This window comes from Lathyrus oleraceus, chromosome 5 (assembly GCF_024323335.1).
Source record: "Lathyrus oleraceus cultivar Zhongwan6 chromosome 5, CAAS_Psat_ZW6_1.0, whole genome shotgun sequence".
Lineage (NCBI taxonomy): Eukaryota > Viridiplantae > Streptophyta > Magnoliopsida > Fabales > Fabaceae > Lathyrus > Lathyrus oleraceus.
Window position 1 is genome coordinate 491,696,582 of NC_066583.1, and position 72,089 is coordinate 491,768,670.

The following is a 72,089-nucleotide window of genomic DNA, read 5'->3' on the forward strand; positions in this document are numbered from 1 at the left end:
CTACACAATCATGGCAAGAAATTGGCAAAATAAGAGGATCGAATTCAACCTACTTGAAATTGCAGTGATCTAAACTCGTGTCCTCAGGCTTCCAAAGTCTCCAGATCTCTTCCTATGCTTGTATCTTGAAGCTTTATGCACAAAGAATCACTTGAATCTGCTCGAATCCAGCTCAATTTTAGAAATCCATCTTCATCTTCATGCACTCGATCTGCTTGAAAACTAGCTTAATTGTCCAATCCAATGGTTGAATCTTGCTCAGAATTCCACAAGGATCATGAATATGCAAAGAGATTGATGAATCATATGAAGAAAAGATGAATTTCGAAGAGAGAGAAAATTGGAGGGAAATGTGAATTTTGATCTGAAATTCTGTTATCCTCAAATGCAGTTAGGGTTTAGCTTATATATCATCCCTTAATCACACTCAAATCACAATTAAGCCTTGGTTAATCTTGATTAAGGAAATATGAGGTGTAGTGCAAAAATGGCAAGTGTGCTTAACATGTGGCCATGTGTACGTGAATAGTGCTATGTTATGCTTCAAGTTCACTTAAAACCAACCAATAAACATGATGGAAGTGGTCTTTTGCTTGTATGATCAACCAAATTTGAATTATCAAATTTCCCTCCAAAATGCACATGTATGGACAAGTGACCATATGAGCTTCTTTCATGCAAGGCAATGATTCATTTGGAAAGTATTGGTCACAAGGAGTATTTTTCAAAAAGGATGGACCAATTTGGAGTTTTGTAGCAAAAGTTATGCCATGTTGAACTTCCATGCATACTTTATGATCATTTGGCCATAACTTCTCAACCAATCATCAGATGGACATGATATAGGACTTTTTGAAAAGAGGAGAGAAAGATATTCAACTTTCATGTTCACCAAAAATCCATTTGAAGCTTCTTTGATCACTACGCCAAAAAGGTTTTTTAACAGCGCATCTTAGACAGCGCTTTTAAAAGAAAGCGCTGTCTAAGGTTAAAATAAAAATAAAACACGGAAAATGTTCTAAAAAAATAATGAAAGCGCTGTCTAAGGGGGGGGGGGGGGGGGGTCTTAGACAGCGCTTTTAGAAAGCGCTGTCTAAGACCCCCCCTTAGACAGCGCTTTTAGAAAGCGCTTTTAAATATAGACCTTAGTCAGCGCTTTTGAGAAAGCGCTGTTTAAAGTCTTTCAATTAAAAAAAACCCATTCCAATGGCTTTCACTTCTTCTCTCACTTCCCATTTTCTCTCTCTCCCAAACAAAAACCCATCCCTAACCCCTTTTCAATCTCAACCCTTCTTTTTCCCTACACTCCACCCAAAACAACTCTTATCATCACCTACTTCAATCTCAACCGTTGCTTCAGCGTCATCATCGAAAAACCCTTCCAGTAACAATAACCCTAAACAATCTAGACAAGATGAAGTTGTTGAGGTTGAAGTAGAAGAGGAACTTCCGTGGATTCAAGAAAAAGCTCTCGACCTCGTTGAGTTCACCGGTTCTGTTACCCAAGCGATTCCCGGTCCGAGAGTGGGTCCCACTTCGTTGCCGTGGATTCTCGCCGTTCTTCTTGGTTATGCTGGTCTCACTTTCGTTATCGCGTTTGTTAAAACCGTTAGGAAATTCAGTTCTCCCAAAGCACAACGCAGGAAATTGGTTGGTTTTTTTGTTTCTTTGGATTTTTTTTGTTCATTGCGCTTATAGGAAATTATAATGTTTGTTTGTTTCAGGTTGGTAAAAATGCGTTGTTGTGTAAGTCTGTTGATGATTTGTTACAAAGAGGACGAGATGAAGTTAAGGTTGATGATCTCAAAGGAATCGAAAATAAGGTGAGTTATAGAAAATATTTACTTTAAATTGTAGTTGGGTATGATTCTAAATTGTGATTGTAGTTATGCTGCAAACTATGATATTGTCGCAGAATGCGAGCAAATGCAACCGCGATTTCAGTTGTAGAGACATCTAAAACCTTTATATTTTCGCTGTAGACCTGAGTTTGTAATTAATTTTTGTCGTAATCTTTGTTATTGTGAAAAATTGTATACAAATGTGACTGCAACTGCTGACACTTTATAGTCATAGAGATATAGAAAAACTCTTGATATTGCAGGTCTGTGTTGCAGTTGCAGACCTTTTTCTAAAACCTTGAATATGACATGTGGTCACTATTTGACATTTGCTGTTGAATAATATATGGCCTCACATTTTGTCTAGGGGTTATGGAATCACTTTTTGAATCTGCGTCAATAATGGGTAGAGAAGCTTTGTTCTTCCCCATGTTTGTTGATTTCTGATACAAACCAATATTCTCAACTATTTGAAATTAAAGAAACCCGCAAGATAGATGTAAATACAAGATTTATTGATGATAATAATTTGATTACATAGGGAAACTCTTTATTCACAACTAACATATGTTTCTCCTACTATTTGATAACTTCCCCACCATCATTAACTAACTCTCCCATCTCAACTAGCTCCCCTTCTTCCATCACAAGATTCTTTCTCAACTGTCCTTTGTTTCTCCTTACACTTCCCATTCCTTGGGCCCATGAGACAACTGCTAGGCCAGTTGATCTTCAACCCTCCTTTTCTTTTGGGTTGTAATGTAACAAGTGCTACCTTGATAGGAAGTATGTGGAGAAGTTTGTAGCAATAGTATAACTGACAGCAGAGTAGATTCTTCTTATCTATTGAGAATCAGTGTCATACAATGCTAGGGTAACAGATTAAAAATCCACAGCAAGGTAAAATATTTCACTATCACGATAGTCGTAACACTATCTGCAACTACATATAGTGAATCTCATATTCAGAACACTGAATTGAATCATTTGTTACTTCTCCTTTTCTGGTATTCCGCACAAGGTTAAATCATGAACTGATTTCTAGTTTTAATTTTAAATAATGATAACTTATTTTTCTTTTTTTATGTTCTTCTGCACGAGTGCCTATCAGATAGGGGTAACTTGACATACTTGATTGCTTATCATTTGCATTAGAAACACTGTTTTCTTTTACATACTAATCTATAAGGCTGAGTATTTGGCTATTTGCTCCTATTTATATCGGTTTCGTTATTATTGATAATGTATCTTGGTTTTACAAAATAAGAACAATGATTCCACTAAAAGACCATAAGTTCTAAACTGGTATTGTATAAAATTACCATCATCAAGTCATTGTAATATTCTTTGTAGTATATATATTAACGGTCTGTCTGAAATATTGGATTTTGCCTGTCTAACCTTAGGTGAAACTTTTGTTGTTGATGTGTACATGCTTCGATTCCTAATCATGATATGTTTTTTCTGTGCAAATGTTTCTTTAATAAAGGATCATGCCATCTGTCTAGATCATGAAAGTAGTTCTTAGCTTTCATTTTGCTGGCTGGAAAAATCTCATGGAAATTCATTTTTCTGTTTGCTGGCTTACCATACTTTTGACTTCCTCTGCATGTGTCATTGATTTTAAGTAACAAAAAATTCATATCCAGACAGGTTTTGTCTTCGAAGAAATTTTGCGCAAATACATCCGATATGCTCTGAACGAGAAACCATTCAACCCTGATGTTGTAGCTGATTTAATTCAATTAAGGAGAGCTTCTGCATTAAAGGACTCACAAGTTGCTGAGATTCCAAATGAAATTTCACGAAGAATTGTTAGAGACAAAGGTAATGTCTTCTTAATATTGGACAGTTTTCATCTGAGTAATCCTTGTACGTGGTAGTTTATTTTGTCCTAGGTTGTGTAGAAAAGTATTCCGATCAACTGCAGTGATGAGTGAACAGGATTATTTTTCTCTAGTTTGCTCCTTGTATTGACAAAGGTTTAGTATCTGGGTCCATGTTGTCAAGCTCAAATGCTCATGTCTTTTTGATAGAATTTGTGAGATATAGCTTCAAACCTACGACTCTACAAATTACCCCCCTTAGACTAGAGGTAATTACATATAATTGTCTTAAATTGAACTATTTGCTTAAATTATGTATTTGACATATATACACATTAACGATTTCTTGTTATTATTGGTTTTAGGGCATTTCCCATTGTCAGCTGTATTTGTCGTCACCATACTATCGGATGGTTGGCAAGGGAAAAGTGCATAACGTTAGCGGAGTATTACTCCACACTAGAGAGCTCCCTGCTGGATGTTTGAAGGTATCAGTTGATATTGCAGTTGAGCCGAATGCAGCATTACCATATCCTAGCGATGATTCGGATGCAACATCGGTGCACGAAGCAGTAGGTTCGTTTGTTGCATGGCCGACAAACCTCATATGCGTAGGATATGAGGTATGCTTAAAACTTATGTTAACTTTAATGTGTATATTCAAAGTTTAAAATTTATGCTTAAAATTTTACTTACATATTTTCCTTGGTTATGTTAAATAGACTCCCACAAAATCCAAATCAAAAGATAATGCGATTCCACGGCATACCGAGTCCACGGTTTCAAGAAAAGAGGTAATATACAATTATATGACATATGTTCATGGAAGTTGTTACATTCTTAATTTGATCTAACTATTTATATGACATGTAGCTTCAAGAAAATGAGGTTAGCAATGCCTCCGCACAACAAAAAAAGGAGGTTAGCAATGCCTCTGCACGGGTAAAAAGTTCTGGTGCTAAGAAGACCGTAGCTAGGAAAAAACCTACCACCAAGTATAGGTCGTGCCTCAGGACATTTCTAGAGATGACCGATATACCGACCGGAGGTGTTCGGACTGTACATATGGAGGTAGGGATTTTCGGCTTTGATTACGACCAAATGATTGGTAATGAAGACTTCATGCAAGTTTTTAGTCATGAAGAAATCGGCGTCACCGTTGTCAATTCATATATTAGGTAAATCCGGTCTACTTTGTTTTATTAATTAAACAACTTATGTTAATGATGTTTACTTTATGTTAATCCGGTTTACTTTATGTTTCAAAAGAGGTGTTAATCCGGTTTACTTTTTGCGAGATACTCTTGCTTTGGGTCGATTAAAGATTCCCACCGATGTATGTATTTCTAACTTATGAGTTATTTTTATATTTACACATATCTCATATAATTAAATAGTTGGAATTAATTCAAAATATGTTATATTATTATGTAGTACTTTGATGAATTCAAGTGTGCATTTTATACAAAGGATCAAGTGGACGAAATCAAAGAGGAGTGGTGTCAATTCATGATAGAGCTCAATGTTTGTTCATAAATTTGTGTAATTAATGTGTATATTTGTAGTATATGTTATGACTTGTAAATGTGTACATAAATTTGTATATATTTTGATACATTTAAGGCAAAATTGGTTTGAATTGGTATATATATTATTTTGTTAGCCAAAAATTGGTAGAAAAAAGGCCAAAATGGCATATATAAAATGTGATAATTGTTTGTCAAAATCTGGTTGAAAACAGGTAGAAATTCTGGTTTATAAACCTGGAAAAAATGTGGTTTAAAACAAAAGCTTCAAAAATTTTCGTATACCTTAGACAGCGCTTTTGTAAAAAGCGCTGTCTAAGGGGGGATTAGAAAGCGCTTTAGGCAAAAGCGCTGTCTAAGGGGGGGCGGGGGCTTAGACAGCGCTTTTTGAAAAGTGCTGTCTAAGGTATACCTAAAAAAATTAAAATACGAGGGTCTTAGAAAGCGCTTTTGGCCAAAGCGCTGTCTAAGGGGGTGGGGCTTAGACAGCGCTTTTCAAAAGCGCTGTCTAAGGTATACCTAAAAAATTTAAAATAAGAGGGTCTTATAAAGCGCTTTTGGCCAAAGCGCTGTCTAAGGGGGGGGGGGGGCTTAGACAGCGCTTTTAAGATTTAAAAAAGCGCTGTCTAAACCTTTAGCAGCGGAGGTTTAGACAGCGCTTTAAAGCGCTGTCTAAGGCTAAAAAAAGCGTTGTCTAAGGTCTTGTTTGTTGTAGTGGATGTTGGAAAGTCAAGTGGAATATGGACTGAAAACTTGCCATTTTTGGAAATTTGAAATTACAAGTCACTTTCCATTTTTGGAAACTTTTGATATGACTTCAAAATCTTCAAGATAGATGTTGGAAATGACAAATGGAATTTGTTTGAACATGAATGAGGTATTTCAATCATCTCCCCAATCTCAAAGTCCTCAGTTGACTGCACAATTGACTTTCTGGTCCTCAGATGACCTGGAAATGCCTTGATGAACTTGAGCCTTTACCACTTGGGGAACTTGCTTCAAAATGAAATCCTAGGTCATATGAGCTCCTTATAATGATCATGTGGTCCTTATCTCAAGGAAAATATCTCAGCTCTTGCACAAAGGATGCTTTTGAAGTGCTTGACCTGTGATTGCTTAAGCTGCAAGTAACAAATGTTAATGACATATTTTTGTGCTTTTGGTTAGTAAACAAAAATGATAAAAGCAATGATATATAATGTAAGCATGCCTGGTGATCAGAACCACTCACAAAAGATCCCTACCCAAAGGGAAAGGAAGCCAAGATGCTATAAGATCCTTGAGGCTATGTAACGCAACGCTATGATGCCATGAGGGATCTTAGGGACAAAATTGGGGTCTTACAATGTCACACAAGTAAGTTGTGGTTAGACATTACTCTTTCCAATATAGACCTTATAAGCCAAGGACCTTAGTTTACCAAGCCCATCTTGGCCTATTCTTAGGATGTAGTGCGAAAGTCGTTCAAGTGTAAGATTTGATACGATTGTTACGCGATACTACACTCATAAGAGTCTCTCTTGAGAATATTTTTGGAATACGAGTATTCGTTCCTCCGATAATATCCAAAAGATGGGATGATGACTATGGGAACCTCTTGTAGAACATGTTTGGCAGGTTTAAACCCTAGTGCATTCCCTTTGGGTGGTTCTTAACCAAGATGCTCATGACTTGCAACAAACCCTTGATTCATGGTTGATCCGTTCATGTATCCTTAATATCAATGGAACTTGGGTGTTGATAAGGTGTAAACCATAATCCACCAAAATGGATGATTGATATTAAGGATAATATGATCCATCCCATGACCTTTGTTTGGTGTGCTTTGCTTGATCCTTGAGTGTGATTGTTGCATCCATGCATTCATGCACCCATTTGCATCCATATCATCAAGATAATAAAAAAAAATTCAAGGAACTTAAGGGGTTTATTTGCAAAATTTTCTGACATGGAAAGACAAAGAAGGAATACAAAGAAGTACAACTTCAGGCAACCAGATCTGAAAGAGTTAAGGAATCTGACATCCTATGTACTAGATCCCTTGGGTTTCAAAGCTCGTTTTGGGAAACTTCTTCCTCTTCTGACTACTCAGGTGGATGAAGGATTGATGAGTGTGTTGGTGCAGTTTTATGATCCCTTGTATCGTTGCTTCACTTTTCCGGACTTTCACCTTTTTCCTACCCTTGAGGCGTATGCTTATCTCGTGGGTATACCTATTCTGGATCAGGTGTCGTTCAGTGGCTTGGAGAGTATTCCTACATCTCAAGAGATAGCAGACATGTTGCACATAGATGAATCTCTGGTTGGTGCTCATATGAATACCAAAGGTGGAATTCAAGGTCTCCCTTCTGAGTTCCTCATTGCTCAAGCTACTATGTATGGGAAGGCCATGAGTGAGGATGCCTTTGAAGCCATATTTGTACTTCTCATCTATGGATTGGTATTGTTCCCCAACATCGACAAGTTTGTGGATGTGAACGCTATTAGGATCTTCTCAGCTCTTAATCCTGTTCCGACTCTGTTGGGTGATGCTTATTTCTCTTTGCATATGAGGAATGCAAAGGGTGGTGGCGCTATTGTGTGTTGTTTGCCTTTGTTGTATTAGTGGTTTATTTCTCACTTACCTCAGACGGTCACTTTCAAGGAGAACAAGGGATGTCTACGGTGGTCCACGAGACTTATGTCTCTCACTAATGATGATATCTCTTGGTATAACCGTGCATATGATGGTGTGCAGATTATCGACTCTTGTGGTGAATTCTCCAATGTGCCTCTTCTTGGTACATGTGGTGGGATTAACTACAACCCTATTTTGGCACGTCGTCAGCTTGGGTTCCCCCTAAAGGATAAACCTAATAATATTTTGTTAGAGGGTGTGTTATTTCAGGAGGGTAAAGATCCCCAAGGCTTGAAAGCTAGGATGGTTCGCCCTTGGCGCAAGATTCATAAGAAAGGAAGGAAGGAGTTGGGTCCTAATAATTGCATCGCTTTGGAGCCTTACACTGCTTGGGTGAGGAAGAGAGCGTCCGAGTATCTCATGCCTTACGAGTATCCGAGACCTACACCTATGATTGTGGTTGGGCCTTCAACCCTCCCTGATCAAGGAGTAGAGGAGTTGAGAGACGAAGACCGTTCACGTGCTTGGATCCGTGAACGAGAAGAGTTGCTTCAGCTGACTAAGGAGAAGGATGCCTTGATAGAGTTTCTTGAGCATCAGGTTATTGATGATCCTAATGATGCATGGACTTCTCTACTTCCTCAGTCTTCCTGTTTCTGAAAGAGGAAGTACGATCGACTCTCCAAAGAGAAGGCGGATATGGAGGCAGCTTATGAAGAGGAGGTGAAGATGCTTCACGCATCTTATCTTCCTGTGTCCGGAGCATTAGACGATTGTTTCTAGGGATCCATAGGATGATTATTTTCCTTTCCTCTTATACATGATTGACAATGTTGTACTTCTTTTCCCTGATGTTATTTTATGAGATATTTTCATATATGACAAAATGTTAAATTTTCCAAAATTTGCAAATAAAACCCTAGAGTTCCTTTGAAATATAAAAAACAAATCATATGCACAAGAATTGCATGCATCATGTGCATAAGCAGGTTTTGTTTCCGGTCTCTTGTCCCGTGGTCTAACTCTGTGCTCTTCATTTATTTTGAAGACAAGCTGACTCACCGGTACTACACTAGATCCAACTCTGCAAGACTGATGGATCATCTAGAGCAAGAGAACCGTGAACTCAAGGAAGAAGTAGTCAGATTGACTGCCCTGATGGAGTCATTCATGGCTGCCCAGAGCCAGTCTTCTCCGACACCTTCAACTCCTCCCCAGAGGACAGTTATCTCTGAAATTGTCTCCTCTATTGTGCCTGCTGCTAGTGCACACTTTGCTCCAACAGCCATGCCAACCGGGTTTCCGTGGGGGATGCCTCCTAATTTCATGCTTGAGGGTCCTGCTCCAAATTTTGCTTCTATGTCGGCATCTAGCCCGGTCCTTGCTGTTCCTCCTCCTGTCGTGCATACCATGCCCAGAGTAGACGACACCATCTATCATTCTGAGCCATCTGAGGGCCCAAAAGTCTATGAAAAGATGGACGCTATGAATGATCAATTTCTTGAGCTTCGCAAGGAATTGAAAACTCTCAGAGGAAAGGATCTTTTTGGCAAGTCTGCTGCCGATCTCTGCTTGGTTCCAAATGTGAAGATTCCTGTGAAATTCAAGGTCCCTGACTTTGAAAAGTAAAAAGGAAATACTTGTCCTCTCAGCCACCTGGTCATGTATGCCAGGAAGATGTCTACTCAGACTGATAACGACCAATTGCTCATCCACTACTTTCAGGACAGTTTGTCTGGTGCTGCTCTGTGTTGGTATATGGGTTTAGACAGCGCGAACATCCGATCCTTCAACGACCTTGGCGAGGCCTTCGTCAAGCAGTACAAATACAACGTAGATATGGCTCCCGATAGGGATCAATTGAGGGTCATGTCCCAGAAGGACAAAGAAACATTTAAAGAATATGCCTAGAGGTGGCGAGAGGTGGCATCACAGATCGTGCTTCCGCTAGAAGAGAAGGAAATGACCAAGATCTTTTTGAAGACCTTGAGTTCATTCTATTATGAGCGGATGATTGCTAGCGCTCATTCTGACTTCACCGAGATGGTGAATATGATAATGCGACAAGAAGAAGGGGTTAGAGAAGGACGTCTAACCAGAGATGAAGGGTCTTCTGCCAAACGTTATGGGGCGTTTGCGAAGAAGAAAGATGGAGAGGCACATGCTGTGACCTCCCATGTGAAACCTAGAAGACCCTCTGTAAGGAGGAAGACTGTGCATCCCGCCAACAACCAGCACCAGGTGGCTCATATAGCACCTGTTTTCAGAGACAATCAACAGTATCAGCAACACAACAACAATCGACAACCATCTTAGCAATATCAGCAACAACAGCACCGTCTGCAACAACAGGTCTACCAGCCTCGCAACAACAGTAATCAAACCAGTACCAGTTACGAGAGGAAAAGGGTCACTTTCGATCCTATTCCAATGACGTACGCAAAATTATATCCCTCTTTGATAGAGAGGAAGTTGATTACTCCGAGAGACCCACTGGCTATACCTGCTAACCCCCAGTGGTGGTATAAGCCTGAATTGCATTGTGTTTATCATTCTGGTGCTCCCGGCCACGACGTGGAGAACTGCCATCCTTTGAAGACCAAGGTTCAAGACCTTGTAAGGTGTGGCATTCTGTGTTTCGAGGACGTAGGTCCTAACGTGAAGAAGAACCCGTTGCCCAAGCATGGGAAATCTGTTAACATGGTCCATGGTTGCCCTGGCAAATATAAGGTCAAATACGTCAGTCATATTCGACAGTCTCTGGTCCAGATGCATCATTTGTTATGTGTTTACAGTCACTATGAGCACGACCATGATAGATGCCGAGTCTGCTCTGTTAACAGATTGGGTTGTCGCCAGGTGCGTAAAGATCTTCAGGAAATGCTGGACGAAGGAGTTATTGAGATCCTTCAGAATAGGAATGTTGACGAAGATGAACCAGAGGTCAACGTAATCTCCCCAGTATTCCGGATACCCGAACCTGTTATTATCAAGTACGATGGTAGCAAGCAGAAGGTTTCCCCTGCCCTGATCATTAAACCTATCGGTCCTGTGCCGTACTCTTCTGACAAAGCAATTCCCTTCCGTTACAACGTTGTTGCTGTAGAAGATAGGAAATACGTGACTTTGCCATCCTCCTCTGTTGTTAATATTGCAGATGTAGGTGGTTTGACCCGCAGCGGTCGTGTGTTTTCAGCATCACCAAAGCCTCAAACTAATGCTGATTTTGTTGAATGCCCGATTGGGAATGCTGTGAGCACCCCGAATCCGGCACTCGCTGTTAAACCCTCCTCTACATTGATAACTCCTACTTCTGTTGGCCCGAATGGCAATGTGAAAGAAGATTGTGATGAGATGCTGAGGCTCATCAAGAAGAGCGAGTACAATGTTGTAGACCAGCTTCTACAAACGCCATCCAAAATATCCATGTTATCTTGGCTTCTGAATTCAGAACCACATAGAGAGGCTCTGCAGAAAGTTTTGGATGTGGCATATGTAGATCATGATGTCACTATAGGGCAATTCGATAGCATTGTTGCAAACATCACTACTTGAAACAATTTGAGTTTCTGTGACTCTAATCTCCCTGAGGAGGGAAGAGACCACAACCTGGCTTTACACATCTCCATGAACTATAAAGACGACGCCATGTCCAATGTGCTGGTGGGCACTAGTTCATCCTTGAACGTATTGCCAAAATCCACTCTTTCGAAATTGTCATATCAAGGGCCTCCCATGAGGCATAGTGGAGTTGTTGTGAAAGCTTTTGATGGGTCGCGTAAGACTGTGATTGGGGAAGTTGATCTCCCAATCAACATTGGACCAAGTGATTTCCAAATTACCTTTCAGGTTATGGACATTCACCCGTCGTACAGCTGTCTCTTAGGCAGACCATGGATTCACGAGGCTGGCGCCGTGACATCCACCCTACACCAGAAGCTGAAGTTTGTGAAAAATAAGAAACTGGTAGTGGTAAGGGGAGAAAAAGCTCTCCTGGTTAGCCATTTTTCTTCCTTCTCATACATAGATGCTGAGGATGAAGTTGGAACTCCTTTCCAAGCTTTATCTATAGCTGAGCCTATTAAGAAGAGAACTCCTTCATTTGTTTCCTATAGAGATGCAAAGTTGGCCATCGAGTGTGGTGCAACTGTTGGTTTAGGGAAAATGATCGAGCTAGAAGACAATAAGTCCCGGGCTGGCATTGGCTTTTTTTCTGGGGTCTTCAACGCGCAAGGATTATTCAAGAGTGGAGGTTTTATCCACACTGGTCAGGATGAAGAAGCTGTTGCTATCTTGGAAGAGGATGCAGAGGACTTTGGCAATTTCATTATCCCTGGTGGGATCTGCAACAATTGGGTCGCTCTGGATGTTTCTACAATTATCCGTAAGTCAACGTAATGATCACTTCGTCTAAAAACCCTTCTCCCATGCCAAAAGGAGGAGTGATGACATTGTTGGCAACATAAATACAATGATATTTTCATTCAATAAATTCATGTTAAATGTTTGTTTTTCCAAATTGTTTTCCCTTTTTGCTTTTTGCATGAAATTGGTGATCACATAAAACCCTAAAAAATAGAATAAAATCAATCTTTTTCATCTGCATAATGATTTTCCTTATTTGAATTCTAAAGTTGTCGTATCCAAAATCATTATGCAGGTTGATTTCTAGACCCATTGAACATAATGACCCAACACCATCTCCCAAATTTGAATTCCCTGTATTTGAGGCAGAGGAAGATGATGTTGAAGAGATTCCTGATGAGATCACCCGTCTACTTGAGCATGAAGAGAAGATCATTCAGCCACATCTTGAGAATCTGGAAATAGTCAACTTGGGGTTTGAAAATTGTGTGCGAGAGGTGAAGATTGGGGCACTCCTGGAAGAATCTGTTAAGAAGGGGTTGATTGAATTGCTACGAGAATATGTTGACGTCTTTGCCTGGCCTTATGAAGACATGCCTGGTCTAGATACCGATATTGTGCAACATTTCTTACCTTTGAGCCTGAGTGTGTGCCTGTGAAGCAGAAGCTCAGAAGAACTCATCCTGATATGGCAGTGAAGATCAAAGAGGAAGTTCAGAAGCAAATTGATACGGGGTTTCTGGTGACTTCTACATATCCTCAATGGGTGGCCAATATTGTGCCCGTGCCTAAGAAAGATGGAAAAGTCCGGATGTGTGTGGACTATAGAGACTTGAATAAAGCTAGTCCGAAAGATGATTTCCCTCTACCACATATTGATATGTTGGTAGACAATACAGCTAAATTCAAAGTCTTCTCGTTTATGGATGGATTTTCCGGATATAATCAGATTAAGATGGCACCCGAGGATATGGAGAAGACAACATTCATCACACCTTAGGGAACATTCTGTTATCGAGTGATGCCCTTCGGTTTGAAGAACGACGGAGCCACGTATCAACGAGCTATGACTACCTTGTTTCATGATATGATGCACAAGGAGATTGAGGTATATGTTGATGATATGATCGCTAAGTCAAGAACGGAAGTTGAACATGTAGAGCACTTGTTGAAGCTTTTTCAGCGTCTGAGGAAGTATAAGCTTCGTCTGAATCCCAACATGTGTACATTTGGAGTCCGTTCTGGCAAGTTATTGGGCTTTATCGTCAGCGAAAGAGGTATTGAGGTTGATCGTGCAAAGGTCAAAGCAATATAAGAGATGCCTGCGCCCAAAACTGAGAAGCAAGTCCGAGGTTTTCTTGGTCGCTTGAATTACATTTCCAGATTCATATCCCACATGACTGCCACATGTGCGCCAATATTCAAGCTCCTCCGGAAAGACCAGTCTCATGATTGGACCGAGGACTACCAAAAGCCTTTGACAGTATTAAAGAGTATCTGTCTGAGTCGCCGATTTTGTCTCCACCTGTGGAAGGAAGACCATTGATTATGTATCTGACTGTTCTTGAAGATTCAATGGGTTGTGTCCTGGGTCAACAAGATGAATCAGGAAAGAAAGAGTATGCCATTTACTACTTAAGTAAGAAGTTCACTGATTGTGAGTCTCGATACTCAATGCTTGAGAAAACATGTTGTGCTTTGGCTTGGGCTGCTAAGCGCTTATGCCAGTATATGATAAATCATACGACTTGGTTGATATCTAGAATGGATCCAATCAAGTACATATTTGAGAAGCCTGCTTTAACTGGGAGGATTTCCCGTTGGCAGATGTTGTTGTCTGAGTATGATATTGAGTATCGAGCTCAGAAAGCTATCAAAGGTAGTATCTTGGCTGATCACTTGGCACATCAGCCGATCGAGGATTATCAGTCAGTTCAGTATGACTTCCCGGATGAGGAGATTCTGTATTTGAAAATGAAAGATTGTGATGAACCCACACTCGATGAAGGGCCAGAACCTGGTTCCAGATGGAGTATGGTATTTGATGGTGTTGTAAATTAGTATGGAAATGGTATTGGGGCAGTGATTATTACTCCTCAAGGCACACATTTTCCTTTCACAACAAGGCTAACTTTCAAATGCACGAATAATATGGCTGAGTATGAGGCCTGTATTATGGGATTGGAGGAGTGCATTGATCTTAGGATCAAGCATCTTGATGTTTATGGTGATTCGGCCCTCGTTGTCAATCAGATTAAGGGTGAGTGGGAGACGAATCAACCTGGTCTCATTCCCTATAGAGATTATGCAAGGAGGATTTCAACATTCTTTACTGAGGTTGACTTCCATCATATTCCTCGATATGAGAATCGGATGGCGGATGCTCTTGCTACGCTGGCTTCAATGATTGTGGTTAAACTGTGGAATGAAGTTCCCAATATCACTGTGATGCGCTTGGATAGACCAGCTCATGTGTTTGCAGTTGAAGAAGTAAAAGATGATAAGCCATGGTATTATGATATCAAATGTTTCCTTCAGAGCCAGACTTACCCATCTGGGGCACCTATGAAGGATAGGAAAACTTTGAGGAGACTATCAGGAAGTTTCTACCTCAATAGCGATGTGCTTTATAAAAGAAATTTTGACATCGCTCTGCTCAGATGCGTGGATAGACACGAAGCATACCTGTTGATGACTGAGGTCCATGAGGGTTCATTTGGTACTCATTCCAATGGACATGCCATGGCTAGAAAGATGTTAAGAGCAGGCTACTATTGGCTGACAATGGAGTCTGACTGTTGCAAATATGTGACAAAATGCCATAAGTGTCAGATTTATGCGGACAAGATTCATATTCCCCTGACACTTCTGAACGTGATTTCATCACCATGGCCTTTCTCCATGTGGGGAATTGACATGATTGGCATGATAGAGCCGAAAGCTTCTAACGGACACAGATTCATTCACGTAGCAATTGATCACTTCACCAAGTGGGTTGAAACGGCGTCATATGCAAATGTGACCAGGCAGGTGGTCGTGAAGTTTATCAAGAATCAACTCATATGCCGTTATGGTGTGCCAGATAAGATCATTACTGATAATGGATCTAAGTTGAACAACAAGATGATGAAAGAGCTATGTAGTGAGTTCAAGATAGCACATCATAATTCTTATCCTTACAGACCCAAGATGAATGGGGCTGTTGAAGCTGCTAACAAGAATATCAAGAAGATTATCCAAAAGATGGTTGTTACGTACAAAGATTGGCATGAGATGTTACCATTTACTTTACACGGATATCGTATATCTGTCCGCACTTCAACAGGGGCAACCCCTTTCTATTTTGTTTATGGCATGGAGGTTGTACTCCCAGTAGAGGTGGAGATCCCATCAATGAGAGTCTTGATGGAAGCCAAGTTGACTGATGCTGAATGGGTTCAAAGTTGTTATGACCAGTTGAATCTAATTGAAGAGAAGAGATTGACTGCCATGTGTCATGGTCAATTATATCAGCAGAGGATGAAGAAAGCTTTTGATAAGAAGGTAAAGCCTCGTGTGTTTCGAGAAGGTGATCTTGTGCTCAAGAAAGTCTTGTCTTTCGCGCCCGATTCCAAGGGCAAGTGGACTCCAAACTACGAAGGTCCATATGTTGTTAAGAGAGCCTTTTCAGGCGATGCTTTGATGCTTACATCTATGGATGGGGAGGATTTCACTCGTCCTGTGAATTCAGATGCAGTCAAGAAATACTTCGCCTAAAATAAAAACAGAATAGCTCGCTAAGTTGAAAACCCGAAAGGGCGACTTAGGCAAAAATGAGTGTCTCGGTGGATTGAAAACCCGAAAGGGCGGTCCAGGCAAAAGTTAGAGACATAAAAAAAATATATATATGTATCCCGCTAGATTGAGTACCTCATCCTGGGGCAATCTAAGCAAAAATTAGGGATTTGGCAAGTAACTGCATCCTGACAAGACTTTCAACTGTCATCCATCAGAGATGCTCGCTCAGTCATCATCAACTGAAGCTTCAAATACATGAGATTTAGAATTGCTGGAGAAATGGTCATTATGTTCAATGTAGCCCTTTTCCAATATATATCACCAATTTCAATTTTGTAAAGATCTATGGAGTCTCGCCATTTGCAGACTACCATTCCATCAAATAAATTTGAGCCTTTATCCAATTATTTGCACTCTTATTTGTTTCCATTCAACAAATGTTTTGCATGTTTTCAATTGAGAAAATATCATTGTTATAAACAAATAAATTTTTCACAAATTGTTTTTAAACAAAGTGAACATTTACAATGATGAAAGGATACTTAAGAGATCCTCAGTGCTCTCCCAAGGGTGGTATGATCTCCAACAGGGTGAGACATTTGTTCATATTCCTGGCATGACTGTATCCTCTTCCCCTAGATTTGTTGTGGTTTAGTCCACCGAGTAGAGTGATTGTTGAGGTTATGCACCTCCCCTCCCTTTAGCAGAGTAGTGCTCTTTCCTCCTCAGTAGTTGTGTTCTCTTTGGAAGGTTCGGTATTTGGTGGTTGATCCCCAAAATTCCTTCATTTCCTCGAATAAATCCTCAGTAGAGTTATTGGTGTGGTGGATTTTATCTGTGATGATTCGTTCCCTACAGGGATATTGTTGTTTCCTGGGATCTCTGATCCCTGGCAGATTGGATGCTCTCTGGTGATCCTAGCTTTCCCTTTTGAGATGTAGTACCGGGTGGTTGATTCCTAGACCTGTTTGTGTTAGATATGTCTGTTTGTCAGCATTCATCAAACTTAAATCACGCATATACATGCATAATTACAACATTCAGATATTCATGTTGCATTTCTTTGCCATATATCGTTGTTTGTTGTCTCCTACTATTTGGTGGTATATATTTCCCCAAGCAGATGTGTGCGTCTGATCTCTCCATATAGAGTCAGCTTCATAGGTAGAAAGTGTTTATCCTTTCTTCCATATCCCCCACCGAGATATATCCTCGTGAATGACGATTGTTTCCGTTTTCTCCTAACACATATATTGGGATGGGTTCCCCTATTGAGTTATATCCTCATTAGGGCGAGTCTTGATTCAGTTTGCCTCTTTGGTTTGATCCTAAATTGGCTCCTGTGACTGTTTCCTTTTGCTTCACTATGGTAAATGAATAATTGTTCAGTAATTAGTAGTTATTCATATTATCCCCGGCGGAGTCTGTGGTTTTCTACCCTTATATCGGTAGTTGTAAACCCTACTTTCTCCCCTTTGCAGAGTTAACCTTTGGTTCATCATAATCGATGACGGTTACTTTTTTGTGGTCTCCTACCCAGTATCCGGTAGGTGTAATCCCCTCCTTGGTGAATATCTTCATCCAATATTCGGTGTTGATATTCCCTCTTTTTCCTGGATAGTTGCCTTGTATTATGCAATTTATCCCCAGCGGGTTATCTCTCATCTACCCAGTTGTTGGTAACGTTTGTTTCTCCCCTGAATTGGTCATCATTATATACCTAGTTTCGGTATCCCAATGCCTTTTCTTTTCGGTCGATTTATCCTTTATTAACCCAGTAACCGGTTGTGGATAATCTTCCATGCGAGTATATTTATCTATGTTCTGACGGTAATAGATAATATATCTCATGCACTCTTTGGTCGAAGTCTTTGGTGCTTCCCCAGTCGAGTAAGATTCGTATCCCCTTTGCGGAATCGAATATCCATCCTATAATCGAGTTTACTTTTAGCTCTCTTTTGGATAATGAGTGTCTTGGGAATATTCCCCAATTCACGCCTTGGTTGGTCACCTATTATATGCCCAGTAATCGGTATCCCCGGTGTTCCTCCTTTTCTGCTCCCTATTATGACTTTTGTCCCATGTGGAGTCAGATTTCCCTGAGTTGAAATTTACCTTTTAGGTCTTCCTCAGATGTTTTAAAGTTTTGATATCTCTCACCCTCATACCGGTCTTAGATATTCATTTCTTCCTGAGCATGTTGTATCTCTCACCCTTATACCGGTGTTCAGATCATATGTCTCGTTGAGCTTATTACCTAGTAACCGGTAATACCTCATCCCGCTGCTCCCCCAGGAGAGTCTTTTTAGACATCCCCGGTGAAATCCCCTAGTGGGATGTTTTCGCCCGGATTTTTATCCGAAGTACCCGTGGTGGGTAGTTTTTGCTGTATTGGCATATTCCCCAATACATCCATCTTTGAGTCAGCTTAAGTCTTTCCATTGGTCTTTTCCCTTTGGAATTCTGCTCCCTAAGTTTTGAGTCGAGACCTGCTCACACATTTTATCCTTCTTCTATCCCCATAAGAGTCCCCAAGATCTTGGTCCCATTGAGTGAATTACTCATATGGATTATCGGTGTCTTCTGATTTCTTTGCCTTTGGGGACGCATATCCCCACAAAGTTTTACCTTTTGCATACCTACATCTGCATCATGAGGTCTCTTAGGGACCAAAATTTGTCTCTTTGTTATTATTTAAGCCCATTCTAACTCGTCGAGACGAAGATTTTAACCTTCACTTCTCCGGCTAGAATGACCTTAAATAGGGGCATCTGTAAGACCCCAATTTTGTCCCTAAGATCCCTCATGGCATCATAGCATTGCATTGCATAGCCTCAAGAATCTTTGAACATCTTGGTTCCCCTTTGCCTTTGGGTGGGACTCCTTGTGAGTGGTTTGAGATCACCAAGCATACTTGAATTGTATATCATTGCTTTTCTCATTTTGTTTACTAACCAAAAGCACAAAAATATGTCACTAACATTTTTTGTTTGTAGCTTGAGCAATCACAAGGTCAAAAGCTTCAAGGAGGTCATTGGTACAAAGACATGGTCAAGAGGAGATGGAAGCAAGCATGGTAATGGTTCCCAAAGCTCTCATCCATCAAATATGCCCCCTAATGTCTCAACTCATCATGTTTTATCAAAGCAAGTCAAAGGGTATGAGTTTTGTTCCCCAGAGAAACCCTAATTCATCTATGCACCACATTGCCTTGCTCATGAAGCAACCTCAGCCCATGGTCAAATATAATCAAGGGAAGTTCTTTAATTCACCATTTCATGCATATTTGAACTTATTTGAGTATCCTCAATCATCAATTCATCAAGATATGAGTCATGGACTTAAGAAGTTGATCAGTCAATTCATCTGACTATTTTGAAATGCATTGAGACCTAACGTTTTATGTGTTGGTCAAATGGAGATGGTTCCAAAAGAACAAATGTTCTTAAGGACAATATGAACAACTTTCATGTTCATAAAAAATTTATTTGAAGCTTGGAATACCATCTTCCATTTCAATATATTATAGGTCATTTTGACTGAAACCCTAATTTTGGGTCAACTTCCCAAGGATATAACTCATTCATTGTTTGTGATTTTGAGGTGGGATCAAATGCATTGGAAAACTTAAGATGTCTACTTAAAATGTTATGTTGAAAAAAATTTCAAAACTCAAAGGAAATAGATGTGATAATGCAAGACATTATAGGTCCTTTTGGGTCAAATGCATTAAAAGTCAAAAAAATACCAACTTCAAGTGCCCATAACTATTTCATAAAAAATCCAAATGATGCAAAATTTAAGTCCATTTTGTTTGTCTTGAAACGATCTACAAATTTGATGTTGGAGGTTTTTCCATTTGGAGCTTGCATCATCAAAACAAAAGGGCTTGAAAGTTGGCCAATTTTAGAAACCTTGCCTTGACATGTTTTGCACATCACCCTTCAAGCTCAAATTTCACTAATTTCCAAGGCCCAAATGAAGTTTTGATAAACATGACACTTGTTACTTATGCAATAAGCTTTCCAACCATTATGCATAAGCTTGCATTTTGATTTTGGACATGGCATTTTCGAAGGCTTCAATGAAATAGTGCATTTTATGAAAATCATTCCAATTGCCATGCATGATCCATTAACATCCAATTTGCACGTCCAATTCATATTTAGTGATGTATATCTTGCAATTCCAATCAGAATTGGGCCCTCCATGCGCCTGTACAGGCCCATGCATGGAGGCCCTCTTCTCCCATGCACACGAGTTTGATGATGCTTGCAGCTCCCTCCATCTATAAATACAATGCCTTGCCCTCTCAATTCTTCAACCTGAAGGCGCCTGAACCTCTGCTGAATTGAATCCCCACCCTCACACCAAAGGAACTCTCTCTTTTCTCTAAAAATTTCAGATCTAGAATTCAGTTTCCTCGACTATTTTCTTAGATATAAAAGTTCCTAGACCTCTTCACCTTGATCCATAGAACTTCTGTTTTAGCTAGGCAAGCGAGGCATCGTGCTCAAATCACCAGAACTCAAGCTTGCACTCCAACTGGTAATTTCTTCGATTCTCTTCATCCATGGACTGTTTTGCTTAGATCTAATGTTTTCTGAAGTCCTCACTTGAGAGGCAAGCTAGTGGTAGCTTCAATTTTGCTTTTCCTTGATCTGCATTTTTCATACCTAAATCTTCCACCTCAGATTTCTCCATTTATAGGGATCTTGAGTGTGATTCAAGGTTACAGGGGTGATGTACACCACCCCAGCTTCATTTTGGTATAAGGATCGTGTATTTTCTTGGAGGTTTAAAAACCTGCAAGTTTGGCCGGAATTTGCAGGCTCACCGGAGAAGAAGGTGGCTCCGGTGGCCGCCTCTCTCCAGTTTGAATGCTGACCGTTGGATGTACATCCCACGTTTTAATCTCAGCCATGCATTGTGTTTACTTTCATTAATTCATTATGTTACGCGTGGGCTAAGGCCTACCGTGGGAACCCACTCCTGGACCATTAGATGTTGCCACGTCAATTAATGAGTTCCATCAGACGCTCCTGGTTTTTTCTAATTTTTATTTTTTGCTTTTATTTTCTTTAATTCCTTTTATTTCAAAAAATCATATCTCTCTCATTTTTAATCCAAAAAATATGGGACCAATTGCATTATTTCCCAAATAAATTCTAGTTTCTATTTCTGATTTTTAATATTTTTTATTTCATCATTTGATATTTTTTGTGAATTTTCTCTTTTCTGGTTATTTTTAATTAATTTTAAATAGTTTTTGAAATTCAAAAAATGCAAAAATATTTTCCCAACCTCTTTGAATGATGATGGATCTATGAAAAATATTTTCATCAACTTTTGAATTTATTTGAGATTTATTTGAGATTTTAGTTCAATTAGGTTATTTTTATTCATTTTTTAAATGATTAAAAATAGTTTCTGACTTTTAAAAATGCTGAAAATTTTTGTCAAACTTTGTTTGACCTTGTTGAACTTAGGATAAATCACTTGGACCTTTCAAGGTTGATTTGAAGTGATTTTGAAGTTTGACCTTTCTTTAATATTTTAATTCAAGTTTATTTTAATATAAAAAAATGCCAAAAATATTTTATTCTTCTCTTGACTTCTAATCTTCATCTCACTTCTGTTTTTGATTGTTTGACCTTGACTTTCAATGTTATTGGTCAACATATGAGGATTGGTACATTTTATTCCATTTAATGCATTTTATTTTGTCATTTCCATTTTCACTTATCCATCTTCTCCTTCTTCTTCTTCTACTTCTTTTCTTTTTGATCAATGAGTTGAAGGTTGATAAGTTAGCATTGATTAGGGAGATTTAACATTCCTTGATTCAAATCTAATTCATCTTGATCAATTGATCAAGTGAATGGATTTGCATTAAGGATATGTTGTCTTTTAAATCATGCAAATGGCTTAAACCAATACAAGATCAATTCTCATCTTCTTTTTGGCATGGCAAGTTGTTGGGACTTAGTTCACTAATCAAGACTCCTAACTTGTGTTTGTTGCCTACATTATTATTGACCGGCCTCATATAGGTTTGACTTCTACATAAGTTCAATTACGATTGCTTACCATAACGCTAAATTTGCCTTATGGCACACTAACTACTAACACTAACTATTGACAATTAACATTTACTTTATGCAATTTACATTTTATGCAATTTACAATTCTTGCACATATTATTAATTTGCTTTTTCCTTTGCTCATTGGAGCACATGTTTATGTTAATGCCATTTGCCTTTTGCCCACTTGGGTATATAATTGTGAATATATCTTTTGTGCTTGTGTTTGTCTGTTTGTTGTGACTTAAATGCCAAGAATTGGACAATATGGACTTAGAATTTAGGACCTTACCCAAGCAATTGGAATTTGAAGAGCAACTAGGCATTTGGCCTTTAGAGTGCTATAAAAGTCAAAGTGCAACTAGGCATTGGGCCTTTAGAGTGCTATAAATTTTGAGGAGAACTTTGAAAGGGCCATATTCTAAACTCCCTCTTGTCCATTCTTTGATTTGTTTGTAGAACTTTTTGATGTGTGTTTTCTTGTGCTAGGGGATTCCAAACTTGAGTAACTTTGAGGAACCATTACCATGAGCATCCAAAGTGTGAGATACAAAAGCCATTGGAGGATTCGTGAAGCATTCTTTGCTTGATTGATTACTTGAAATATTTGCTTGTGATTGCTGTATTCCAAAGGATGGGAGCTACTTGGATCATCAATATGATCTCAAGAGAGGAACTCCTAGTGTGGTTCATTTTCTTATCCCTCACCTTTTTGTTTTGTTTAGGACTTAGCCATTCTTCTTATTCTCTCCACTCTAACCCAAGCCAAAACTTTTTGTGCAAACATTTCACTTGTTTTCAACATTAGAAACCTAAGCCTTATGCTTTTGATTTTCAAACTTCCTTTTCATAACACTTATGTTGAATTGAAATTTTAAGTCAACCTTGACCATATTTTGTAAATACTTCTAACTGGTAAATATAACCCATTCAAATGTCTTTTGGTGGTTCCAATGGCAACTTTCTTAATCAAATTTCCCATAACCTTTAGCTATTAGGTTTAAGTTATCTTTGTGGTAGATGTAATACTCACCTATATCCTTAGTGATGGACAATGAGTCTTCCATGCTTATTATAGGGTTAACCCCTCACTAGCATGTTGAAGCTGTCCTCACATGGTGGATTTGTGGTTTGGTTGAGTTTTCTCCCTTTGATAACAAAAGACCTTAAGGCCTTTGGACCAATCAATTCACCAACTTGTTTTGAGATTTTTACCCCGAACTACGAGGTTTTGATCCTAATCTTTTTTAAGATGGTATTTAGGCAATGGGTTTATCCATCCAAACACAAAAAATGTAAATAAACTTATACATTCTATCCTCATCTCTTCAATCATGTTTTCACAAACAAATTTGTCACGAAACAAAAACCTTTACTACAAGTATGAAAAGGGATCCCTAGGAGTACCTAGGATGTTTTGGGTGCCTAACACCTTCCCATTGCATAACCAACCCCCTTACCCAGATCTCTCTTTCTTTTACTAGTTTTTGTTAAAACTTTTAGGTTTTTGTTCGCTTTCTAACCATTCCTTTGGATAAATAGAAGTGCGGTGGCGACTCGACTTGTATGGTTTACCTTGGATTTAATCAATATCTCTAATGGTAACGAATACCCCGCTACAAGACCTCCATGAAGAGGCAATTGACGGACAAAAGGGATTAGTAGTCAATCCCCCGTTATTCAGTGCGTCGTTCTTTAAGATCACACTACGTGTCGATGTTTCAGAACAAAAGCCTAAGATATTTTGTCCGGTCAGTCAGTGGAGAGGGTTCCGTCTTTCTGAACCCCCACGCCTTGTCATGAGCTCACCCTGTCCAGGGTTAAGAGCTATGAGGTCTTATCCTTATTACCCTTTTGATTTTCTCATCTTGACGTTCAGTGTCAGTGGTTAAGAGCCCATTTGATTACCCTCCCATGGCTTGTCTGTCGAGGTTGATATGACCCCTCTTGACTAAAGCCCTACCCATGTGTGTTTGAGCCTCATTGTTGGCATGTTTACTTTATGCATGTTTGTTTTGTATGGTGTGATCGTCTCCCCATAGGATTGCTAGGATTCATATAGTCTCTCGTCTGCATGTCAATTAAGGTAGCGCGGTTCCTTCGTCTAGGACTGCCTTTTTGCACGAGCCTTCCTAAAACATAAGCAAACTCATTGATTTTTCTTCTTCTAAGAACACGTTTACTCCTTCTACTATAGGCGAGTAAGTCTCCAAAGGTCGAGCATCCGGTAGATTGCGTAGTAACGTTGTTCGTCCAAAACCAACCCCGTAGTTAGTCGAACTACGTTTTGCTCTGATTCTCATTCCAGATGAGATACGTAGGCATAAGATGCGATGTCTTACCGAGCACACTTCCCTTTAACCCATAGGTAGCCGAGCTACGAAGACTCTGATTCTCATATCTAGATGCGATACGTATGAAGTGGATGCGACATCCGTGCGAGTCATTTTCTTTTGACCCCTCTTTTAGTAAATAGTACATTAGATAACCCACACCCTTTAGACAAGAATAACAAGAGTGGATCCCGTAGAGTACTACGGATACGTAGGGGTGCTAATACCTTCCCTTCGCATAACCGACTCCCGAACCCAAGATTTGGTTGCGAGGCCTTGTCTTTTCCTTTCCTTTTTCCAGGTTTACTTCGAGCGTTTCCTTTCCCCCCATTTGGGATAAATAACGCACGGTGGCGACTCTTCTGTCTTTTCCTTCTTCGCCGATTGTTTTTTTTTTTCGCTTTCTATTTTTTTAGGTTGCGACAGCTGGCGACTCTGCTGGGGACCCGGTTTCCCTAAGCGAGTCCCTCCTAGCTTTTGTAGGTTTCTTGTTTGTTGGGTGTTTATTCTTTTGTACAGTTATTTATTTTTCAACACTTGTGTACATATCATTGCCGTGTCTGTTGGGTTGTTTGTTTGTGGGAGTGGGATGTTCTGTGTTAGATAGGCCCAATACACAGGCCTGAGTGCACTTAGGATTAGCATGGTTTCACATGCCCTCACGTTCCGTCTCGGTCCGATGTTGGAATATGAAAACACAATTCAGATGTGGATCTTTCTAGAGAATTCTGTGCTGTGGATCTCCTACAGTGCTAGAGCTATCTGGGAGAATCGTTAAGTCTGGATGACCTTTAGGATGACCTTTACCTTACTTTCATGGGAATTTGGCTGAGACACTCCTCTTATAGTGGTAATTCCAAACCGGAAACGGTGGACGTATTATTACTATTCGGCCTGAGAGTCTGTGATATCAATGTCTCTACCCTTTAGCCTCCGCATGTGTGCTGGGTGGGTTGTTTACAGGTGTGCAGGAACCCTTGACCTCATCATACCCTGATATCTGATACCTGGTACATGATCATCATGGTTCTATTTCCTGGATCCGAACTTCTGGCGCTGGTTTTATTTGTGGATCTGAACCTTTAAACCTGCGTACCCGGACTGCCGACTTTCGAGGACTTCTGGCCGGAACCGGTCACATGTCCTTTGCATTGCATAACATCGTCTGCATATTTGCATCCAACATCTCATGCTTATTCATTTGCAGGGTATTCCCTTTCTCGGTTTGGTTTGGCTGATCTGTGCTTATTATGGAGGCTCCCAGGAAGAGTAATGTGACCTATCATTTCTTCGATACTGAGAATGGCCCATTGCGTCAAATAAAAGCTTTGATTACTCCTGACCATGTGGGTTTATTCCGGGATACTTATGGCAACATCTTGCCTATGGTTGAAGACTTGGATGCTTCTCAGAGGAGTCTGATACATACTTGCTTGCAGTTTTATGATCCTCAGTTGCGTTGCTTCACTTTTCAGGATTTCCAATTGGCTCCTTTATTGGAAGAGTATGCCATGATCTTGGGTGTTCCTCTACAGCATTGTGTCCCTTTCAACTCCGATATACCTCCTCCAGAGTATAAGGATATTGCTAAGGCCCTTCATCTGGAAGTGTTTGTTATGAAGGAAAATCTCTCTTCTAAGGGAGGTCTGTCTGGTTTTCATCTGGATTTTGTGGTAAACAAAGCCGAAGAGTGTGCTGCTCAAGGCAATTGGGAGGCTGTGTGTGCTCTATTAGCATTGAGTGTCTATGGTATTATGCTATTCGCCGATGAACCGAAGTTCGTGAGTATGAGTGTTATTCATATCTTTCTGCTAAAGAACCCGGTTCCCACCCTACTTGGTGATTTCTATTTTTCGGTGCACAATAAGAATGAGAAGAGACGAGGGAGATTGGTCAGATGTTGCGCTCCATTGTTCCATAAGTGGCTCGTGGGGCACTTGCCAAATGACGATGCTTTTTTGAATCCGCATCAAGCCAGGAATTGGGCTAGAAGGTTTGTTGTCTTGACCGCTAAAGACATCAGATGGTGTAATCAGAATACCAAGGGTGGCGATTTTGTGGTTAGCTGTGGGAAATACCCTAATGTACCATTGTTGGGTATGAAGGGTTGTATCAACTACAACCCGATTTATTTTGAGAAGACAATTAGGGTATGCCTTGACTCACGCTCCTAAGGATCAAGATCTGGTGGAATCTTTCTACTTCCCAGTGCAAGATAATCTAGAACTGGTTAAGCAAGCTGCTGGAGCTTGGAGGAATATTCAGACTAAAGGTGCTACTATCTATGGAAAATGTAACAACATCTCTTCTTCCCAGTATGACAGTTGGTTGCGAGAAAGAGCTTGGATTACTCTTCTACCTTTTTCTATGGGAGAACCATCTGATCCAGTTATTGTTGAGTCTGTCAGCATGGTTGAGTACAACAGTTTGAAGCAAGAAAAGGGAAAAGTCGATAAGTTGAATGCGAAGCTGAGTGAAGGCCTCAGGAAAACTTTGTGCGCTAAGAAAGAAGCTGAGAGAGAAGTTCAAAGATTGAATGAGCTGCAAAGACAAAGCAATGAGAGGATTGTTGAAGATGCTGATTATATCCGTAAAGTCTGTTCAGGTGAGGATATACTGAAGAAAACTTGCAAGGCTGCTAAGGAGCAGTTAGGAAGAGCTGAATATAGGCTTATTGAGCGCCAACAAAGGTGGGAAGAATTGTCTGATCGCCGAAGACAGGTTGAGATAGAAATCAGAGCCGAAAATGAGCAGTTGAAGAGTAAGGAGAACGAGCAGCATGAAGCACTTCGATTGGCTGAACAAGAGATCGTCGAACTATAGATTCGAGCAGGGGTCAAGAGGACAAAAGAACAAGACAAGTATAGGAAATTGGAAGAAGCGGTCAAAACGAGGAATTTGTTGATTCAGGGACTTGCAGAACACCCTAATGACCCGGTTATAGAGGCGCTTCTTAAGGATGTTTGAGAAGACTCGTTTGGGCTAGATGTTTGATTGCTTTTGCTTTTGTAGAGTTCACCATCAGGCTTGTTGATGGGTTCTCATTTCTTTGTTCATCGCTCTCAGAACAACTTGTATTTTGACTATGACACCTTTCAGACGTTTCATTCTCTTTGATTATTTCGTCTGTGACCAAAGCTTCTTATCACCTCTCCTCGGTATTATTATTTTCCCGTTCGATTGCAGTTGTACACGTTGTTCTGGAAGGTCAAACCGGAATTGAGAAGGGGGGCCTTAAAATTGAATAAGCAGCGCATCGCATACCATGCATATTAACCCTTGTTTGTTTTGTAGGTGTCACCGCATTGTCTAATGTTTGTTCCCTGTTTCAGGCATTATTGGTCCCAAGCGAGTCCACAGGTACCCGACCAAGGAAAATCGTCTGCAACTAGCGATGGACCAGGTACAGAAAGAGCTGGATGATATGCGTGAAAGGATGGATCAGTTCATGACATTGATGTCTGGTATGGCAGAAGGCCAGGAAAAGCTGAGGGAATTGGTTGAGCAACCGAGGCCCGATCCAGAGGTAGAGATACCAAATGCTGAGGGAAACCCTGGTAACCCTGGGAACGCTGATAACCCTGTGAACACTGGTAACACGGGTAACACAAATGTTGATGGAAACCCGGGTAATGTTGGCAACACGGGGAATGTTGGAAATGGTATTGGCGAAAGGTACAATGTGAATCAAGGAATTCGGATTAACGGGCGCCCCGTTACTGAAGATTATCAGTATGATCAATTCTCTTTGCACGATGAAGCCCATGAGACCACTCGTCGTATGGATGAGCTTGCTGAGAACCTCAAATATTTGGAGTCTCAAAATTCCTTAGGTTTTGATGTCACAAATCTTGGTCAGGTTCAGGGAGTAAGGATTCCTCACAAGTTCAAACCCCCTACTTTTGAGAAATACAACGGGGCTTCTTGCCCACGCACTCATCTCCAATCTTATTTGGGAAGGTTGGGAGCTCACACGGAAGACGAAAAGCTATGCATGTACTATTTTGAAGACAATCTAACTGGAGCTTCTCGTGAATGGTATTCTCATTTGTCTCGTACTACCATCTAGAGCTGGAAAGACTTGGCAGAGGCCTTTGTCAAGCAATATCAATACAACTTGGACATGGCTCCAAATCGGACCTTGTTGCAAGGGATGTCTCAGACTGCCAAGGAGGCCTTTAGAGAATATGCTCAGCGTTGGAGACAAATTGTTGCGTCCGTCCAACCCCCTATGTCCGAAAGGGAGATGGCGGACATGTTCATGAACACTCTTCAAGGCAATTATATTGAGAGATTGGCTGCTTGCCCGTCAATCAGCTTTGCAGAGATAGTAATTGCTGGAGAAAGAATCGAGAGTCTGTTGAAGATGGGCCGAATTCAAGACAATAGTGCTTCCAGCTCATCAGGTCCCAAGAAACCGTTTGCTGGTAACGGTCAGCGAAGAAGAGAAGGCGAGACAAGCGTTGTGTATGCCGGCAGAGGTAGGGGCAGAGGACGCCCTAATTATTATCAAGATCAAATGGCCGCAGTCACTATTCCAACACCACAACAACAACCGCAGTATCATCCGCAACAGCAACCCAGATACAACAATCAACAACAAGGAGGTAATCCGGGTCAGCAGAGATACTATCAACAACGTCCAAGGCAGATGGACCGGGTCATTGAGCCAATTCCAATGCCTTATTCTGTGTTATTTCCCAGGCTGATTGACCTGAATCTGGTTACGTTAAGAACTCTGGCCCCAATGTTATCTAAAACCCGATGCCAGCCCACGGCGGGCAGAGGATTAATGCTGTTGATAGTGGGGAAACCTTGAATTTGGTTTCTAATGTGACTAAAGTGAAGACTCCGCTATCGGTGGTTAAAGACCGACTTTTGAAAGGACAAATTTTCTCGAGCTGTGGGGAAGAGTGCATAAATTGTCGAGCTGTCGAGAACGGATGTGACAGTTTGAGAAGGGGTATTCAGCGACTGATAGATGAAGGTTGTCTTCAGTTCGATCAGACCCGTCCAGTGAAGAATGATGTGTCGACAGTGACAATTTATTTCACTCTTGAAGAAATATATGTTCCCGAGAGACCCGCTCCGACAACAATATATTTCCCAGAAAGTACAGAACCAACAACGGTGAACATCGAAAGTCCAGCACCGGTTACAATTTACTCTAACAGCCCTCAACCGGCTTTGGTTAGTCCGATCACCATCACGATACCAGGACCTGTTCCGTATGAGAAAGACAGTGCTATCCCGTGGCACTATGGGGCTGATATCTACTTCTAGGGGCGGAAAGTTAACGAAGAAGACACTGACACTGGTAGCTCCGCTGTAGACAATGTTGGAGGGGTTGGTGGCTTCACTCGCAATGGACGCCTAATTGCACCATCAACATTGCGCACGAATACTGAAGCTGAGGCAGCTGCCAAGGCTAAAGGAAAACAGGTAGCGACCGAAGAGGTTACTACTGAGGAAGCTCCTCCTAAGACCGCATTCAAGAAGGAAGTGGATGAGTTTATGAGGATTATCAAGAAAAGTGACTACAAGGTAGTCGACCAGCTAAATCAGACACCCTCAAAGATCTCCATTCTCTCACTATTGATGTGCTCTGAGGCGCATAGAGCAGCCTTGTTGAAAGTACTGAATATGGCCTATGTCCCACCAGAGATAACCGTTAACCAGCTGGAGTCGGTAGTTTCAAATGTAAACGCTAGCCATGGGCTAGGTTTCACCGACTATGACTTGACATCTGAGGGTAGGAATCACAACAAAGCCTTGCATATCACAATGGAATGCAAAAGGGTGGTGCTTTCCCATGTTTTGGTTGATACAGGCTCTTCTCTGAATGTTCTTCCAAAGAAAGCCTTAATGAAGTTGGATTGCGATGACATCATCCTGAGACCAAGTAATTTAGTTGTGAGGGCTTTTGATGGCTCTAAGAGGTCTGTCTTTGGCGAAGTTGAGTTGCCAGTTAAGATTGGACCGTAGGTGTTCAAGAGCACCTTTTATGTGATGGATTTCCAGCCTGCCTATAGCTGTCTGCTAGGTCGGCCCTGGATTCATGCTGCCGGTGGTGTTACTTCTACCCTCAACCAGAAGCTCAAATATGAACTAGAAGGTCAGGTCGTCACTGTCTGTGGTGAAGAGGATATTTTTGTTAGCCACCTGTCTACATTTAAGTATGTGGAGATGGATGGCGAGATGCATGAGATGCTGTGTCAGGGCTTCGAAGCCATAAACATCAGTGAGGTCACGCCCGAAGCTGTCTTTTCACCTAAGTCCGAGAAGGTCGGAACTTCTATCTCTTCATATAAGCAAGCTGTTGAAGTGGTTAAAGCTGGTAATGCCCAAGGCTGGGGCAAATTTGTGGAGCCAGTCATCAAAGAAGACAAGTTTGGATTGGGGTTTACTCCGGGGTCTCAGAAGAATGAAGCCGGTACTTTCTCCAGTGGGGGTTTGGTTTCTCCCCACATCATCAATGCTGCAGATGAAGACAAGGTTGACAGCGACTGTGACTTAGATAGCTGGATTCGCCCGTGTGTCCCGGGAGAAAAGCTTAACAATTGGTCGTCTGAAAAAGTCGTCCGGGTTACTCTATTGAAAGAGTAATTTTTATTGTTTTCCTTTTACTACATGCATAATAAAGTCTTACACTTTGCCCAAGGTGTAATGACTCATCTGTAGGGTCATCCATTTAGTTACAATTTGCAATCATTTTCATCATCAATAAAGGACAGCTTTTGCAAACAATTTTGTGTTCTCTTTCTTTCAATTATTTTACTTTTACAAAAAACAATAAGAATGGCAATGTTTCTTTTTCGTTTTCTTTCCAATAAAAAAACATCTCGTTCTAAGGTAAAGCATGATCCTCCATCATGCAGAGCTGATCACCCGGATCTCACTGCTAACGACACTGCTATGGCCAAGTATGACTTCGACATCCTATCTATCAAGCCGGAGAAGGGGTTGAGGAAGATTGTGAATTGCCTGAAGGGTTAGCCAGGTTGTTGAAACAGGAGGACCGAGCAATTACACCTTATCAGGAGGTGATTGAGACCGTCAACATTGGTACCGAGGACGACAAGAAAGAGATCAAGATCAAGGCCAATCTACAGGCCGAGGTGAAAGAACAGTTGATCAGTTTGCTTCATGAGTACGTCGACATCTTTGCTTGGTCCTATCAAGATATGCCAGGTTTGGATACGGACATCGTTGTGCACAGGTTACCATTGAATGAAGATATGTCGCCGGTGAAGCAAAAGTTACGCCGAACTCATCCTGACATAGCAATGAAAATCAAAGAAGAAGTTCAGAAACAGTGGGACGCAGGGTTTGTCGTTGTGGCCAGTTACCCACCATGGGTTGCCAATATCGTACCAGTACCCAAGAAGGATGGCAAAGTACGGATGTGCGTTGATTACAGAGATCTGAATAGAGCTAGTCCGAAAGATGACTTCCCGTTACCTCGCATCGATGTTTTGGTTGATAACACAACTCAGTTCTCCGTATATTCTTTCATGGATGGGTTCTCCGGTTATAATCAGATCACGATGGCACCGGAAGACATGGAGAAAACGACATTCATCACACCGTGGGGTACCTTCTGTTACAAGGTCATGCCTTTTGGGTTGAAGAACGCGAGGGTAACGTACCAACAGGCTATGGTAACACTTTTTCATGATATGATTCACAAAGAGATCGAATGCTATGTGGATGATATGATTGCCAAGTCCCGAACAGAAGAAGAACATCTGGACAATCTGCAGAAGTTGTTTGAACGTCTGAGAAAGTCCAAGTTAAGGCTGAATCCGAACAAATGCACTTTTGGAGTGCGAACTGGTAAGCTGTTAGGTTTCATTGTAAGTGAAAGAGGGATAGAGGTAGATCCTGCGAAAGTAAAAGCTATTCAAGAAATGCCCGCACCTAAAACAGAAAGAGAGGTTCGTGGATTCCTGGGCAGATTGAACTACATTTCAAGGTTCATATCTAATCTTACAGCCACATGCGAGCCATTGTTCAAGATGCTGGGAAAAGAGCAAGAGGTCAGGTGGAATGATGATTGTCAGAAAGCCTTTGAAAGAATAAAAGAGTATTTGCAGGAGCCCCCGATTCTAATTCCTCTAGTAGAGGGAAGACCATTGATCATGTACTTGACTGTGTTAGAAAGGTCAATGGGTTGTGTGCTCGGTCAGCATGACGAGTCAGGTCGAAAAGAGCATGCAATATACTACCTTAGCAAAAAGTTTATCGACTGTGAACAAAGATAGTCACTGCTCGAGAAAAATTATTGCGCTTTGGCATGGGCTGCTCGCCGACTAAGACAGTATATGTTGACTCACACGACTCTATTGATATCAAAGATGGATCCAATCAAGTATATTTTTGAAAATCCAGCGCTTACCGGAAGGGTTGCTAGGTGGCAAATGATACTGACAGAGTATGACATCCAATACACTTCACAAAAAGCCATCAAAGGAAGTGTCTTGTCAGACTATCTTGCAGAGCAACCGATTGATGATTACCAACCTATGAGGTTCGACTTTCCTGATGAGGACATCATGTTTCTCAAATCGAAAGATTGCGAGGAACCACTCCCGGAGGAGGGGCCTGACCCTGAATCCAAATGGATTATGATGTTTGATGGGGCGGTCAACGTCAATGGTCGTGGAGTTGGTGCAGTGTTGATCACGCCGAAGGGGGTTTATATGCCATTTTGTGCCAGAATAACTTTTCCCTGCACCAACAATGAAGCCGAATACGAAGCTTGTATCCTAGGACTCGAGGAAGCCATCAACCTATGGATTAAAACCCTGGATGTATATGGGGATTCAGCTTTGGTCATCAATCAAACCAATGGGAAATGGTATACACATCAGCCTCATTTGGTTCCTTACAGAGACTACACGAGAAGATTGTTGACATTCTTTACGACAGTGAAGTTGCATTACATTCCTCGTGAAGAAAACCAATTTGCTGACGCTTTGGCTACCTTGTCTTCGATGATTAAGGTGCTATGTTGGAACTACGTACCCAGAATTGATGTATCCCAGCTTGATATACCCGCCTATGTGTTTGCTGCCGATGCAGTATCTGATGATAAGCCGTGGTATCATGACATCAAGCGTTTCCTGAAGAGTCAAGAGTACCCAGCTGGGGCGTCTTCGAACGATAAGAAGACATTGAGGAGGTTAGCCGGTAGCTTCTTTCTGAACTCAGATGACACTCTATACAAGCGAAATTTCGACATGGTCTTGCTCAGATGTGTGGACAAGCAGGAAGCGAACATGTTAATGCGAGAAGTACATGAGGGATCTTTCGGTACCCATGCCGGAGGACATGCAATGGCTAAGAAGTTGTTAAGATCGGGGTATTATTGGTTAGCAATGGAGGCAGACTGTTGCACATACGCCCGAAAGTGTCACAAGTGCCAGATTTACGCAGATAATGTGCATACCCCTCCAAGCCCATTGAATGTCATGTCGTCACCTTGGCCTTTTGCAATGTGGAGCATTGATATGATTCGCAAGATCGAACCAACTGCTTCCAACGGCCATAGATTCATTTTGGTCGCTATTGATTACTTCACTAAGTGGGTGGAAGCAGCATCCTATGCGAATGTTACGAAGCAGGTGGTAGCCAGATTTCTGAAAAGAGATATCATCTGCAGATACGGAGTTCCCGAGCGGATCATTACTGATAATGGTTCAAATCTCAATAACAAAATGATGGCAGAGCTTTGCCGGGACTTCAAAATCGAGCATCACAATTCTTCTCCTTACAGGCTAAAGATGAATGGCACTGTTGAGGCAACTAACAAGAATATTAAGAAGATCGTGCAAAAGATGGTGGTAACATACAAGGACTGGCATGAGATGTTACCATTCGCATTACAGGGGTATCGAACTTCAATTAGAACATCCACCGGGGCAACACCTTATCAGCTTGTATATGTCATGGAAGCAGTTCTTCCGGTTGAAGTCGAAATTCCTTCTTTGTGGGTCCTGATGGATGTCAAGCTTTTGAAGCAGAATGGGTTCGTTCTCGATACAATCAGTTGAGCCTAGTTGAGGAAAAGAGACTAGCAGCTATATGCCATGGCCAACTATATCAGAGACGAATGAAGAGAGCATTTGATCAGAAAGTGCGCCCTCGGGAGTATCAAGTCGATCAATTGGTACTCAAAAGAATTCTTCCTCCCAACATGGATCAGAGGGGCAAATGGACACCGAACTATGAGGGTCCATACGTGGTTAAAAGGGTTTTTTTGGCGGAGCTTTGATGCTAACAACCATGGATGGCGAAGACTGCCCATCCCCTGTCAACTCAGACGCAGTTAAAAAATACTTCGCATAATTGACCCGCTGGACAAAAGAAAAAGACTCCAGGCAGAAAAAAGGGCATTCCGACGAACCAAAAAAAAAAAGGGGTTCGGGAAAAAATTAGGGATATAAAAAAAATGATAAAAAAAAAGTACACCCGGTGAGTCGAAAACCCGAAAGGGCGGCTCAGGCAAAAAAGGGTATCACGGTGGATTGAAAACCCAAAAGGGCGGTCCACGCAAAAGAGGGAATAAGCGAATGACTACAATCTGAGTTCATTTGTGTTATATCACCGTTTCATTCCATCCGGCAATCTTCAAAGGTTAAAGATCGATTAATCATCCACTTCAGAAAGCAAGATGAGCATAGCATCTTGAGGTCATACGAGCCATAGCAGAGTCGAAACTTAGTGGGACCCCGTATGCACATTGCCATTAGGATAGTTTTCTTTTTGATAGCGATCGCCTCTTTTCAGGGATCAGCTTCCTGATGTACTCGCCTATTCCTGGCACAAAGTTTTCAACCAATGAAAGTCGAATAATTCAGTTAAAAAGCCTCTTTATTTTTCATTTATCAGTTTGTTCGCAAAAAAAATGGCCGAATTTTTGATAAAACATATTGCATCTGAACATAATGGTGGCTTTTACAGATGATTTGTACAGGAAAACATTTAAAATTGCATTGAATGTGCTTAATCCCGGACAGTGAATTCAAACCGAGTAATTCCCCCGGGACATACGTGTGTGATTGCAGGTCACAGGAACCAGATGCCAAGTCATGAATCCTCATCCCCAAGCGGTTGACAAAGTCTCTCCTCAGTAGAGCATGTCCCCCAATAGAGTTGCACCTTGTATCCCCAGCAACATCGGAGTAGTTGCATACCCAACAGACAAGAGGGTGGTGTCCCCAGTGTTCATCTCATTCCCCAGCAGAATATTTTTAACAGATTTGTTTTGATCCTCAGCCTGAAGATGATTAGCAAGTTCATATCCCCAGCAAAGGTCGATTCCTACGACATTTCCCCAGGAAGTGCTTTCCCCACAGACTCTCCTCACAGAGCCTCGCCAAACAAAGTTCCCATAGTTGATGCTCCCCCAGCAAGGTCAACTTTCCAAAAAAAAAACAGATTTATTTTCGGTGGCTCCCCGGTCCCGGCAGACTGATCATTCCCCACATAGCATTCAAGGATTGATGCAGCGATCCATTCCCTGCCGGAGTTTGCTTCCCCAAGCAGATTTCTTTTTGCACCATGCATAACATTTGCATTTGCATGCATATCAAGCATACACAAAAGCTGATAAACAGGTTCTTCAAAGCAGACTGAAGAATTACTTTACAACCAAAGTCATGAGATTCAGCCAGAGGATCAAGTGTGTGATCCAGCATGAGGGTCATTTCGAAGAATCAGCCTGAAATCGTTTTCCGATGAGCCAGCCTAAGGTTTAATTCGAAGATTCAGCCAGAGAGTCGCCTACAAGCGTTATTTCCCCAGCAAGCCAGCTAGAGGAGTAGATTGACAGCTCAACAGAAAATCAACCTACAAGAGGATCCAGCCCGCGGATCACAATTTAAAAACAAAATCTAATTGAAGAGTCATTACAACATGTTCTAGCCTGAAGAATATGTACGAAGCCCAAAAAGTGGAATATTCTCGAAGCTGCATATCTAACATGAAGATTGGGTGTAGATTTCGAAAGAGGGTCAACCAGCGCATGCCTCAGATGTGAGATCCTGATGATGGGAATTTATCATCAAATCAATCCAGATCTAGCCAGAAGATCGAAGTCATGTCTAGCCCGAAGACCGAAAATAGATTCAGCCAGAGAATCAAAGAGAATAGATTCAGCCAGAGAATCGAAACGAAGTAGATCTAGACAGAAGATCAAAGAAGATCTAGCCAGAAGATCGAAGTAGATCTAGCCAGAAGATCGAAGTCATGTCTAGCCCGAAGATCGAAAATAGATTCAGCTAGAGAATCAAAAAGAATAGATTCAGCTAGAGAATCGAAACGAAGTAGATCTAGCCAGAAGATCGAAGTAGATCTAGCCAGAAGACCGAAGTCAGGTCTAGCCAGAAGATCGAAGTCATGTCTAGCCCGAAGACCGAAAATAGATTCAGCCAGAGAATCAAAATCGTATCCAGCCCGATGATCAAAATTAATATCCAACCAGAGGACTAAATTGAGTATAGATTCAGCAAGAGGATTGAAACTCCAGATTAAGTCAGAAGACTGATTCAGATTCAGCCAGAGGATCGGAAGAAAAATAAATAGCGCGGTGTATTTCAACATTTTTTGTGGTGTTCTCAGAGCGCAAATTTTTGGTCTGTCTTTGGTATTCAATCACAGCTCACCCTGTTTTTCTGATAAGCTGTTCGCTTTCATCCTGCTCGGGTTAGCTGATGATTGAATAGGGGCAGCTGTAACACCCCAAAATTTTCCCTCCTCATTCATGCATTCATTTTTAGGTCATTTAACATTTCATATTGTATTTCATCATGTCAATCATAATCAGATCAAAGAATCTTGAACATCATCCACGACACTTTGTGGGTTCTATCCGGGTGATCAGTCAACACAAGAGAAAGACTTGAGTTACTTCCAACAGGTTCAAATGGGGTCTATTCATCATTCAGAACGCTAATCTTGAAGGAGCAAAAATTTGTACCTGAGCTGTCATGCTCGCTAGGCGAGCAGAATGGTTCGCCTAGCGAATCTGAACTGTCATGCTCGCTAAACAAGCAGATCCTTCGCTAGGCGAAGCCCACGCGTTTTGAGAAAAATAACAGAAAGTCATGGGCTTGAGTTGCCCTCATTTGAGCCCACCAAGCCATGAAAATCAGGTTATAAATATTAGAGTTTCAGTGGAACAAAACCCGGGAGAAAAAGAGAGAAAGAAGGAGAGAGACGAACTAATCTGCAGCAACCTCCAGACAGCTCTGAAAAGTTCACCCTGACTCACACACTTTTTCACCTCCGTCTCATGCAAACCTTAACATTGCTTTGCAAAACCCAGCCGTGCCATTCGATTTTAATCGATCTCTCTAATCAGGTTTTCCCTCATTCCCATTACTCTATGCTTTCAATTTGAATTCTCTGAATGTATGATGTATCGTTAGGTTTTGCCCACGGGTTTAGATATGCATGAATGTATAAAATAATACCTTGAATGTTTAATCACCTAATTTCTGAAATGGAGACCACGGGGTTTGGGGCTTCTGAGATCGTACTGTTATCCATGAAGAACCCAGAACCCGCAGGCGCTCGCTAGCACCTCGCTAGGCGAGCATACAGCGAATCTTCGCTAAGCGAAGCAGCAGCGATCGCGACAGCAGTTGTTTTTTCTATTTGCTCTAATCTGTTTTGTGTTCGTCATGGCATTGTTTTCTCCTGATTCCATCCTGTTACTCTAACCTGTTTGTTGTGTTTTTGTGAGGGCTCACCTGACTTTAGAAGAGATGGCTTGCTTGGTATTCCACTTTATTTGTGGGATACCACCTGAAGGTTTATTCCGATTACCTGTACTGACTCGCTTTCTTCGATGGTGCTAGCTTGAGGGATCTCCGGGTTTCTTGTGTCGTTAGTTGCTATTACTTTGGATTTTTATCCGTGCGGTAGATCTCTTGATCCCTTTATTTTTCCCGCATTTTACTGCTTTCTTAGCTAGAAGACCTCGATAGGAGGGAATGTTTTTGTGTGTTTATTTTTGTGCCTAAAGATCTCCAAGAGGAGGCACCAGTGCTAAAGACCTCCATGAAGAGGCAATTGACGGATAAAAGGGATTAGTAGTCAATCCCCCGTTATTCAGTGCGTCGTTCTTTAAGATCACACTATGTGTCGATGTTCCAGAACAAAAGCCCAAGATCTTTTGTCCGGTCATTCAGTGGAGAGGGTTCCGTCTTTCTGAACCCCTACGCCTTGTCATGAGCTCACCTTGTCCAGGGTTAAGAGCTATGAGGTCTTATCCTCATTATCCTTTTGATCTGCTCACCCTGACGTTAAGTGTCAATGGTTAAGAACCCATTTGATTACCCTCCCATGGCTTGTCTATCGAGGTTGATATGACCCCTCTTGACTAAAGCCCTACCCATGTGTGTTTGAGCCTCCTTGTTGGCATGTTTACTTTATGCATGTTTGTTTTGTATGGTGTGATCGTCTCCCTATAGGATTGTTAGGCTTCGTATAGTTTCTCGTCTGCATGTCAATTAAGGTAGCGCGGTTCCTTCGTCTAGGATTGCCTTTTTGCATGAGCCTTCCTAAAACACAAGCAAACTCGTTGATTTTTCTTCTCCTAAGAACACATTTACTCCTTCTACTACAGGCAAGTAAGTCTCCAAAGGTCGATCATCCGGTAGATTGCGTAGTAACGTCGTTCGTCCAAAACCAACCCCGTAGTTAGCCGAACTATGTTTTGCTCTGATTCTCATTCCAGATGAGATACGTAGGCATAAGACGCGATGTCTTACCGAGAACACTTCCCTTTAACCCATAGGTAGCCGAGCTACAAAGACTCTGATTCTCATATCCAGATGAGATACGTATGCAGTGGATGCGACATCCGTGCAAGTCATTTTCTTTTGACCCCTCTTTTAGTAAATATTACATTAGATAACCCACACCCTTTAGACAAGAATAACAAGAGTGGATCCCGTAGAGTACTACGGATGCGTAGGGGTGCTAATACCTTCCCTTCGCATAACCGACTCCCGAACCCAAGATTTGGTTGCGAGGCCTTGTCTTTTCCTTTCCTTTTTCCAGGTTTACTTCGAGCGTTTCCTTTCCCCCCTTTGGGATAAATAACGCAAGGTGGCGACTCTTCTGTCTTTTCCTTCTTCGCCGGTTGTTTTTTTTCACTTTCTATTTTTTTAGGTTGCGACACACCGTAATGCGCTTAGACATACCAGCTCATGTATTCGCAATAGAAGAGGTAAAAGATGATAAGGCATGGTTTCATGATATCAAGTGCTTCCTTCAGAACCAGGTTTATCCGCCTAGGGAATTTGTGAAAGATAGGAAGACTCTGAGGAGATTGTCAGGTAGTTTCTACCTCAATGGCAATGTGCTTTATAAGAGAAATTTTGACATGGTTCTGCTCAGATGCGTGGATAGACACGAAGTAGACCTGTTGATGGCTGAGGTCCATGAGGGTTCATTTGGTACTCATTCCAATGGACATGCCATGGCTAGAAAGATGTTGAGAGCAGGCTACTATTGGCTGACAATGGAGTTTGACTGCTGCAAATATGTGAAGAAATGCCATAAGTGTCAGATTTATGCGGATAAGATTCATATTCCTCCGACACTTCTGAATGTGATTTCATCACCATGGCCTTTCTCTATGTGGGGAATTGACATGATTGGCATGATAGAGCCGAAAGCGTCCAACGGACACAAATTCGTTCTCGTAGCAATTGATTACTTCAAGAATCAACTCATATGCCGTTATGGTGTGCCAGATAAGATCATTACTGATAATGGATCTAACTTGAATAACAAAATGATGAAAGAACTATGTAGTGAGTTCAAGATTGCGCATCATAATTCTTCTTCTTACAGACCCAAGATGAATGGGGCCGTTGAAGCTGCTAGTAAGATTATCAAGAAGATTATCCAGAAGATGGTTGTCACATATAAGGATTGGCATTAGATGTTGCCATTTGCTTTACATGGATATCGTACGTCTGTCCGTACTTCAACAGGGGCAACCCCTTTTTCTCTTGTTTATGGCATGGAGGATGTGCTCCCAGTAGAGGTGGAGATCCCATCAATGAGATTATTGATGGAAGCCAAGTTAACTGATGCCGAATGGGTGCAGATTCATTATGACCAGTTGAATTTGATAGAAGAGAAGAGATTGACTGCCATGTGCCATGGACAATTATATCAGCAGAGAATGAAGAAAGCTTTTGATACGAAGGTCAAGCCTCGTGTGTTCCGAGAGGGTGACCTTGTGCTCAAGAAAGTCTTGTCTTTCGCGCCCGATTCCCGGGGCAAGTGGACTCCAAACTACGAAGGTCCATATGTTGTTAAGAGAGCCTTTTCAGGCGGTGCTTTGATACTGACAACTATGGACGGGGAGGATTTCACTCGTCTTGTGAATTCAGATGCAGTCAAGAAATACTTCGCCTAAAAAAAATAAAAACAGAATAGCTCTCTAAGTTGAAAACCCGAAAGGGCGGCTTAGGAAAAAATGAGCGTCTCGGTGGATTGAAAACCCGAAAGGGCGATTTAGGCAAAAGTTAGAGACATAAAAAAGAAAATGAATATATGTATCCCGCTAGATTGAGTACCCCACCCTGGGGCAATCTAGGCAAAAATTAGGGATTTGGCAAGTAACTGCATCCTGACAAGACTTTGTTCCATAACTGTCATCCGTCGGAGATCCTTGCTCATTCGTCACCAACCGAAACTTCGAATACATTGAATCCAGAATTGGTGGAGAAATGGTCATTATGTTCAATGTAGCCCTTTTCCATTATATATCACCAATTTCAAACTTGTAAAGATCTATGGAGTCTCGCCATTTGCAGACTACCATTCCATCAAATAAATTCGAGCCTTTTATCCAATTATTTGCCCTCTTATTTGTTTCTATTCAACAAACGTTTTGCATGCTTTTAATTGAGAAAATACCATTGTTTCGAAAAAATGAATTTTTCATAACTTGTTTTTAAACAAAATGAATATTCACAATGACGAAAAGATACTTAGGAGATCCTCAGTGCTTTCCCAAGGATGGTATGATCTTCAACATGGTAAGATATTTGTTCATATTCCTGGCATGACTATACCTTCTTCCTCCGGAGCCTTTTGTGGTTTATCCTACTGAGTGGAACACCTGTTGAATATCCACCACTCTCCCTTTTAGCAGAGTAGCAACCATTCCTCCTCAGCAGATGTGATCTCCTTGGTAGGTACGGTATTTGGTGGTTGGTCCCCAGATTTCCCTTCACCTCCTCGGATGAATTCCCCAATAGAGTTGCTTATATGGCAGATTTCATCTATGCAATGAGCTCTCTTTCCCCAGCCGGATCAGCTGATGATTCATCCCCTGCAGAGACTTTGTTGCTCCCTGGTATCTCTGATCTCCGGAAGATTGGATACTGTCCGGTGAACCTGGCTTTCTCTCTTGAGATGTAGTACCGGATGTTTGTGTGCTTACTCCTGGGAGCCTGTTTGTGTTAGAAATGTCTGTTTGTCAGCATTCATCATATATAAACCACGCATGTGTGCATATATTTTTCAAACATTCAGATATTCATATTGTATTCTTTGCCATATATCTATGTTTATTATCCTTTGCTAGTTGGTAATACCTTTCCCAAGCAGATGTCGGTGTCTGATCCCTCAATGTAGAGTCAGCACATTAAGCAGAAAGTGTTTATCTTTCCTTCCGCATTCCCCACTGAGTTATATCCTCGTGGATGACGGTTATTTCCGCTTCCTCCCAACATATATATTGGGATGGGTTCCCCTATTGAGTTATATCTTCACTAGGACGGGTCTTGATTCAGTTTGCCTCTTTGGTTTGATCCTAAATTGGCCTCTTGTGACTGTTTCCTGTGCTTCCCCGTGGTATAAATGAATAATTTGCTCAATAATCGATAATCATTCATCCTATCCCCGACGGAGTCTGTGGTTTTCTACCCTTATACCGGTAGTTGTAAACCCTACTTTCCCCCCTTTGTAGAGTTAACCTTTTGTTCATTCTAATCGGCGACGGTTACTCTTCCGTGGTTTTCTACCCAGTATCCGGTAGATGTAATCTCCCCTTTATGGTTATCATTATCCAATAATCGGTATTGATATTCCCTCCTTCTTTCGGATAATTGCTCTGATTAGGCAATTTTATCCCCAGCAAGTCATCTTTCATTTACCGATCATCGGCAATGTTGGTTGCTCCCTTTTGATGGTCATCATTATATACCTAGTTTCGGTATCCCGATGCCTTTCTTTGTCGGTCGATTTATCCTGTATTAACCCAGTAATCGGTTGTGGATAATCTTCCATGCGAGTATATTATCTACGTTCTGACGGTAATAGATAATATATCTCATGCACTCTTTGGTCGAAGCCTTTTGTTCTTCCCCAGTTGAGTAAGATTCGTATCCCTGTTTTGGAATCGAATGTCCATCCCATGATCGAGTTTGCTTTTTGCCCTCTTTCGGATGATGAGTGTCTTGGGAATATTCCCTAATTCACGCTTTGGTCGGTCACCTATTATATGCCCAGTAACCGGCATCCCTGGTGTTCCTTCCTTCTGCTCCCTATTATGACTTTTTTGTCCCCTGCGGAGTCAGAATTTCCTGAGTCGAGATATACCCTTTTGGGTCTTCCTCAGATGATTTGGTTGATTGATATCTCTCACCCTTATACCGGTCTTAGATATTCATTCTTCCTGAGCGTGTTGTTCTCTCACCCTTATACCGATGTTCAGATCACACGTCTCGTTGAGCTTATTACCCAGTAACCGGTAATACCTCATCCCGCTACTTCCCCAGGAGAGTCTTTTTAGACATCCCCAGCGAAGTCCCTTAGTGGATTGTCCTCATCCGGATTTTTATCCGAAGTACCCGTTGTGGGTAGTTTCTGCTGTATTGGCATATTCCCCAATACATGCATCTTTGAGTCAGCTTGAGTCTTTCCATTGGTTTATTCCATTTGGAATTCTGCTCCCCAAGCTTTGAGTCGTGCCCTGCTCACGCATTTGTATCCCCTTTTATCCCCATGAGAGTCCCCAGAGTCTCTGCCCCATGGAATGAATTATTCATGGGAATTGATAATCCCCTCCTGATTCTTTGCCTTTGTGGACACGTATCCCCACAGAAGGTTATCGTTTTTGCATACATACATTTGCATCTTAAGGTCTCTTAGGGGCCAAAATTCATCTCTTTGTTATTATTTAAGCCCATTCTACCTCGTCGAGACGAAGATTTTGACCTTCACTTCTCCGGCTAGAATGACCTTAAACCCAATTTTGTCCCTAAGATCCCTCATGGTATCATAACATTGCATTTGCATTGCCTCAAGGATCATTAAGCATCTTGGTTCCCCTTGCCTTTGGGTGGGACCCCTTGTGAGTGGTTTGAGATCACCAAGCATGCTTGAATTGTATATTATTGCTTTTCTTATTTTTGTTTACTAACCAAAAGCACAAAAATATGTCACTAACATTTCTTGTTTGTAGCTTGAGCAATCACAAGGTCAAGAGCTTCTATGAGATCATTTGTGCAAAGATATGGCCAAGAGAAGATGAAGGCAAGCATGGAAATGGTTCCCTAAGCTCTCATTCATCAAATATGCATCCCTAGTATCTCAATTCATCATTTTGATCAAAGCAAGTCAAAGGGTTTGAGGTTGATTCCCCAAGGAAACCCTAGTTCATCTATGCACCACAATGCCTTGCTCTTGAAGCAACCTCAGCCCATGATCAAATTCCATCAAGGGAAGTCCTTTAATTCATCATTTCATGCATATTTGAACTTATTTGAGTGTCCTCAGTCATCAATTCATCAAGATATGAGTCATGGACTTGAGAAGTTAATCAGTCAATTCATCTAACTATTTTGAAATTCACTGAGACCTAACTTTTGATGTGTTGGTCAAATGGAGATGGTTCCAAAATCAAATATGTTCTTAAGGACAATATGAACAACTTTCATGTTCATAAAAAATTGATTTGAAGCTTGGAAGGCCATCTTCCATTTCAATACATTATAGATCATTTTGACTTAAACCCTAATTATGGGTCAACTTTCCAAGGACATAACTCATTCATTTTTTATGATTTTGAGGTGGGATCAAATGCATTGGAAAGCTTAAGATGTCTACTTCAAATGTTATGTTGAACACAATTTCAAAATCTTAAAGGAAATACATGTTATATTGCAAGACATTATAGGTCCTTTTGGGCCAAATGCATTAAAAGTCAAAAAAGTCCAACTTCAAGTGCCCATAACTCTTTCATCAAAAATCCAAAGGATGCAAAATTTAAGTCCATTTTGATTGCCTTGAAAAGATTTACAACTTTGATGCTGGAGGTTTTTTTCATTTGAAGCTTGCAACATCAAAACAGAAGGGCTTGAACATTAGCCAATTTTAGAAACCTTGCCTTGACATGTCATGCATCTTGCACTTTAAACTCAAATTTCATAAATTTCCACACTTCAAATGAATTTTTCCCAATATAACAATTGTTCCTTACACCAAGACCTTTCCAACCATTACTCACATGATCATGTTTGGATTTTTTCATTGGGACTTTCGAAGAGATGAATGTTTAGGTACAAATGAGGAATTCACCTGAAATCTTGGTACATGAGCAATTGCCTTGCAAGTCACACATCCAATTTCATTTGGCTGATGCTCATAATTCATTTGGCATTGTTTTTGGGCCTTGTGCATGATCATGCAAGCCCATGCAATGAAGCTCCACATGCCATGCACACGGATTGATCACATTCTCCTTGTCACTTCCTCTATAAATAGAGACCTTATTCCATTCATTTTACACACCTGATTCAACTTGAATTGCTGCAGAAATCAAAACTCAACCTCTCACCAAAGAAGCAATCTCATTTTCTTCAAATTTTTCAGATCCAAAATTCAACTTCATCTGGTTGAATTCTTGGATCTTACGCTTCTAAACCTCCATCATTCATCTCAATGATCTTCTGTTTTGGTAAAGCAAGCAAAGAATCAAGTCCAATTCTCCAGAAATCAAGCTTACTCTTCAACTGGTATTTTCTTCGAATCTCTCATTTCTGTGATCTATTTGCTTGGCCAAAATGTTTTCTGAAGTCCTCACTTGAGAGGCAAGCTAGTTGTAGCTTCAATTTTGCTTTTCCTTGATCTGCATTTTGCATACCTGAATCTTCCACCTCAGATTTCTCCATTTATAGGAATCTTGAGTGTGATTCAAGGTTACAGGGGTGATGTACATCACCCCGGCTTCATTTTGGTATAAGGATCGTGCATTTTCATTAAGGTTTGAAAACCTGCAAAATTGACCGGAATCTCGAGGCTCACCGGAGAAGAAGGTGGCTCCGGTGGCCGCCTGTTGCCAGTTTGAATTCTGGCCATTGGATGTGTTTCCCAGATCGAATCCTGACCATTGCTTATTATGACTTTTCTTTGGTTTCCATGTGATTACATTGACCGTGGATTACCATGAGCGCACGCCTCTGGATCCTTGGATCTGCTAGCTCAATTAATGAGCTCAGATCCAAGGGCTCTCGTTTTTTCCAATTTTTAATTTCCGGTTTTATTTTCTTTAATTCCAATTATTTTCAAAAATCAATATCTTCTTCATTTTTAATCCAAAAATTATGGGACCAATTGCATTAGTCTCCAAATAATTTCTAGTTTCTATTTCTGATTTTTAGTTTTTTTTATTTTGTCATTTGATATTTTTTGTGAATTTTCTCTTTTCTGGTTATTTTTAATTCATTTTAAATAGTTTTTGATATTCAAAAAATGCAAAAATATTTTCCTAACCTATTTGAATGATGATGGATCTATGAAAAATATTCTCATCAATTTTTGAATTGATTTGAGATTTATTTGAGATTTTAGTTCAATTAGGTTATTTTTATTCATTTTTAATTGATAAAAAATAGTTTCTGAGTTTTAAAAATGCTGAAATTTTTTGTCAAACTTTGTTTGACCTTGTTGAGCTTGGGATAAATTACTTGGACCTTCCAAGGTTGATTTGAAGTAATTTTGAAGTTTGACCTTTCCATTTATTTTTAATTCAAGTTTAATTAAATATTAGAAAATGCCAAAAATATTTTTTTTATTTCTTGACTTCCAATCTTCATCTCACTTCTATTTTTGATTGTTTGACCTTGACTTTCAATGCCATTGGTCAACATATGTGGATTGGTATATGTTACTTCATTTAATGCACTTTAATTTTGCCATTTCCATTTCTCTTATTCATCTCCTTCTTCTTCTACTTCTTTTCTTTTTGATCAATGAGTTGAAGGTTGATAAGTTAACATTGATTGGGGAGACTTAATCTTCCTTGATTCAAATCTAATTCATCTTGATCAATTGATCAAGTGAATGGCTTTGCATTAAGGATAGGTTGTCTCCTAAATCATGCAAAAAGGCTTAAACCAATACAAGATCAATTCTCTTCTTCTTTTTGGTATGGCAAGTTGTTGGGACTTGGTTCACTAATCAAGACTCCTAACTTGTGTTTGTTGCCTACATTATTATTGACCGGCCTCAGATAGTTGCGACTTCTACATAAGTCCAATTACGATTGCTTAACATAGCGCTAAATTTTCCTTATGGCACACTAACTACTAACACTAACTATTGACAATTAACATTTATTTTATGCAATTTACTTTCATACAATTTACTACTCTTGCACCTATTATCCATTTGTTTTTCTATTTGCTCACTTGAGCACATGTTTATGTTAATGCCATTTGCCTTTTGCTCACTTGAGCACATAATTGTGTATATATTATTGTGCTTGTGTTTTGTTTTGATTGTTGTGAACCAAAATGCAAAGAAATGGACTTAGTTTATAGGACTTTCCCTATGCAAAGAAATGGAGAATTGGACTTAGATTCTAGGACCTTCCTTATGCAAAGTTGGAGTAAAAGGATCTTAATGATGAAGATGTATTAGAAGGACCAAATCTCTAAACTCACTCTAGTCCATTCTTGTTTTACTTCATGGAACTTTTGATGTGTGTGCTTTTGGAGGACCATTGCCATGTTCATCCAAGTGAAAGATACAAGACCCATTGAGGATCTCTTATGAGACTTGTTTGTTTTCTTATGCTTTGTGGTTGCTTATTCCAAAGGATGGGAGCTACTTGGATCATCAATATGATCTCAAGAGAGGGACTCCATTGTGGTTTTGATTCTTCATCTCTCCTCTTTTTTTTGTGTTACTTAGGACTTAGCCCTTCTTCTTCTTCTCTCCACTCTAACCCAAGCCAAAACCTTTTGTGCAAACATTTAACCATTGTTTTCAAACATTAGAAACCTAAGCCTTATGCTTTTGATTTTCAAACTTTCTTTTCATAACACTTATTTTGAATTGAACCTTTAAGTCAACTTTGACCATCTTTGTATATACTTCTAATTGGTAGATATAACCCATTCAAATTTCTTTTTATGGTTCCAATGGCCACTTTCTTAATCAAATTTTCCATAACCTTTAGCTATTAGGTTTGAGTTATCCTTGAGGTAGATGTAATACTCACCTATATCCTTAGTGATGGAAAATGAGTCTTCCATGCTTATTATAGGGTTAACCCCTCACTAGCATGTTGAAGTTATCCTCACATGTTGGATTTGTGGTCTGGTTGAGTTTTCTCCCTTTGATAACAAAAGACCATAAGGCTTTTGGACCAATCAATTCACCAACTTGTTTTGAGATTTTTACCCGAACTACGAGGTTTTGATCCTAATCTTTTTTAAGATGGTACGTAGGTAATGGGTGTATCCATCCAAACACAAAAAATGTAAATAAACTTGTACATTCTATCCTCATCTCTTCAATCATGTTTGCACAAACAAATTTGTCACGAAAAAAAAACCTTTACAACAAGTATGAAAAGGGATCCCTAGGAGTACCTAGGATGTTTTTGGTGCCTAACACCTTCCCATTGCATAACCAACCGCCTTACCCAGATCTCTGTTTCTTTTACTAGTTTTTTTGTTAAAACTTTTAGGTTTTTGTTCGCTTTCTAACCATTCCTTTGGATAAATAGAAGCGCGGTGGCGACATGACTTGTATGATTTACCTTGGATTTAGTCAATATCTCTAATGGTAACGAATACCCCTCTACAAAAGCCACTTGAAGATAGGTCAAATTTCACTAAGTTCACAAATGATCTATAATGTCTCCAAACTTTTGATGATCCTCCAAGCATAATTGGTTCTTGTCATGTAAAGAGATGTTAGAGAGGATGTTGAGAAGAGTCATATGAAAAACAAGCAATCAAAAATGTTGAGAATTGAAGGATTTGTGATCCTTGGAAATTTAAATTCAAAATATTGACTTTTTGGTCAAACCTCTTGGAATAAAATTGTGTACTTGGACTTTTCTTGCATTTCAAGGTACATGGATGATCATATGAACTGAAAATAAGATGTAATTGAATGTATATTGATTAAATTTCTTAAATCTTGAAGTTACTTGTTGAAGAAGGCATGAAAATAAACACATGAACCTTTGACTTTCCTTGAGAAGTAAGCCACAAAACTTTGAGATGTTTGATTGAAAAGCCCTTACCTTTCATAATAAACTTAAGAGAAACAAGACATATTTTTGGTATTTTTATCAGTGGTTAGATAAGCAATTAATCATATAAACACAAAGGTAAACTAAACTAACAAAAAGGTGATTGGTGACCCCTGTAAGAAGCAAACCCAAAGATGGATAAGGGGGAAGACCAAGATGTAATCTTGTTTGTATGCAAAAGATACAAATGATATATGGGATCTTAGGTTTAAAAATTAGGGTATGACACTCTAGGAATTCTTTTTCCTTTTCCATTTGATTGGCACATTAACCTAATCGATTGGCTCAATTCAAAATTGAGCTCTAAGCCATTAGGACAACACCTTAATGATGTCAATGGATATATATATTTTATTTAATATTTTTAACTTACAATCAATTATATTTAAGGTATCTAATTGATTGGGATTAAGTGCTAATCAATTAGGAAGTCTTAAAAAGATTTAAAATCAATTTCCTTTTTGAGCCAAACTCTAGTCTATACATAACAGTCTCTTCCCTCATTTCAAATCATACAGAATCATGTTTCGACACTTCTCAATCTCACTCCCACTCTCTCTCTCTCTCTAAAATTTTCTTTTACTTTCTCTCACTAATATTTATATCAATGTGCCTCTTCGATAAAGTTATTTTGTGAGTGAGGATAAGTTGTAATTTTGGAAGTGTAGAATTGTAAAATTCACCAAGGAAATATTTTGTTTACATCTGTGTTGAATATTATCCATTTAGGAACCTTTTGTGGGTTATAACCTAAACCCATAAAAATATTTGGTTTGGAGATTGTGTGATCAAGCCCTTGTTTATGTTTGAAAGATCAGTTAGTGATAAAAGCTTCATAGGTTCTTGGTTAGCTTGTGGTATAACCAAGTTTAAGTTAAAGCTTATCCTAGTATTATATATTGGATAAGGTAAAAGATTATCCCAATATTAAAATCTCTCAGGTTATTAGTTAGCCCATGATAAAGTCAAGGTTTAAGGTTCATAAGCTCAACCCATGATAAAAGCTTGCAAAGTTTGTTTAGAAGCTTGAAGACTAAACACTCCAAGTTTCTCGTGTAAAGAAGACTCACTGCTTCGATCTACTGCATGGATAAGAGACTAATCACTTCGATCTACCGTTTGGAAGAATAGACTTAAATTGCTCAATTCCTAGTTTTATTGTTTGGTTGGGAGTCAACTATTTTCCTTGTATAAGGGGGTTTGTGAGTATTACCTACTAAAACCTCTCAAAGTTTATTGGAAACTCTCAAGATCAATTCTTTGGTATAGGACTAAGTCGTAGTTTACTAAACTTGTATAATTTATGGTGTTCTTCTCTCTCCCCTAAACTCTTTATTTTCCATAACATATATTTTGTAGTTTATTTTTCTGCTGCTTAATATTTAAAACATTTTTAAAATGATTTTAAACTCTGGTTCTCACCCAAAAAGTTTTTCAAAACCATATTTTTCTGGACCACACAGTTCATCCCCCCCCCCTCCCCTCTCTTGTGTGTGAAGCCACATGTTTAATACCTTGCCATATTATCTTTGACTTTAACACTTTACTAGAACCTTGAATCTTCTTTTGATTAAGTTTGAGATAACTCTTCAGATAGACACCATCATCAGACACACTACTTGATCAGAGATCTTGACTAACTCTACAAAACGCCATTTGATATAAGGTGTTATCCTCTAACGATAAGATTTGATGTCTTGTTCTCTAAGCATAAAAACTTGATCACCACATCATATGATCTTTGATAACTTAAGCATTACAACATTAATTGACGAATTCACCTCACAGTGCTGACATCAATACCATATGGACTTGATTAACACTTCTAATGAGGACTCTCTAAAGAGCATTGTTAACATCAAAACCAACCAGATTGTTGCAGACTTCATACGTGCAAGCACATATATCCACAACAGGGTGCTTCCCCGATGTCTTGGCAACCACATGGAGGGTCGAGGTGCTTATCCCTGACAACCCTTCGAAGGAGAAATATATTATCAAAGATCAACATGACCTTGTTGTTTATGAGCGTGATAAACTCCAATAGAAACTTGTTAGCATCCACAAGGACGTGGAAACCCATGGTGCTTCTTTTGAACTTGGTTCAATGGTACCTCCCTAAAGGCATCCTTGGCGGAGAAGAAGAAGGCCCTCGAAGAGGTTAGGACTTTTTTACCAACTCTGAGGCATCCCAAGAAACAATGACTTCCAAAATTACAAAGGCTGAGGATGCACTTTAAAAAGAGATGGACGCCCGTTTCAACAAAGTGAAGGCCCGTGAGGGCACCTTGGCAAAGGTGAATAAGGAGCCGAGTGACTCTCTATCAATGATAGTGTTAACACTATTCATGTCACTTTTATGAATAATATCAACTAGGTAGAATTGTTATGCAGTTACATTCAAATCCCTCAGAAGTCACTGAACTCGGAGAAGGAGGTTGTCAAATGGGAGTTGGTGAGTGATGAAGAATGAGTCGTGTGGCTTCTTATTGAATGCTAGTAATTTGATGCCTCTTTTGGAGATTTTAATATTGAAGGTGACTAGAAACATAAGAAAGGGGGTTTGAATTAGGTTTCTCAAACTGAAATCTTTTTCAACACAACACAACAAATCGAAAACAAAGAACAAAAATAATGAAACCATTATTTTTATCCTGGTTTGGTGTTAATGAAGTCACGTCCAGTCCACCCGCCAAGGTGATTTTTCCTTATCAACAAGGACTTAATCTACTATAATCAAAATTGATGATAACACAAAGACCAATTGTCAATGTCTTCTTGAGTATACTGACTAAACTCTAGTCACTCAAGGAAAATACAATCAAACATATTGAAATACAAAGTGTGTTTACAAAATGTTTCTAAGAAAGAAGAATATGCAAATGAATTACAAGTATATTACAAAAAAATATATTCAATGAAGAGTATGAACAAAAGTTCGTTGTGTGTGTTTCTCTTCTCTCAAAGTATTTCACAAATAGCATTATTGACGTATATGATAATGTTGTAGCATAGCAGTTGTTCAAGTACTTTTTAATTCATCTAAGTCTTATTTATATAGGAAATGAAGATATCTGTTGGAGGATAGAATTGGAATACCAAAATGAAGTTGTATCCTTGCATAACGACTTGCAAAAATAGGAGACAAATGGTACATGTATACAATCCTTAGCCCACAATATAAGTGTAGTGGAAGGAATATTTGATCTTATAATGTGTACTATTTTCCCCACGTAAAAACTTTTGATCTTATCTTCAATATTTATAGGCTTCTAATAGTTAGGTGGTGAAGCATGCATAAGATAAGAGTAAGAATATGGTTGAAAGAATCTTCAGAAACTAGGTCTTCAGAATCTTGATCCAGTTCATCAGAACCTGGTCTTCAGAGTCTGGTGACACATTTCATAGTTGTTTTGAGCGCATGGCTTCAGAGCATATTAGCTTCAGAAGCTTAAGAGTAATAAAACCTTGAATAAGTAGATGTCAAAAATGTTGAGTCTAGAATCCAAAGCTTGATCAACTTGTAAACACATATATAAGATTCATAGTGCATTAGATTCAGAATATGATGACATCATACATCATTTAATCATAGTCAGGACTTGTATAAAAAACTCCACAATGAACAAAATTATTAGGGTACAATTTTTTTTCCTGAGAATCTATGTATTGTTATCATCAAAACATAAGGCTAGATGCAGAACCAAATATTGTTCCTACCGTCTCCCTCTTTTTGATGATGGCAAAACCATACATTTTGATGAATAATTTTTACTTGGTTTAATCACATACAAACATCAGAGTGAGGTTTGTAAGCTCCCCCTAAATCTTATGCTATTAAAATATTTCTCAACTCAAAACTTTAGAGTTAGGTTTGCAAGCTCCCACTAAGTTTAAGACTTAAAATAATTTTAACACATAAAATATTTCAATTAGCATGAAAGAAATAACTTCCCTGAACAAAGAAGTTTGGTTGAGATGTCTTTAGAACTAACTTGGCTTCAAGTATCATAAAGTATGGATATCAGCAATGTGTCTTCTTTATAAGCTAGCTTTAGACTTGTATAAGAGCTTGATTATAAACTCATAATTTCTTATGTCAAGGTCTGGTTGGAAACTATCTTAAGTTAGAACTAGAAGTCTCAGAATCAAATGTTCGGGATTCAGAAGGGAAATAAGTATATTAAAATTGTGTCCACTCTTCTCCCCCTTTGTCATCAATCAAAAAGAAAAACAAAAAGATAAAGACAAAGTATAAACACACAAAAACCTCATTTCATTCAAAATGCAAAAAGTACAGAAATGAAAGTAAGAAAAATAAATGACTTAAACACAAACACAAGAAAGCAACACGTTTTTTAAAATAGGGTTTCTAAAATGGGGGTTGGAAATCTGGATATAATGGCTTGAAGCATCCCTTCAATATTCGTGTTAGTTTCAGCCTGTTCCTTGGACATTTCATCATGCTTGTTCAAGTGAGATCTAACAACTTGATTCTCATTCTTCAGCTCTTGCAGAGTCTTCAGCACCAGGGAATGGGTTCAGAACCAGACTCTTTAACTTCCACAATTGGTTTAATCCCAAAAATGGTTGCAACATCAGTTTCTGGAGGAGGAGGGGCTTCTATTTCAGCTTCATCTTCATCTTCTTCCATAACATCAACTTTTGGAGTGGGAGGAGGATTTTGATTAAACATCTCCATAAGAGGCTCAATAACTCCATGCAACATATCATGAAACCTCTTCTCATCAGCCTTGTAAGTGAGTTCCTTCAGATCCCAAGAGTGGGAGTTCATTCATCTTCTGAACTCAGACCATGCAGAGTCACTATGAGCAGGGTGTACATATTTTGTGTATTCTTGCATCATAGAGCAAGGATGCTCATTTGCTTCTTCCTTAAACTGCCTAACTAAACCATATATTTCCTCAGATTTATGATGGGTTCAGGTTCAGGTTCAGTTTCTTTTTCAGTTTCAGAGGAGATGTGAATGGTTTGGTTAGAAGAATCAAGGGTTGAAGGTTCATTGTTTCTAAGGCGTTCCCAGAAAGTATCAATGACTAGTTCATCTATTTGGTTTGTTTGAGGGATGAAGTTGGTGGTGTTGGTGTGTCTTCTGGAAAGGAACGGGCTTCTTGTATAGTAAATTGAATTGAAGACATGGTAGAGTTGATTATATCAGAAAATGAGTTTTATAAAATATTTTGTTGACACCGAGTGGGGATTGGTATAGTAGTTATTGGTGGTCTTGGTTTAGTTGGTTGTTCAGTTATTATAGTGAGATGTTCAAATGGTTGTTCAACAGTTGGTATTATTTGTGGTGGTTCAGTTATTGTGGTTACTTGAGTAGTAGTTTTAGTTGTTTTAGAAATAATTGGAATACTCGTAATGATGGTTGACTAAGATATTGTTGGAATTGATATTGGAATTGTTACAGAAACACTTGGTACATGGGTGGTCATTATTACATATATACTTTGTTGTTTTGAAATGGGAGTTGAAATAGTTCCAAATAGAATTGAGAGTGATGGTGGTGGAATTGGTTGAAGAGGAGTAGATGAAGTAGTAAAAGTAGAACGAGCAGAATTGAAAGGAGGCTCAGTCATAGGAGATTTACTATGAGGTATGGTCTGAGGTGTAGTCACTTCAGTAGGACTGACACTCTCATAACTAACAACTTCTTTTGGTCCCATAGTGTTCTTCAAGATGTCAGAAGTTCTGGCTATCTTGGTTGAGGGATGAGCAGTTCTAGAGGGTTCATCACCAAAATATTTGGACTTCCTCTTTCTCTCTTGAGAGTATAGATCATGACTAGTTTCTTGTAACTCTTCAAAGGAATATGCAATTGGAGTTACACTTGTTGCCAAGAAATAAACTACATAGGATTCCATAACATCTTAGGGATCTTCCTTGGTGAACAAAGGGTAGTCATAAATGGGAATTCTTCTGGAGGAAAACGTCTTCTTATCCATAAGTTCTGAAGGGTCAATGAAAACAGTGATTAATGACATGTTTTTCATACTCCTTCCATTGAAGGTCTTTCCAACATTAAATTTCACATCCTTTGTTAAACATACTTCCATCAGCATTTAAATCAACTTACTCTCAAAGAAAATGTAAGAAATTAATCTTCCTAGAGGTATCCAGTTTCTGGGCTTTAGAGAACCATCTCTTGTTTCTCTTAACAACTCCCTCAGATACTTGAAAAGTATATAATGTAAGTTCATCTTAACTCCAAAAGATAGATAGTATAACATGTGTTTCTGATCAGTTTTGATGTAATCAAAATATTTTGTTGAGGGTCGGTGATGACTACATCCCAGAAAAATCTTGAACCAAAACCGAAGATGGTTGTGAAGATTGTTGGCATTGAAGGAGTTCTTTCCATCCTAGAAAATAACTTCAGCAATAGCATCCAATCTTTCCTTCTTAGCAGGCATCTCAAATAATATTTTCCCATAACTGTCATGGTTAAGAAGCTTTGTTATAGATGTCCCAGTAATTGTGATCTTGTGCCCTAACACAAACGAAGTAATTTGAATATTTGTAGTTTGAGCAAAGATCTAAAATTGTTTTACCAATTCAAGATAAACAGGTCCTTTGAGATGATCAAAGTAACCTTCCCAACTCTGAGTCTTAAGTCCTTCAGTAAAATCAAAGCCATTAGCTTTAAGGTTTTCAAAATCAACAAGTAGTTCTCAGAGAACTTCTAACTGCATTACTGGAGTAGAAAGAGTAAGTTCCTGAATTCCTTCTTTCATTTGCTCTTGTTGTTGTTGTTGTTGTGTGGGTTGCTGTTCATAAGTAGCTTAATATTTTTATTAATCTTGTTGTTGAGATGAAGCCATGACGATGATGAAGAACAAGGTTTAGGGCTACAAATGAATTTTAGGTTTGAAAGAGAGAAAGTGTAATAGATGAGTAGTGTAAGTGTGTGAAGTGGGTTTTATAAAGGTTTTGCAATCCTGAAAAAATCATGAATGTGCAATAAATATGACAAGGGGGAATGCATAGAAAGATTTTACTTATTCCCAAGAAATCTTTTCAACCAATGCTTTAATCAACCGTTTAGAAGCGTTTCAGTTTTTGAGATAGTTGTCATTAAAACTAATCCACTAAGCAAGACTAATTGACATCTAATTAATGAAACAAATGTTCAGTACCAAGAAAATAGAATGTTTAATAAAGAGGTTCTAACTAGATACTTCTAAACCGTTAAATCATTCACACTTCAAAAGACTCAACATTCAGAGTCAATAAATCTTAGAGTCTCATTAAATCATTATGAGAAAATAAACATTCTTAGATATTCATCTTTTTCATTCTGGACATAAATCCATTTTTAAATTCTTCAAGCCTTATTTGAACTTCATTACAGTTGAATTTGGATCAAAATAGATTGCTTCATGGGCCTGTACACGCCCATGCAAGCTTGTGCATGACATTGCCAAATTTTGAAGTAACTTGAAGTGTGCAATTATCGACCCCAAATGCTATAAATACATGCCCTCTGAGCTCATTTCAAACACCCCTTGCGCCCCAGCTTTGCCCCCTCTCTTCAAACCCTCACAATTCAAAGGAAAACCTGAGAATTTTCAACTTGAAAATTAAGTTTGAGTCTCACTGTTTGGAGATTCAAAAAACTCCAGGATCCAAAGCTTTGTTCCATTGCCTAGCCACTTCCACAAGCTTCCTGAGTGTGATCGAGCAAGGTTTGAAGCAAGCAAGATCCATTTATGCACAACATTGAAGGTATTTTCCAGAATTTTTCTTCTCTTCGATTCTCACTCAATTCTCATCAATTCTATTAGATCTTTAATTGTCTGAAGTCCTACCAATGTGTCGCTCCCCAGGATTTCCCGAATCCAGGTACAAACGCAAAAAGAGGCGGCGAGGAAAAGAAAGAAAAGAGTCGCCAACTATGTACTTTTATCCCAAGAGGAGGGAAAGGTAGTACTGCATAACCTAGAGGGAACAGATAAAACAAAGTCTCGAACCAGAGAAACTGGGTAAGGGGGCCGGTTACGTGAAGGGAAGGTTATCGCACCCCTTCACGTCTGTGGTACTCCACAGGATCCACGATTGCTAGTTATGTCTAAAGTGTATAAAAGTCCTATATGAAATGCAAAAAAGAGAAACTCAACGTAGGGAAAACAAAGAGTTATTGCTCGCACAGGCCCTACCCTGCTGCATACGTATCTCAAGAAGGATTGAGGATCCGATAACCGTAGCTCGGCTAAACTATTTCTATTTGTTTTGTGTTTTTTAGATGAACGACGTTACTACGCAATCTACCGGATGCTCGACCTTTGGAGACTTACTCGCCTGTAGTAGAAGGAGTCAACGTGTACTTAAGAAAAGAAAATCAAAGAGTTTGTTTGTGTTTTAGGAATGCTCATGCAAGAAAGGAAGTCCTAGACGAAGGAACCGTGCTACCTTAATTGACATGCAAACGAGAGACTGTACGAAGTCTAGCAAACCTATGAGGATACAATCACACCACACAAAAACATCAGGCATAAAGTAAACACACCAACAAGGGGTCTCAAACACACAAAGGTGGGCTTTAGTCAAGGGGTCATAACAACCTCGACAAACAAGCCAGAATGCAAAGGCAAACAGGAGCTCTTAACCACTGGCATTGAACATTAGGGTGAGCAGATCAAAATGGTACTGAGGGTGAGACCTCAGGCTCTTAACCCTGGCCTGAGTGAGCTTAAGACAAAGAATGTGTGGGGATCCAGAATGAGGAATCCTATTCCACATGACTGACTCTGGACAATGATCTTGGGTATTGATTCAAGAGCGTCAACACGTAGTGCGAGCATAATGAAAGACTCAACTGAATAACAGGGGATTGATTGCAAATCCCTTCTATCTACCAATTGCCTCTTCACTTAGGAGGTCTTAAACAACAATGTCTCATTTAGAGGTCTTTAGCACAAACTTAAACAATAAAAAACATGGCCTCTTAAGGAGGGCTTCAGACAGGTGCCTGCCAAAAGAAACGACAGGGCTTCCAGACTACATGGAGGAAAGAGTGGTTACCTAAGTGGTATGCCAACCATAAGCCAAAGAAAAGCGCAAGTAAGAGCTAAAAGCGACTAAAGTACCTGTACAAAAGTCAAACAAGTCAATATCATATTCAGAAAACCAAACAGACAATCAACAGTGGTGCTTATTCATCATCTACACAAGGCAAGTCAAAGGTGCAATTCAAGTGATTCCATCACACTCAATGAACCTACAACACAAGAAAGGTTAGTGGACAAAGTAATTTGCATCTCAAGTAATGAGATCACATCAACCACTAGAGCTAGATGCTTGAGCCTGAAATACAAAGCTTAAAAGGTGAGTACAAACCACTAGTACAAAGACTAGGGTCAAAGGCAAGTCAAACAACCAAAACAACAATCAATACTCCTCATGAATCACATTCAAACATGTCACAAGATGTCCTAAAAAGGATCAAAGCCAAATCAATAGGCAAAACCATCAATTGAACAAGATAAGGCAAAGGCAATCAAATGCACACAATTGGATATCAAACATAAAAAAACCACATTAAAACAGAAATGAGTCCAATGATGAAATTTTTTATGTGCACACAACATGTTAAACACAAGCATCATGCAAAAAATTGGAATCAGAAAAGCTCAATTGACATGTATATGAAAATGAACAAGAGCAACATCAAAATGTGTGACACACATTGTCACACCATACATCCATGTGTCCAAAATAGAGATAGAATTTGCTAAAAATGCCAAACAAAAGCTCAAAAATCATGTAACATGTTAGGAATCAGCATATCAAATTTCAAAGCAATTCGACAAACAATGAGCATTTCACAAGTCAATTAGCACAACATGTCATTTTTGCATCATGTTCAAACAATCAAGCATATTTCAAATTCCAGCAATGTAAAAATCATGAAATCACAACCACAAAATAATAGACAATCAAATGAACATGTGGCAAAAAATTTGAGTTAATTTGGATTAGTATGCTATTTTGTTATGGTTTTTTGAATTGGATGAAATAAAATTGAAATGATGAACAAAATGCATGAGAAAACATTGAGGGAAATAAAATGGTTTGATTAAATTTGAAAATATGCTGGAGGAAAGAATTGAACCCTGGACATGTAGGCCAAATGAGGCGCATGAAAAATAAAAAACAAAAGTTGTTGTGGCAAGGTGTTGAACACAGGACCATGAGGTTAATAGAAGCGCATCAAAAATAAATTCACAAAGTAACAACTCCAGGAATCGAACCAGGGAGGTAATGGTCAAGGCAAGCGTATGGAATAAAAATTCACAAGTAACCTCACCAAGAATCGAACCAGGGACTCAGAGGTTCAGAGCGCGTTTTGTACAAAACGTTGCCGCTTCATTAAATGAGTTGGCAAGCCAAATCAGAGTCAATGGTACGCATGGAACAGGTCAAGGAAGCATGGCCAATGGTTTTGCCATGAGGCGCGAACGTGGCGCCACCTAGGATCAAACCCTAGGAGTAATTGCAGATGGCGGACAATGGTTGTTTCCACCGTCTTCTCCGGCCAGCCAGGCGGAGAAGACCTAATTTTTTTTCCAGAATTCACAACCAAGCACATCAATGGAAAGATCTCATCATGTAGAATGCAAATATCACATTAGCTAAGCCTAGTTCATCATATATTCCATGGATCGAATGAAAACATTCTTCATACTCAAAAGTTCAGATCCACATATCTCATTCAATATTCAGCCAAATTCAAAAATATTTGCATCAACATCATTAGTGAGTCAAGACCTATCTAATCATGGTAAGCAAATGGCAAATAAAGAGATTCAAAATCCAACCTTCTTGAAGAGCAGTATGAGAAAACAGTGGATTCAAGTTCCAAAAGTGTCCAGATCTTCTCCTCAACTTGTGTATTGAAGCTTGATGTGAAAGACAACAGCTGAAACCACCTCAATCGAGCTCAATCTTCAAGATCCATCTCCATCTTCAAGCTTTGAGTATGCATGATTTTGGCACGAATTGGACAAAGTGATGGTTGATTCTTGCTCCAAACTACACCAGGATCATGAATCTACCAAGAAAATTGGTGCTTATGTGAAGAATTTTCTGTTTTGAATGGAGAGAAAATTTTGAGGGAAATGAGATTCTAGATCTAGAATGTGTGAAAACTGAGCAAAACAGTTAAGATTATCTATTTATACTCCTCCCTTATCATGCTGAAATGATAATTAGACATTGGCTAATGAAAAGTTAATGAAATATGAGGTGTATGACCAAATTAGCAAATACACCTATGCATGGCAAAAGCACACGTGAACAGTGTCATGTGAGAGTGTAAAATCACTTAAAATCAGCTCAAGAACGACATAGAAGTGGAATTTTGCATGTATGATTCACCAATTTCAAATTATGCACTTTCCCTCCAAAATGCACTTGAATGGACAAATGATCATGTGATTCTCTTTCATGCAATGCAATGGTAAATTTGGAAAATATTGGTCATGACAAGCATTTTTCAAAAAGAGTGACTAAATTTGGAGTCTTGGATCAAAACTTCTCAACCATTTTGCACACTTGGGGATCCTTTGCTCATAACTTCTCAACCATTCATCAGATGCTCATGATCTTGGACTTTTTGGAAAAGGGAGAGAAAGATATTCAACTTTCATGTTCAACAAAATTTCATTTGAAGCTTCTTTGATGTTGGAAAGTCAAGTTGAATGTGGTCCAAAAACTTGCCATTTTTGGAAACATGAAATTACAGGTTACTTTCCATTTTTGGAAACTTTTGATTTGACTTCAAAAATCTTCAAGGTAGATGTTTGAAATGATAAACAAGCCTCTTTTGGACATGAATGAAGTGTCTCAAACCAATTCTCCACCTCAAAGCCCTCAGTTGACTGCACAGTTGACTTGTATGGGCCTTAGATGACCTGAAAATGCACTGATGACTTTGGACCTCTACCACTTGGCAAAGCTGCTTCAAAATGAACCCTAGCTCATATAAGCTCTTCAGAATAATCATGTGGCCTTCATCTCAAGGAAAGACTTGCTCTTTTGCACAAAGGATTCTCCTGATGCCAATTCTGACTGATATGGTGCAATGCAATATGGAATGATAAATGACCTAAAAAATGAAATGAATGAATGAATGGGGAGGGCAAATTTGAGGTGCTACACAATTTAGGCATGAAGGTTGAGTTTCTTTGAGGTCAAATCGAAGCAACTCAGTTGACATACCTCAAAATTCAACTCCTCATATCTTCCTATATTTTGGATTAGTTAAAATTGAGGTCAGATTCGTGCTCTATGCCATTTTTTCTTTCAGATCATGTCCTCCTTTTTCATTTATGTGATGGTGATGCCTGAACCAGTCCGGTGAGCCTCGCCTGAGAAGGTGATCGGAGTTCCAACGTCGGTTGTGTGCTGGACAAGTTCTGAGCCACATGATCAATTCAAATTATTTTAATCTTGAGCTTTGCTTTTGAATACCATTGGTGTGGCGCGCTCACTCGTGTGTTTGGTGGAACGGGCGTTTTGGATCACTTGATCTGCCACCTCAATTAATGAGGGAGATCAAGTGCTCCACGTTTTTTTTTGTATTTTTTTATTTTTCTTTTATTCCTTTTATTTTTATTAATTCATATTAATTTTAATATTGTTCCAAAAAATATGGGAGTTTCACCAAAAAATTTCAAATAAAATTTTATTTCATATTTTGAATTAAAATTATTTTTTGGATCATTATTAATACTTTTTATGATTTAATTGATTTTGTGAATATTTTTAATTGTTTAAAAATACTTTTAAGTTTCCAAAAATTCTGAAAAATTTTCTCCAAGGTCCCTTGACCTTGTTTGACCTATGATAAATCTCATGGCCATTTCTTTGGTTTTTTGATGAGATTTTAGGAATTTGACAAACCATATTTGATTTAATGCATTATTTTTAGTATTTTAAATTGAATAAAAGCCAAATAATTGTGTTGAGCCATTTTGATTGTTTGTATAAGTTTGACTTGTGTTGTTGGGCCTTGGTCAAGGTTGATTTGACTTTGCTAGGTTAAGATCATTAGATTTAGGGGATTGATGAAATTTACATTCCATCTCCCAAAATGAATGAATGATCTTAATTTGGTAAAAGTCCTCCTTTGTCCAATTTGAGTTTTGATCCATTCCCCTCCCTCTTCATCTAATTCCCTTTCTTTATGCATCAATTTCATTTGACCTATGATATCTCTATATCCTAAGGCTAGTTGATTGCAAAATCAACATAAGTATGGATGAGATTAGGCCACCACTTTTGCATATTATTTTTGTGTGTGGTATGTGTCATGAGCATAGTCCATTATATTATGTCTCTAACATGCATTAACACCAAAATTCTATTGCCCGACCTCAAATAGTTGTGACTTTTACATAAGTCCAATTACGTTTGCTTAACATAACGCTAAACTTTTGACACAAAAGGCATAGTATTCTAGTTAGTGAGATTGTAAGTCTCCCCTCTTTCATGGTATTTTTCGCATACGTGAAAAACAACCGGTGGGAAAAGACACAGAGCCGCCACCGTGCGTTATTTATCCCAAAGGAGGGAAAGGAAACGCTCGAAGTAAACCTGGAAAGGAAAGGAATGGTCTTACGACCAGAGATTGCAAGGTACGGGAGTCGGTTACGCAAGGGGAAGGTATTAGCACCCCCTCACGTCCATCGTACTCGACGGGATCCACGCTCAAAAGAATAAAATAAGGTTGCTAACAAACTGCTCTGAAACTGCACACACACTGGAATAAAACACAGATGAAAGACGGAGGAAACGGACTCGGCAGGATGTCGCATCCTAGGCCTACGTAGTTTGTCAGAGACAAACATTAGAGTCGACGTAGTTCGGGGAAATGGGAAACGTGCTCGCTAGGACATCGCATCCTATGCATACGTATCTTCTCTAACTAGAGTAAGAATCAGAGCACTCGTAGCTCGGCTAACGCACGCCAAAACAAAACGCTAAGCCAGAGACGCTAAGACGTCACAGAAAAACACACAATAGGAAACGGAATGCCAATCGCTGGTCTTACATCCAACTCCGAACAAACAAACGCAAATAGGAAACAGAATGCCAATCGCTGGTCTTACATCCATCTCCTAACACACACAACACAAAAGGGTTAAAAAAGAAAAAGGGTTGCCCAGAGAGATCAGCTCAATCTCCTGCCTAAGTACCTCATCTGGTATGAGGATCAGGGCGACGTAGTTCCCCTTAATAGGGAAAAGCTATATCCTAACCAAAGCCTAGGGAGATAACAACTAATAGGGAGACTACGACTCGAGCCTAAAAGTTGTCATGCAAACGATACCTAAGTTGAGGTCTCTAATCAGAACCTAACTCGCACAAAAAGCAAGCTAGCCTAAACAAACATACAGCAAGTAAACATCACAGGTGAACAGGTATCACACTATATATGCAAACAAGCGGCTCATACAAGGCTCGGCTTTAGTCAAGGGGTCATATCAACCTCGACAAACAAGCCAACACTGGAAGGGGTGTCTGAGGCTCTTAACCACTGACATTGACCGTCACGGTGAGCAGATGAAAGGTAATGAGGATAAAGACCTCATAGATCTTAACCCGGGCCGGGGTGAGCTTGAATCAATGAAAGTGCGAGGATCCAGAATGAGGGACCCTACTCCACATGACTGACTCTGGACAAGATCTTGGGTGTTTATCCAAAAGCATCAGCATGCAGTGCGAGCATAATGAAAGACTCAACTGAATAGCAAGAGATTGATTGGTAATCCCTTCTATTTGCCAATCGCCTCTTCACTTAGGAGGTCTTAAGTAACCATGCCTCGACAAGGAGGTCATGAGCACAACAGTAAACAAACACAGTCATTGCCTCTTAAGGAGGACTTCAGCCAAATGACTGTCAAAAGAAACGACAGGGCTTCCAGACTACATGGAGTTAGAGGATGATTACCTAGGTGGTATACCAACCACAAGCAAAGCAAAGCTCAAGCAATGAGCTAAAGCGACTGACGTACCTGTAGAAAAGTTAAACAAGTTAATATTCACATTCAGACAAACCAAACAGTCAACAACAGTGTTACAACCAATATGTTCACAATGCAAGTCAACAAGTCAGGTGAGTTCATCACTGTCATACGGTGAACTGACTTCGTGTGTTTTTGCTTTAGAAAGCAAATGTCGCGGATAGCAAGAGTCGCCACCGGCTTTTCTTTTATCCAATAAGGAAAGGTGGAAAAGAACAGGAAAGACCTTAATCAGATTTCGGGTTCGGGAGGTACATTATACAAAGGGAAGGTGTTAGCACCCTTTGTATCCATGGTTGTCCATGGGCTCTTAATTGCTGGATCACTTATGTTATTTTTCTTGTTTGAAAAAAGTGTTTGTGAACGGCTTAGAAAATGTTTTGAAAAGAGAGTTTAACTTTGTAATGATTCTTGCATGAATGTATACAAAGTATTTATCTCGTTTGATTTTGAAAAGCGGTTTGGAAAAATATAACTTGGTAATGGTTCTAGTATGAATGTATACCAAGTAGTTATTTTCTAGTAGATGTTTTGCAAAGTGTGATGTATGAAAAATGTTTTAGGTTGTGAATCAGCAATTAAGAGTTATACCTACCCCAAGGTCTTTATGGGTATTTCCTATCCTTAGGAGGGTAGAACTGTCCTTACTCATGAGAAGTAAGTAGTTTTATCCTTTGGATGTAAAAGGGTCATCGTAGGGTCATCGATCGGTCATTAAAGGCAACATTCGTAAGGATACCTTAGCATTCGGAGGGACGATCAACATTTAACCATAGGCTACACCGAAGGGTCATCGAGGGACAAAATCATATGTTCGAAGGCAACATCCGAGGGACTATGATTTATCGGGACATGATGATTTATTCGAAGGGTCTTTGCTAAGTGTATCCCCACGTTCGCGGGACATGACCGTAATACCGTAATACCATAATACCATAGGGTAACAAAGAGAGGTCCAAGATCACATATTCAAAGGCCATATTTTACAATCAATTATGTAATTAGGATGAATCTCCATATTAAAATTAATACATTAAAATCAATTAAGTAATTAGGTCCACATTAAAATCGATTAAGTAATCAGGATGAATCTCCACAAGGGTATCCCACAATTAAAGTGGAATACCTAGCCAGCTACCCTCTTCGGGAGTATGTGAGTCCTTACAATATTCAGCAAACAGGTCAGAATACCAAATTAGGGTGCAATCGAGGATTACACCGCAAAAGAAACACAGCAGTATGAATGTCAGGCAAAATAACGCATGATTAACATAGAACAGATCAGAGAAGCATAGGACATAACAACCAAAATATTAGCGACTGTCACGTTCGCCTCTGCCTCGCCTAGCGAAGGCTTGGCGAACACTCGCTACATGCTCGCTTAGCGATGTACTAGAGAGCGGCTGCGGGTTTTAAATTTCAGAACAATACAATCTCAGCATGCTGCACGCCCTATGGCATCCAATACAGAAGTTACATGGTTCAACGTACAAGATATTCAGGCACACTTAAACTCACATGCAAAATCTAATTACATATCCAAAAATTCAATCATGATGCATTAGGTATTTAGAGATTACAGATTGGAAGCATAAAACAGTAGTGATGCGCAAACCTGTTTGCAATTGAATTGCAACGTTGAATTGGCAGATCACTTTTGGTATCGGATTGAGTTGGGCGGAGGTAACCTTTGTGCAGATGAATTGCCTTCAGGGTTTCCTTTAGGGTTGCTCTGAATTCTCTTGGTTAACCTCCAAGGTTTGATTGCTAGGGTTTCGATTCGTCTCCCTCTGTTCCCCTTTTTCTAAATGAAGCTCTGCTATTTATAATGCTCTTTTTGTGACCTAATGGGCTCAAAATGAAGCCCAGAATTTTCTGATATCCGCAAGCTTCGCTAGGCGAGCGGTATAGCGAGGGGTTCGCTAGGCGAAGGATTTGCTCGCCTAGCGAGCATGTCAGTTTGGGCCATTTTCTGGATTTGGCCATCTGTGAGCTAGGCCTTTGTTCTTTTAGGATCAATGCCTTGAAAAATAAGTTGGGGTGCCTTAAAAATGCCTTGTAATAACAACGGGAAAATTTTGGGGTATGACAGCTGCCCCTGTTCAATATTCTTGAACCGAGAGAGTTAGAATGGTATGCACGCCATTCGTGGTCTGGAGGTGGAAGATTATTGAACATTAGAATGCCCCAACAATTTGCACTTGTTAATCAGAAGTTATTCCTGATGGAGATGGGCTTAAAGGTGCCATCCCGGAAGTTTGATGATGAAAGATCGGAATGGATCATAAGCTGCTGGGGATGAAGGATCAGAATGGATCGTACGCTAGATCGTATCCGAGGATTTGAAGGTCCACATGGGTCGTACGCTAGACTGTATTAGAGTTGCAGAATGAGCCGTACGCTAGGCTGTATCTGAAGAAGAAAGTAGTCGTACACTAGACTACACCCCGGAATGTACCGTACGCTAGGCAGTATCTGAGGATTTGAAAATCCAAATGGGTCGTACGTTAGACCGTATTGGAGTTGCAGAATGAGCCGTACGCTAGGCTGTATCTGAAGAAGAAAGTAGTCGTACACTAGACTACACCCCGGAATGTACCGTACGCTAGGCAGTATCTGAGGATTTGAAAATCCAAATGGGTCGTACGTTAGACCGTATTGGAGTTGCAGAATGAGCCGTACATTAGGCTGTATCTGAAGAAGAAGGTAGTCGTACGTTAGACTACACCTCGGAATGTACCGTACGCTAGGCAGTATCTGAGGATTTGAAAATCCAAATGGGTCGTACGTTAGACCGTATTGGAGTTGTTGCAGGTCAGAATGGATCGTACATTAGATCGTATCTGGGTTGAAGGAGTCATATGTTGAGCTGAATCAGAATGAACCGTACGTTAGGCTGTATCTGATAATATTTGTTGTATTTGCAGTAAATGTCTGGGATGGGCTTTAGAGATGCCACCATTGGGAGGATATCAGAGTGTTTGTCGGAATGGATGTTCATATGGATTGTATCTGGGAGCTGTATTTGAATCTTGAATGTAATTGATAAGATGTCGGTCTGAATGGATCTTTTATTTGGACTATATCAGGAGGATAATTAACCTGAAAAGGAAAGTTAGCTTCATGCCATGTCATGATGCATGAGATGTTTTATGCTTTTGAAAATGAATGCGAACATCGTATGCATGTATGTGATGTGAAATGATGCATGAAATGAATTATGCGTTGGAGAATTTTGCCAGGGGAAAATAAATCCCCACATCCTGGTTGGAGATATTTGTATTGATGACCCTTTCTCATCCGGGGTATTGGATTTCTGTCTGATGGTAGAAATGTTCAACAGAAGCCTGGCTGGGGGTGGGAGAGATGACCAATTTGTCTAGTAATGCCACTTTCTTCTGGGAAAATCTGGCTTTGCTGGGGAATAGAATTAGCAACGGATTCATTAGATAGCATGGTTAGACCTTTTCCTCGATCCTGAAGTCTTGTAGTAATCACTATTTCTATTTCATGCATGCATTTTTGGTAAACATCAATCATATTCAAATGCATATATTAATTCTAATTAAATCAATGGACGTTTACGCAAACAAAATAGAAAAAGTAAAACAAAGCATCTTTTTGGAAATAAAATTGTATTGATTTTGAAAGAGGGTTGAGCACAAGGAGACAGAAATCCTAGTAAGAGGAAATCGTCGAGACAACCAAGAAAAGCTATGAAGAAAAAGTCCTATTGATTTTAATTCTGCCACTGTCATTATGTCTTCAAGTATCTCATCTCCTGTTGTCGGATAAAAGTGATTGGCTTGTTCAGTCCTTTGAACTTGGGTGAAGCTGACTGAGAACGGGACATAGTCATACCCTTTTATCCTTAATTTTTGCCTGGACCGCCTTTTCAGGTTTTCAGTCCACCAGGATACCCTTTTTTGCCCAAGCCGCCTTTTCAGGTTTTCGACTTGCCGGGTGTACATTTTTATATGTTTATCCCAAATTTTGCCCAAACCCTTTTGGTTCGCCGGGATGCCCTTACTTTTGCCTAGATACATCGACCTAGCGGGTCTCTTTTATGCGTAGTATTTTTTAACTATGTCTGCGTTCACGGGATGCGGGAAATCTTCGCCATCCATTGTAGCAAGCATCATGGCTCCACCAGAGAATACCTTCTTAACTACAAATGGCCCTTCGTATGTGGGAGTCCATTTGCCTCTGGGATCACCTTGTGGTAGTATGATACGCTTGATCACCAAGTCGCCAATTTGATACACCTGTCTCTTGACTCTTTTGTTAAATGCCTGGGTCATACGCTTCTGATATATCTGCCCATGACAAACAGCCGCAAGTCTCTTCTCATCAATCAAATTAATCTGATCGAGTCGAGTTTGAATCCATTCATCTTCATCTAAGCCTGCATCTTTCATAATTCTTAGAGAGGGAATCTGAACTTCCACTGGTAAAACGGCTTCCATTCCGTAGACTAAAGAGAAGGGAGTTGCCCCCGTCGAAGTGCGTACTGAAGTGCGATAACCATGAAGAGCAAAGGGTAACATCTCATGCCAGTCTTTGTATGTTACTGTCTTCTTTTGTATAATCTTCTTAATATTCTTATTAGCAGCTTCTACGGCGCCATTCATCTTTGGTCGGTACGGAGAAGAGTTATGGTGTTTTATCTTGAACTGCGTGCAGAGTTCGGTAATCATCTTGTTGTTCAAATTAGTGCCATTGTCAGTGATAATTCTTTCAGGGATGCCATACCGACAAATGAGACTATTCTTGATGAACCGTGCCACCACATTCTTGGTGACAGAAGCAAATGAGGCTGCCTTTACCCACTTTGTAAAGTAGTCAATAGCAACAAGAATGAAACGATGTCCGTTAGAAGCAGTAGGTTTAATCTCTCCAATCATATCAATGCCCCACATTGCAAAGGGCCAAGGGGCTGTCAACACGTTTAATGGAGCAGGAGGCACATGTACTTTATCCGCATAGATCTGGCACTTGTGACATGTTCTGGAATGATGGTGGCAATCAGCTTCCATGGTAGACCAATAATATCGTGATCTCAGAATCTTCTTGGCCATCGTATGTCCACTAGAATGAGTCCCAAAAATACCGTCATGCATGTCTTCCATAATCTTTTCTGCTTCCTTTTTATCCACACAGCGAAGCGAAGTCGAATCATGATTACGTTTGTATAATACTCCATTACTCAAAAAGAATTTAGCGGAGAACTTCCTCAGGAATTTTCTGTCATTGATGGATGCCCCTTCAGGGTATTCCTGAGCTTCTAAATATCTTTTTACTTCGTGGAACCAAGGTTTCTCTTCTACTTCATCAGCGTTAAGTTCATAACAATATACTGGTTCATCTAATCGTTCAATGGTGATCTTGGGAGCTTCATTTTCCCATCTGACTCTGAACATAGATGACATGGTAGCCAATGCGTCTGCCAATTGATTCTCTTCTCGTGGAATATGTTCGAATGTAACCTCTTCAAAGTATGGGATTAACGTTAACACCTGCTCTCGATAAGGGATGAGATTCGGATGTTTAGTGTCCCATTCTCCTTTAATCTGACTGATGACTAATGCTGAGTCTCCGTACACACTTAAAGACTTGATTCTTAGGTCTATAGCAGCTATGAGTCCCAAAATACATGCTTCATACTCAGCCATATTATTGGTACAATCAAAATATAGTCTAGCAGTGAAAGGCGTATGGCAACCCTTGGGGGAAATGATTACAACACCAACACCATTGCCCAATGCATTAGAAGATCCATCAAAAACCATAGCCCAGCGGGATCCCAGTTCGGGTCCTTCATCCGGTCCAGGTCCTTCATAATCAGTGACAAGCATGACATCCTCATCTGGGAACTCAAAATTCATAGATTGGTAATCATCCACCGCTTGATGAGCCAGATGATCAGCTAGCACGCTTCCTTTGATTGCTTTCTGAGTAGTGTATTGGATATCGTACTCTGTTAAAATCATCTGCCATCTTGCTATTCTTCAGGAGAGGGCAGGTTTCTCAAATATATATTTGATAGGACCCATCTTAGAAATCAATAAACTGGTGTGATTCAACATATACTGTCTTAGTCGGCCAGCAGCCCAGGCCAAAGCACAACAAGTTTTCTCAAGCAGTGAGTATCTTGTTTCACAGTCGGTAAACTTTTTGCTAAGGTAGTATATGGCATGCTTTTTTCGACCAGACTCGTCATGTTGCCCCAACACACACCCCATTGAATTTTCTAACACGGTTAAATACATAATTAGAGGTCTTCCTTCAATTGGTGGCATCAGAATTGGAGGTTCTTGGAGGTACTTCTTGATTTTGTCAAAAGCTTCTTGACATTTATCATTCCATATCATCTCTTGATTTTTCCTCAGTAACTTGAAGATGGGTTTGCAGGTAGCGGTCAAATGGGAGATAAACCGGGCAATGTAATTCAAACGTCCCAAGAAACCTCTGACTTCTTTATCTGTACGAGGAACTGGCATTTCTTGAATATCTCTCACCTTAGCCGGGTCAACCTCGATTCCTCTACCACTGACAATAAATCCCAAGAGTTTACCGGATCTTACTCCAAAGGTGCATTTGTTCGGGTTCAATCTCAGCTTGTATTTCTTCAACCTCTCAAACAATTTGTACAAATGGTCGAGATGTTCTTCTTCAGTATGAGATCTGGCTATCATGTCATCCACATATAGTTCTTTTTCATTATGAATCATATCATGGAACAAAACCACCATAGCACGCTGGTATGTTTCCCCGGCGTTCTTTAAACCGAATGGCATTACTTTATAACAGAAAGTGCCCCATTGCGTCACAAACGTAGTTTTCTCCATGTCTTCAGGTGTCATCTTAATCTGGTTATAACTCGAGAATCCATCCATGAAGGAGAATACTTTGTATTGAGCAGTGTTGTCTACCAGAACATCAATGTGCGGGAGTGGAAAGTCGTCTTTGGGACTCGCTTTATTCAGATCTCTGTAATCTACACACATTCGCACCTTACCATCCTTCTTTGGCACTGGTACCACATTAGCAACCCATTGCGGATAAGAAGTAACGGCCAGAAAACCTGCATTAAATTGTTTCATAACCTCGGCTTTGATTTTCTCAGACATTTCAGGACGCATGCGCCGAACCTTTTGCTTGACGGGACGACAATCTTCCTTCGTTGGCAAACGCTGCACTACTATGTCAGTATCCAGTCCTGGAATGTCTTCGTAGGACCAAGCAAAAATCTCTATATAGTCATGTAACATCTGAATCAATCTTCCTTTGACACTGTTTTCCAAGCCTGCTCCTATTTTTACTTCTTTCTTGTCCACTTCAGTACCCAGGTTTACAATTTTGATTGACTCTTCATGCGGCTGTATGGTCTTTTCTTCTTGCAGTAACAGTCTGGCCAGTTCTCCAGGCACTTCACAATCTTCCTCACTTCCATCCTCGGCTTGGTAGATCGGATTTTCAAAGTCATAATGAACAATAGTAGAACTATTATCCACAGGATCCATAGTGGGTATGGATCTGCAATTTGTTACGTGAGTGTGTGTAAGAAAACATAGTTTGTTTGGAAGATGACAGGAAAGATAAAGAGCGCAATATTTGAATGCAAAAAGTCCATTGATTTATTGAATGTGAATATGCTTATGAAAATGACAAAACCCTTAACAAATTAGCTATTGTGCCCCGGGCATAGACACAATGCTTTAAGAAGTTCAATTGTAAAAATTAAAAATTGCAACACTAAAATAGACAATAACAATTACTCCTGACTAAAAGAAATCGGGATAGTGTCTTCAGCCTTCCAATTATTGAGTCCGTCACCAATTGTTGGGTAAATCCAGCTATCCAGGTCGCAATCGCTGTCAGCATTTTCTACCGCATTAATCTGGTCTTTGATTGTCTTTTCAGAGTTAAATCCCAGGCCAAATTTATCAGACTTGTACGGTACATCGATCAGTTGACCCCAGCCAGTACGACCACCATCTTCAACCACGGCTTGAGCATCTTTCAGAGAAATCATAGCAGGAGGAGTACGAACAACCTTGGGCACACGGTGAGTGGGCTTAAGGA

General features: G+C 39.8%; 2 protein-coding genes across 2 annotated transcripts; both read left to right on the plus strand.

Moving 5' to 3' along the window:
* Positions 1 to 1,206: 1,206 nt before the first annotated feature.
* Positions 1,207 to 3,724, plus strand: LOC127081501 (uncharacterized). Its single transcript, XM_051021755.1, has 3 exons — positions 1,207 to 1,650; positions 1,725 to 1,823; positions 3,491 to 3,724. The coding sequence occupies exons 1-3, from the start codon at positions 1,207 to 1,209 to the stop codon at positions 3,722 to 3,724; spliced, it is 777 nt and encodes a 258-aa protein (XP_050877712.1).
* Positions 3,725 to 25,618: 21,894 nt separating this feature from the next.
* On the plus strand, positions 25,619 to 27,191 carry LOC127081502 (uncharacterized). The gene is made up of 2 exons (XM_051021757.1): positions 25,619 to 26,361; positions 26,474 to 27,191. The coding sequence occupies exons 1-2, from the start codon at positions 25,619 to 25,621 to the stop codon at positions 27,189 to 27,191; spliced, it is 1,461 nt and encodes a 486-aa protein (XP_050877714.1).
* Positions 27,192 to 72,089: the final 44,898 nt, after the last annotated feature.

Bases quoted from the DNA above. Each gene is read 5' to 3' on its own strand.
- LOC127081502 (XM_051021757.1), top strand. From the start codon at position 25,619: ATGGAGGCTCCCAGGAAGAGTAATGTGACCTATCATTTCTTCGATACT. The intron at 26,362-26,473 runs GTTTGTTGTCTT...TTGGGTATGAAG, and splicing joins GCCAGGAATTGGGCTAGAAG to GGTTGTATCAACTACAACCC.
- LOC127081501 (XM_051021755.1), top strand. From the start codon at position 1,207: ATGGCTTTCACTTCTTCTCTCACTTCCCATTTTCTCTCTCTCCCAAAC. The intron at 1,651-1,724 runs GTTGGTTTTTTT...TGTTTGTTTCAG, and splicing joins AAGCACAACGCAGGAAATTG to GTTGGTAAAAATGCGTTGTT. The intron at 1,824-3,490 runs GTGAGTTATAGA...ATTCATATCCAG, and splicing joins TCAAAGGAATCGAAAATAAG to ACAGGTTTTGTCTTCGAAGA.